This window comes from Ostrea edulis, chromosome 5, assembly GCF_947568905.1.
Source record: "Ostrea edulis chromosome 5, xbOstEdul1.1, whole genome shotgun sequence".
Taxonomy (NCBI): Eukaryota; Metazoa; Mollusca; class Bivalvia; order Ostreida; family Ostreidae; genus Ostrea; species Ostrea edulis.
In genome coordinates this window covers 67596855-67668943 of record NC_079168.1, presented here as the reverse complement: position 1 = coordinate 67668943, position 72089 = coordinate 67596855, and the positions used below count along the sequence as shown (strand labels likewise).

Here is a 72089-nt window from a genome sequence, read left to right as displayed (position 1 = left end):
TTGATTAATTTTGTTTAGTTTTATAACGGCCTTTTTCATTGCATACGGAATGTTTTATTGTTGTTTATAATTGTTTGCTTTGAAAAAGAGAAAAAAGGTTGGGGCTAAATGTGACGTCACAATACACAGTTTACGTCGCCTTGTGTTTTATTTCCCGCGTTCAATGAATAGGCGGATCCTGTAAAACTGTTGTCCCCATATAAACCCCTTTAATATTGAGATGTTACTGGGTTTTTAGCGCAAGGAAAATTTCATTAAAAATATATATTTTTAAATGATTCATAACCTACCATACTTAACGGAATTATGATTACCACTTGGGACACTCCAATGGACATCACATGCTTCGCTCGGTCCAACGGTCACACCGTATACATATTACTAAATAAACAGTATATGAAAAACGGTTCATTTCTAGATACTATAATCCATAGGCCCTATCTTTATATAATATACACAATCTTGAGTTAGTAAATATAACTTTCAGCATAAAAATCACTGTCCACATTTCCATGTCTTCTCACGATATATTTAATGTATGGAAGCCCTTTAATGTACATATGTATACAATTGATAAAAAGAAAGCCAAAAAAAAAAAAAAAAAAAAAAAAAAAAAAGCAAATGGGCTACTTTTGAATATACATGCAAAAAAATAGGGAAACCCTGATAAATAATGGCTCAACTATTTAGAATCAGACCTATTCCAAACAATGAACTAATCTGTGAATTACTTAGTTTAATGAATTATATTTTACAATTGTAAAATAGATAAATATATTGTCATACATAAAATTGAACAACTTTTCAATTTTCAGATAACTTTTAAAGATGTCTCATAGACTAAACAAAAAAAAAACCACCTTTAAATCTTGTGACTAGAAAGTTAATCTGTTTCAATCTCCTATCAACATCAATAATAAAGATGTATCATACATTATGGATAGAATGTAGAGGATAATGACATAAAATCTTTCACGGAGCACAGTTCTCAAAAGATTAAAAGACACAGTCCCAAGAATAATAAAGACATAGATAGTTTACTAGCTAGAAGCTTTAAATGGTGCCTTACATTGCTTCTATCGTTGGTGTTATAAATAATTTACAAATATTAGTTACTTGAAGTAAAACTTGAGCATTGAGGAAGTAGCACCAAGTCAAGTGAACTGTAAGAGACGTTCACTCAACCTGTGTTCACTATTGGCACTTTTCTCTCCCACAAGTATCTGTTCTGTGATAAAGAAACTCGAGTACCTAGGAAAAACACAAAATAGTAAAATATCTGAAGAATAAAAGTGACTTACTCAATAGCGTCCCGCTCGAGAATCTTTCACTCATATGGAGACGTTACCACTGCCGGTGAAGGGCTGCAAACTTTAGGCCTATGCTCGGCGCTTGTGGTCTTTGAGCAGGGAGAGATCTTTATCGTGTCACACCTGCTGTGACACGGGACCTCGGCTTTTGCGGTCTCATCCAAAGGACCGTCCCATTTAATCGCCTCTTGCGACAAGCAAGGCGTACTGAGGACCTATTCTAACTCAGATCCCCACGGGGCATAACAATAAGTAAAAGTTCGATATATTGATTTGTTTCCTAATGGGGCGAAGTTTTATCCCAACTGTATATAAACCTGCACTATTTCCGATGACCGAAACAAGTCAGAAACTAAACTAAACTAAAGATGATATAATTCTTGAGCATCAAGGAAAGACTTTTGACTTCATCCGAATATATGGAGATGAATGAATATCGTGCAGAATTACGTTTGACAGTATGATAATGCTCAGAGAGAGAGAGAGAGAGAGAGAGAGAGAGAGAGAGAGAGAGAGAGACTTATCATTTATCGTGACTTGTATAGCAGTAACTTGAAAACTGAAGTAAAAAACAAAAATAAAATTTGGAAGTAAAATCGAAATTTGGAAAACTCCAGAAGGCAAACTTACATATTCTGCATGTGTTGCTACTGAACAAGCAATTGAGTGTGCATTTGCGTTAGCCCTTTCAGCCAAACGACAAGTTAAAGAATCCGCTATGGTAATCAAAATGCAGATTTTTGACTACCAAAATATTGCCAATGACCAACCATGGCCACCTCCATCATCTCTGAATACATGTGTATAGAATATCTTATTGCAGTTCTCTCTCAAGTCGTATCAGGCAACCAATTTTTTAAAGGGCAAAAAGGTACTCTCGGGATATGTGTGCTTCAGCTATGAATGGCAAATTCATATTACCTCAACACCTCACGTTTGAAATGACTATGCACCATCTGACAAGATGTATCGAGTTAATCACACTATATTAAACATGCTAGATCACTGTAGAAGATACTCACAGACGCTGGAGTTTGAAACTGCTATTTGCAATGCGATTACAAATTCTGGATTAATACTGTCTGATTTATAATAGGAAAAGGGTTAATATGTACTTTCAGAAAATAATTGTTTTCACAGGTCCAGATTGTCTATATTGGAACTGAAGTTTTCTATTTTTCGGCGATTTTTAAAGAAAAAATCATGTTTTAGCCCCAAACCTCGTAAAGCATTTGAAGCGAGTGGGTACTTTTTTTTATCTGGGTTAGTTAGACCCCTTTCTATATCTATGGTATCACAGATTTCGGGACCAAACTATATGGTATCACAGGGTTTGGGCCCAAAACGGGCTTAGCCCCTGTGATTTATGCCAAACATTTTGTTAATCAAAGGGTTACATATGTTTACACAATACTTGTTTGCAAATGTAATGACATCTATATCGGACCTGAAGAGTTTTTACAGTTTTCAGCTATTATTTTTACAAATTTTAAGTTTTTGCCTCAAAACTCGAAAATGTCTCCATGCAATCAATGTGCTTTATGGGAAAAGGGTTACGTACTTTTAGAAAGTAATTGTTTTCAAAGATCCATATTATTTACAGGATCTGAAGAAGTTTTCTATTTTTCGGCGATTTTTAAAGAAAAAAAAATCATGTTTTAGCCCCAAACCTTGTAAAAGTCGCCAGGTATTTATGTCAAGCAAAGGGTTATATACGTTCATAAAATACTTGTTTGCAAATGTCAATGACATATTAGTATATATCAGGTCTGAAGAGTTTCCGGGGGGGGGGGGGGGGGGGTACCTTTACTAGCCCATGGTTTATAGAGACAGACAACAGACATCAGGCGGCCGCTTTTTTATAACACTAACTACGCCCTGTCTCTCTTGCAATGCAAGCTTAATTGCTGTATGAGTGTACATTTTTTTACGTTAAATAATGAATTAGATTGTACAGTTGTAAATTGGTGTAAATACACTGCCTGATACAATCATACTAGCTTATGCTAACAACCTACGCATTCAACACTATTGTTTTGCAACCTACATGTATTGCTTCAGGCTGACACGTACTCCCAAACTCCAACAAAGAACGTAAACTTGTTTTGAACCACAACCCGTTTGAATTAAAAGGGTTTGGTAAGACCAATTTGAAAACTGAATGAAATTTGTTTGTGACTGTATTTATCACTTTTAATACGAACAGTGTACATGTACAATGTATCTATAAACATAAATACCAACTATTCATACCTTGCATTCGTGAATTCAGCTAGTATCAAACTCACAAAAACGTGAGCAGTCAGCTGTGTCGCAAAGTTAGTTGTTTACCATAATTGAGAACTTTGTATATGGTATATATTTTAAGAACGAGATTGATAAAAGCATCTGTTATAGTTGTGTCCTCCGACATCCGAGGTCGGTTCTCGATATTGACGCCGAGTTAAACTTAAGACGGTTAGGCAGTACTAATAACTTCCTTTGCTATGCATCGAGCATTAGAAGTAAAAGTCGCAGAAAAGAACCGCCACTGCTACTGTCCTGAACGTCATGCATACATCAAAATTTGTGGCACTTCACCTGTTGATAGTGATGTCTCTATATGAATGGAAAAAAATTCTCGAATCGGACAATATCATGATACAAAACAAGGTTGATGTACAAATAATATAATTATCAGTCTGCCAGTTCCTTAACGTCAGGTTAACGCTCAGCTGAAATTGTTTGTCAAATTGTTCAGAAAAATATGGTATTATTGAGGAAATGCTTGTTAGGGATTTCTGTCGAGTAGAAGCCAAGTAGTGTCTCATGACCCAGTTTCATTCCTACACATTAGCATAAAATATATCAATGAGACTGAGAAAACGTGTGTTGTATAAGTGGTCTTTAGACATTGTCATTGCAGAATCGATTCACACACTGATTTTGACTACTGATACCTCCATTTACATGTACCTGATCAAGATATAGGGCCCATTGCGGGTGTAACCGGTCGACAGGGGATACTTAGTCCTCGTAGGCACCTGATCCCACCTCTGGTATATCCAGGGGCCCGTGTTTGCCGAACTCTCTATTTTGTATAGCTTATAGGAGTTATGAGATTGATCACTGCTCGTAATCTTCATCTTTCACTTACTACCAACCCCTGGTTGTTTATATCGATCGTAGGCGGTTTATCCAAAAACAGAGCGGCAGAGGTATAAATGTTTAGTCTCAGAATCAAGAATGATATTAATTCAAACTGAAAGAAATATTGAATGTGTTTGAATTAATTGTAGGAATGGGAAATAATCGCACAAAATGTAGAAATGACGCACCAAATTGAATAATTCGGCATATTTTTTTTTAAAATTGTTTTTCACGTCTAAATTAAAGCAATATTTGAGTTGATAATCAATTGAAGAGTACAATAAGTGAGTCATTGCACACTTTAGTTAAATTATTATTCTCTTTAATCGAATTTAATGAGCAATTAAAGATAATTTTAATTCTAAGTTATTATACAAATGCATTTAATTCAAGATATCATTGTTTTCATTGTGTGTTGAATTAATGCTATCATTACTTGAATTATTTCATGTTTTAGTTTTTGGCCGCTGCAAACCCAAGACGTTAACATGGTTAGTGATTGCCCCTCCGCCAAACGCTTGGCATTTAGAAGTGAGAATCACGGGTCTTTCGGATTTGACCTTAAAACGGGGGTCCCGTGTCGCGGCAGGCACTGACACGTTAAAGAACCCCTCAATCCGACGGCCCTGAGCGTTAAGCATATGTTTAAAGAGGGTATATATATATATTAGGGTTAGTGCGAGGTAACGAATCAATAACCTTTGACTTGTGAAGATGGTCATCAGTATGCGATCACCTAATTCATTTTAGGGAGGGGGAAATTCGTCAGTTATTTTGCCGTGAACGTACATTTTACTTTCTCCCGATACGATAACGGTTTCAGCTAAATGAATGCGCGCGCACCTGTCGCATAAACGATTGTTTTACTGTTTTCCACCACAGTCAACAATTTTTCAGTTATCTGGTAGCGCCACGTTTTTATTGTGGAAGAGAGAACCCAGATACAATGTACAATGTAACTGGAAAGAGACCACCTTCCGAAACAGGAAAACTTTCTCACTTACCGGCGCGAGCTGGATTCGAACTAGATAGAATGTTCTATCGTTAAAATGATAATGTCCTACGGACCCGATTTAACGATAGAATGCGTCCTATATACCTGCAATGTAGCAAAATGAAAATTGCACACAGTGCATGTTTCGGTAAAATTATGTAACACATCACTCATATGCATTTGGAAAGTTATCTTAACGACCCACTTGGGCCGTTCTTATTTGCAAATTAGGTAAGCGTTCGTTTTTGGAAAACAGCATGCAGCAGGGTGTTCCGATGGCAGTTTCCGGTAAAATGGCAGTCAGTTCGAATCGAGAAAAGTGACATTTCAAAGTGTTGAGTTTACAATATTATTATACGATTTTTTTTACAGTGTTAAGGACTTACAAATTACCAATGAGGTTAGTTGTATATAAATTTAACTTTAAATGTACGCGTTTATTCTTTGATAAGTTTAAAATCGTTTTGGAGCGATTCCGCAATTTTCTGCTACATTACGGGTATATGGGAGGTATTCTAACTGTGGTGAGGGCCTGTCCCGAGACACAGTTAGATTATTCTAACTAGATTCGAACCCGCGCCGACCAGAGGTGAGAGACCGTGTGATTTTTGAGCGCGATGGTCTAACCACTCGGCCACGGAAAAATTGAATTGCACTGCAGAATATACAAGCATGTCAAAATCGTCATTCTCAATAACTGTATTTATCTTAGAGGGATAAATTTGATTAAGATTAATTATAGTTCCAACGCAGTACGTAAAATTCTAACGGAAGTTCTCGATGTGTGGGTGGCCCGGGAAATCCTTAGCCGAATAGGATTACAAAACTGCTAATTTAATTTGATCATAGCAAATAACAACGGGCACCATAGACTGAAAGGTCTGCCATTTAGTCATCTTTCCATTAAGTGACAGAGTAACAGTGTCATTTTCAATGTCATTGGGAGAGTGACCCATTTTCATAGTAAGAGAATACGTAATCAACCATTTTATCGAGAGAGAGAGAGAGAAGAGAAGACAGAGAGAGAGAGAGAGAGAGAGAGAGAGAAAGAGAAAGAGAGAGAGAGAGAGAGAGAGAATTGTAATTATTATTTTATGATTGTTGATTTTCTTTGAGCGGGAAATCATCTTCCTTCAGGTGTGTATCTGTTTCACGGGGCTGAAAACTTTTCTGAAGCAGAAAAATATTGTACTTAGTATCACGGAGAACTACTGATGTCTTGAAAATAAGTTTGATCGTGAATTAATATGCGGACCTAAAGGAGGGGGTGGGGGTGGGGGGTTCGGATCCCCTGGCATTTTCAATGTACATGTATATATCACCATGACTAAGTTATTGCATTTATGAGTTAAGTAATGAGGATATCAAAATTATCTTGTATGTTCATTAAGTTATTTTCTTACTACGAGGTGACATTCTCACACCAGAGAAACTTGCAGAACGCGCCCATGATGAGAAAATAGTACCCATGTAAGTGCAATCAGAACATCGCTCAGCCTTTTCCGTCCAGTCAAGAAGAAACCTCCGATATATATAGATACGTCACTATATTGTAACATCTTTGGGTCATATGACATGAAAAAATGCTGTCGCTAGCATTTTTCACGTTTGTGGCACACTGCTAAGAAATTTATACCGAGATATCGACACCAAAGCTTGGATAGAAAATGACAATGAACACTCAATTTGACAGCCGTTTCTATGATATGCGATACATGTCACAAAATCTCAACCATTTTCGATAGTCGTCATCTTTTGTTTTTATTTGCATATACAAATGTACTACCATGACGTGTAAAATTGAAGCAGCTATTCCGTTTCACTTTTGAAGTGAAAGTGACGGAGCCTTTGGATATGCTCTTTTAAACTGAGGTCCCGTGTTACGATAAGCTTTGTCACCCAAAGAACTCCCACTGCTACGGTCCTGAACGTCATGCATACATCAAAATTTGTGGCACTTCACCTGTTGATGGTGATGTCTCTATGTGAATGGAAAAAATTCTTGAATTGGACAATATCATGATACAAAACAAGGTTGATGTACAAATAATATAATTATCAGTCTGCCAGTTCCTTAACGTCAGGTTAACGCTCAGCTGAAATTGTTTGTCAAATTGTTCAGAAAAATATGGATTGCTGCAGAGTAGGAGCCAAGGAGTGTCTCATAACCCAGTTTCAGCCATACACCTACACGTCAACACATTAGCACAAATGTCTATCTGTGTCACCTTAGACAAGCAAACTGAGAAAACATGTGATGTATACGGTAGCAAAGTACATTGCCCTGTATAAAAAGCATCTTCACAAGTCAAGGGTTATTGATTCGTTACCTCGCACTAATTCTTAATATCAGTCACCATTCCAAACGTGGGTTTGGGACAGAGGATGACGCAATAAACTAAAATTGAATTAGCCAATGAGATACCTTGTTTGAAATGCAAATTTTTAGGAACAAAAATAGAAAGTAAAAAAATGGTCTTACGTGGGATAACATCATGAGCATTGCGTGTTGGTTTTATATGTAACGTAATTAATAATGCCCATTTCGTCCCTTAAATGTTGTATCTATTCATTAACCTATTTCATAGTCAATTGTAAATAACTTGTTCAATTTGTTGAAACACAATCGACAAATATACTTGTACATTCCATCGTTTTCATGTGGCTCGTATTCTAAAACTTTCTCTAATTGTTTCTCCAAAGAAAATGAATTTCCGAAAATCAACCAAGGGCCAAACCATGTTGCCGATGCTGCGCCATGCGTGTTTAGTTTCGTTTTCGCCCGATTATAAAAGCCATTGTCTGTTTGGCTACACACTACAGGCTGCAACACCAATCAAATGCTCCGTCTCGAGCCCATGTTTTGTCAAGGGTTAGTGCGAGGTAACGACCCTGTTTATAAATACCTATGTACGTTTGGAATGAATATAAACAGTCGAAATTAGAGTCCAGATAACACTTCCTGTCATGTGATCAACGTAGATAAGACCAGTTCCAACAAAAGGTAAAGACAGAGCAATACATGATAACTAGAGGTCTCTTTTCATTATAAAATCCTACCTAAACTTTACCAAGGATCTCTTCGGGGTAACAAAAGATAAATATAGAGTGATGTTTGATAACTAGCGGTCTCTCTTCATTATAAAATCCTAGCTGTTTTTAAAACTTTACCAAAGGATCACTTCACAGTAACAAAAGAAAAGACCCAAATAGGAGAGAACAATTTTTTGGAAAATAGTCACATTGTTATATCAAGTTTCTTTAGTTATTTTCTATATACATGATTTTTTCATATTTTCATTTCGAACCTATCATTTATTATCTACGATGAAAGGTGAAGATAACAAACAGTGATCAATCTCATAACACTTATAAGCAATAAAAAAAGAGAGAATTGGGCAAAGACGGGCCCCTGGATATACCAGAGGTGGGATCAGGTGCCTAGGAGGAGTAAGTATCTCCTGTCGACCGGTCACATCCACCATGATCCCTATATATTGATCAGGTAAACGGAGTTATCCGTAGTCAAAATCAGTGCGCCAAGAACGGCCTTAACAATCGGTATGAAACACGTCAGACAGCATTTGACCCAGTGATATGTTGTATCGGTAAACAAGTTCGTTATAACGACAATAGAATTTGCGGAATGCTGACTTTAAACCAGACTATTGGAACCCCTGCACTATCACATTGTTTGTCAGTAGCCTGCTTCGATTTAAAAACTAACCATAAGCAGAACAAGCTCTTGTGTATCGTATCAACTGAGAGATATGAACACTATATGCAGGTGATAATGGAATATTGATACATAGATATGGCAAGTTGACTATGACAATGTTGAAATTAACTTTTAGAATAAAATAAAATACCGATTTTGACATGTATTTTGGCATTGCAGTCCTTCAAGCTGTCCCTAAGATTTGTTTTGATATTTGGATATCAGGATATAGGGCTCGCGGCGAATGTGACCGGTGCACAGGGGATGCTTACTCCTCCTAGGCACCTGGTCGTAAAAAGGCATGGAATGCCAACAGAAATATATAGCCTTTATCAGAATGCGACTTGAATATTGGGGCACTGTATGATTTAGTGCTGCTAACAGTTTACGTAGAATATTGGCTGTAATAGGAAGTCTTGCATCCTTTGAAGGACCCATAGCCTGACAACCCTTTAAAATATTTTTTGTAACAAAAGCTTGTGTTGGGGTCACTGATGTTAAAGACGTTATGCAGAAAACTTATAGCAGATATATGTGATGCAATAGTACTACTAGGGGAATATTTCATTGTGAAAAGGTACCCAATAAAATTACAAGCATCAATAACTGAAACTGGTAGAATGATATTAGGATTCCAGGAAATGAGAAGTTGCCAACTACTTCGGAATGCAGAGGCTGTTGAGGGGTTTAAAGCTGATTTTAACAGCTGTGTGCTGACTGGACTCAAACCTGTAAAAGGTCTTTGGGAATAAAAGTTTGTTCTGGATTCAAATGTGGGGCTATCCTGAAAACCTCCTTAAATTTAAAACGAGAAAGAGAATCAGCCAATGTATTCTGCTTCCCAGGAATGTGTTTTGCTTTAAAGAAGACATTATGTGACAAAGTTACTAAAACTAAACCACGAATAAGCTTCATAAGGTTGCGGTGTTTACAAGATTGTTTATTTATAGCAAGTGCGACAGCCATGTTGTCCGTCATGAATACGATTTTTTTGTTCGATATTATGGGACCCCAGAGTTGCCTGGCCAAAACAATAGGAAATAGTTCTTTAATAGCAATTTGTTCCATTCGTATGGAATTAGCAGAGTCTCAAGGCAAAGCGAGCCAATCTTTCCCCCGAATAGTTGTAAAACCCATGGACACTGAAGCATCAGTAAAAAGGAATTCTATCGTATGAAGACCATATTTCTGGCAACATAACAGATTTTCCATTGTAATTATCCACAAAGTCAAGATCTGCACGAGCTTCACAATTCAATGAAATAAAGAATTCGGGATTGGTAACTTTGCAATGAGGTCTATCAAACGACGTAAGAAAGCTCTACCTGGTACTAAGACTAGGCAGAGGTAGTTCAACAGCCCTATGACAGACTAAATCTTTAAGCTTAACCTTTTTTTCTGAGTTTTAATTTATCTAAAATGGACCTGACTTTAGTAAGTTTTGGCTCGGGTAATCTGCATTGTAGTGCCATGGAATCTACTTCTATCCCATATATAAAAAGAGTTGTGCTTGTGAGGACTGTTTCCTCATGCTTAATTGGAATACCTGCTTCAGAGCAAATGCGCACACATTTTTGTAAATCTTCTAGACACTTGGTTGATTGTTTTGGACCAATGAAAAAGAAGTCGTCAATCATATGCGACATGCCTGTTGCCTTATACTTGCCTTATACTTCACACACATGACCCAATGGAGACTAGTACTAAGGGTTGAAAACTTTGGCATGAACTGCTAGCACCCATTGGGAGGCATTTGTCATAATAGTACTTGCATCCCATGAAAACCCGAGAAGATGATAGTCATCTGGGTGTATTGGTATCGTGCGAAATGCATCTTGAGTGTAAGTTTTGGCCATTAAGGCACCTTTGTCAAATTTTCTGACTAGAGGAGTTACATTGTAATAGAATCATAATGGACTGAAGAATGTTGTTGTGGAATACCAGAATTAACTGAATGTTGTTTAGGGTATGAGAGGCCGTGGGAATGATCATCATACATACGGAACGCATTGTCCCCATGAAGATGGTGAGTTTCTCTAATCATACATGTATGACCGTACTTAAGTAGATGCAGAGCTTCGCCAGGAAATTTTTCCAATTAAATGGTCGAAAATACTAAAAAAGCATCAGTCCATTGTGAAAATGAAATGGGGTTTTGTACTTTGGTCCCTGGTGCAAAATAATAATACCAGCTGAACTGTAAGAGATAGGGGTTCATCTTTTGCATACAGTAAATGTCGCATGTCAATGAAGTCATTGTTCCAGATTTTGTTCTTCATTTTGAGGGAGAGGCTGGCCCCTAAAGGTACACCATCACTTGGGCATGTCAATGAAGTCATTGTTCCAGATTTTGTTCTTCATTTTGAGGGAGAGGCTGGCCCCTAAGGGTACACCATCACTTGCGCATGTCAATGAAGTCATTGTTCCAGATTTTGTTCTTCATTTTGAGGGAGAGGCTGGCCCCTAAAGGTACATCACTTAACATTACTGTATCACTTGTCGACACAGTGGGTTGTTAGTTCTAACCTAAAAATACTTGGTCCAGAATTGGACTGAACGCAGCTGATGACGCTGGGACAGGGGATGCCATAAGGTCCCCGGTAGTTGTACTGGTAGCTTGTTGCAGAGGAACTTGTGGTTCAACATCAGCTACGATGGCCTGCTCCTGACTAGAGACCTGGCTACTTTGTTGTAATCTATCTCTGTAGGTTGGGGGGGGGGGGGGGGCTGGGTCTGCTGCATTTGCTCTTGGAACAGGTGTGGATCTGCGAGTCCGTTTACGTGGGTGACCCGGGGTACAGAACCTCTTCTCTGTGGAGGCATTGTCCACTGGTACTAATCTAACAACAAGGATCCTTGATTAACAAAATACACAGACTAAAAACAATATATCTAAACATAGTTAAAAAGGCAGAATACCATTATAAATATACTGTAAATGGGTATCAATGACCAGATCATAATCTATACAAGTATATTTTAGTAGATAATATTACATGGAGGCTAGGTCCTGTTGTGAACCTAGTGAGAAGTTTACAGTGCTGGAACATATGATATTGAATCAAAAGTGTGTGTATTGAACATAGAGATATGAACCTTCCCTTAACAAAGAAATTGATGTCACAGTACTTGAACGGTATGGCCCCTTTCAAGTACCCAACTGTGACCACACAAGTATGAACCATGACAATGTTCAGAGGCCCGACCTGAACAAACAAAAATCTGTCATATTACTAGAAAACGTATGGTCCCGTTTCAAGTAATTAGTGACCAAACACATGCAAGTGCCATACAAAAACGCTCAGAGGCGAGGCGTATGGTCCAGCTCTGAACAAACAAAATCTGTCACATTACTGGGAAACGTATGGTCCCGTTTCAAGTAATTCGCAGTGACCGAGCTCATGCAAGTGTCATACATGATACAAAAATACATACTTGAAAACGTATGGTCCCTATTCAATTAACCCACATACATACATTCTGTACGGACATTGGCCTCCGTGGCGTAGTGGTTAGAGCATCGCGCTCAAAATCACACGGCATCTCACCTCTGCTCGGCGCGGGTTCGAATAAGTGAGAAAGTTTCCCAGGTTACTTACGGAAGGCCGGTGGTGTCTTCCCAGGTACATTGTATCAGGGTTCTTTCGTCCACCAATAAAAACTGGACTCCACCATATAACTGAAAAAATTGTTGAGTGTGGCGGAAAACATCAATCAATCACATAATAGTAACAATTCTATTTTTACCTGTATGGTCCAGTTATGTATTTTAAAACTGTACATGCAAATAGAATTTTAAAAAACTACACAAGTTTACAACATCAAAATTGACCAATTATCTACAGAGAAAGTGTCCACGAAGGAATAAATTAGTTGAAAGCACTGATACGATAAAACGATTTAAGTTGGCGCTTGAAAATATTGTACTAACTGATTGTTCTAATGCTTGTTGGTAGTTCATTCCGCACGGTAGGTCCTGATATGTTTTGAAAGTCCAATGAGATTGCGAATTTCACTTTGAATACTAAAGGATCACCGACAGTCAGTGAATTGAATTGCGTATATTTCATGTTCTGGATAATTCTGAAGTATAACATACATATATGCAACACCCTGTAAAGTGGATCATTAAGAAAACATTTGTGTCTTTGTGTGACCTGTACCTGAGGAAAAAAATCAATATAACGAACAGTGATAAATCTCATCAATCCTATAAAGAATACAAAATTAAAGACAAACACGGAGCCCTAGAAACAGCAGAGGTAGGATTATGTATCTTAGAGGAGAAAACATATCCTGTTGAGCGATCACACCCACCGTGAGGTCGATATCTCGGTCAGGTAAACGGAGTAATCCGCAGGTAAAGACTGGGGAAACACATGTCTTGTTGAGTGTGACCACTGAACAAGACATGCGTTTTCACCGTGAAGTCGATATCGTGTTCAGGTAAACGTTGTAAGACCGGTATAACAACTGATATACACACGTTATTTGAAGGAGCTATGGCTAGTCTATACTTGGATTTTTCAACACCTGAATATAGACTGAACTCTATGATTATGGATGTTGCCTACCACAGGCTCTATAAACCAGCACGGACCATGGATGATATTCCTTCCAAATCATGCCGTCAGTTCCTTAAGCTCAAATTTACAAACAAAGGAATAGATGCCGTCAACATCAGCAACATTCTTCGTCATAAAAGGGTTCAGTCGTGTATTCCAACTTATTTCAAGTTCAAGTCTATACCCTGTATTTCCTACAGCTATACTTCTACTATTGCATCCAAACTTTTTAATTATAAACAAACTTTGCAGTGCTTAGATATAGACCATCTTATACGTAATCCACCAACATGTTCTTGTTCTTCATCTTCTTTCAACTACAGTCCAGCTGGACATGTCATTACTGGTGATGTTGATATAGTTGAAAATGAGGACATCAAATCACTTATTCTTAAAGGTCCTAAATACAGAGAACCTCGGTCGTTTAGTTGGCGACAGAACTTCATCTCTATTATGAGTTCTGTCGAAGATTATGCCAGACGATGGGCTAAATATAAAAAAGAAGAACTTGATACATTGTCAGAATGGGTTAAAAGCATAAGAGGGATATTAAAATCCCGCATTAGACACATGAAAACAAAAATACGTACCATCTATCCTTCTGTGTTTAGTAAACCAGAAGTGATAAAAGAATTAGATAGGTTACATGAGGAATATGTTTTGGTTCCAGCTGACAAATATAGTAACGACATTGTCTTTGTTTGTAAGGCTCATTATTACAACTGTATTTTAAACGAGCTTGGCATTAATTCCACTTTTGGTAATCATACTTATACTCCGACTGCCCTTTCAAAAGACGAAATTCTTCAAAACCATGCTTCAGTTTTAGACACATTTAATATTCCAGTCAATGGGTCGAATGAATATGAGTTACCGTACCTATACTGGATTCCTAAACTACATAAAAACCCTTACAAACAAAGATACATTGCTGGATCCAGTAAGTGCTCTACCAAGCCCCTATCTTTGCTCCTCACGAAAATGTTAACAGCTGTGAAGGAGAAACTTCAAACTTACTGTGCGACTACATATGCCAGAAGTGGTGTTAATCAAATGTGGATTCTAAAAAATTCTTAAGAACTTTTAGTAAACTTGAAATCACAGAATTTTTCCCAAATCAATAGCATTAAAACCTATGACTTTTCAACACTATACACGACCATTCCTCACGATAAATTAAAGACTAGACTTTTTGACATCATAGACAGTTGCTTCTTCAACAAAAACGGAAAACGGGAATATTCATATCTAGTGATCAGTCATTCAAAAACTTACTTTGTTAAACACCACTCTGATTCCACGCACAAGTACTGTGAAGTTGAAATAAAAAATATGCTAGAGTTCCTCATTGACAATATCTTCGTGGTCTTTGGTGATCAGGTCTTCCAACAGTCTGTTGGAATTCCCATGGACACGAATTGTGCTCCTTTGTTAGCTGACCTATTTTTATATTCATATGAAGCAGAATTTATTCAAAAACTTCTACATGAGAAGAAAAAATCTCTCGCTGTGACCTTCAATTCGACTTTTAGATATATTGATGACGTTTTGTCTATTAACAATGATAGATTTCATTCATATGTCGATTTGATATATCCCTGTGAGCTCGAAATAAAGGACACCACAGAGTCGTCCACTTCTGCTTCATACTTAGATATTTTATTGAAAGTAGACATTAACGGCAAACTAACAACTCAACTGTATGACAAACGGGATGATTTCAGCTTCTCCATCGTCAACTTCCCACATTTATGTAGCAATATTCCATTATCACCTGCATATGATGTTTATATATCTCAACTGATTCGATATGCAAGAGCTTGTTCTGGGTATAGTCAGTTTTTAAATCGAGGTAAGCTACTGACAAACAAGTTGATGGTACAGGGATTTCAACAGTCTCGATTGAAGTCAGCATTTCGCAAATTATATGGTCGTTATAACGATCTAGTTCGTCAATACAACCTCGCATTGGGTCAAATGCTGTCTGACGTGTTTCATACCGATTGTTAAGCCGTTCTTGGCACATTGATTTTGACTGCGGATAACTCCGTTTACCTGATCAGGATATGGGGCTCACGGCGGGTGTGACCGGTCAACAGGGAATGCTTACTCCTCCTAGGCACCTGATCCCACCTCTGGTGTGTCCAGGGGTCCGTCTTTGCCCAACTATCTATTTTGTATTGCTTGTAGGAGTTATGAGATTGATCACTGTTCGTTATCTTCACCTTGCATAAAATACGTCACACAACATTCGATCAAATGACAGGTTGTATTTGGTAATTAGATCAATATAACGACCAAAGAATTTGTGAAATTCTTATTTTAATAGAGACTGTTATAACCCTTTTAACATAAAATCATTGATCAGTGGCCTGTCTAGATTTAGAAATTGATCATGCGCAGGACATGGTATCGCGTATGAAATCAGTTGAGAGATATAAACAGCATATGCAGGTGGTAATGGAACAGTGTTACATAGATGTCAATATGGGAAGTTGACGATGGAGAAAGTGATGTCATCTGGCTTGTCATGAAAATGAGTTATTATCTATACTGGATTCCTAAACATCCCAAAAATCCTTTCAAAGACGGATATATTGGTGAATCGAGTAAATGTTCTACCAAGCCCCTATCTTTGCTCCCCACAAAAATATTAATAGCTGTGGAGAAACTTCAATGGTACTGTGCCAAAACATGCCAGTGTAAATAAAATGCGGATTGTAAACAATTCTATAGAACTTTTAGCAAAGAAATCGCAAAACTTGTCTCAAATCAACAACATCAAAACATGTGACTTTTGCAACACTATAAACGACCACTCCTCACGATATATTAAAGACTAGACTTTTTGACATCATAGACAGTTGCTTCTTCAACAAAAATACATAGTTCACCACATCTACTTCGTACTTAGATATTTTATTCTATATAGATGTTAACGGCAAGCTAACAACTCAATCTATGATACATGGGATGATTTTAGCTTTTCCATCGTAAACTTCTCATATCTATGTAGCAATATTCCAATTCTTTATTCGGCATTCCTTATAAGAGTTAATGGATTGATCACTATTTGTTATCTTCACCTTTTATTTAGTGTTGAAAAATCTTCCCTACGGAATAGATTTAGGTTTTTTAGCCATCCGGACATCTTATAAGTTGAATATAGCAGAGATAAAAAAGAACAATAATACTTCAAGAATGAGTACAATTGAAAGTTCATGGGTTACGAGTAATGCTGTTGTCAAAAGGAAATCTATATTTCAAAATTATTGCCTTAATGCATTAGTATTTTGTACATAGATTTTTTTATTGATACGATACCAGACCGAATTTCCTCCAGGTATCCACATAAACCATCTCTTTATCAAATTAGAAATAGTATTTAAATCTTTAAGATACACAGTTTTGCTCGATAGGAGATACATCCATCGCATTTATAAATAAAATGACATCTGTGACATTTGATAAAAGGTTTGTGACCGCTTCTAGAAGAGCATGTAGTTGGTTGTATGAACTAAAATCAAAATAAAGTAGTTCTGAGGAATTAAAGTTTTGTACCTTGATCAGGTAAGGAATACCACTTTAATCACTGACTGGTGCTTTTCTATTTTGCAGGTAATGGTGTCGGACATGAACAATTATTTAATTTGAACAGGTTGTACCTTTATGGCAGTGTAAACTGCATCCGCCCTTATGTTCTTAATTGATAAAACAAATCCACAATGATGATACATAACACCTATCATTTGTTTCGAAAACCAGAAATGATAAAAGAATTTTATAAGTTACTTCAGGACTATGCACTGGTTCCAGCAAACAAAGCTAAAAACAACATTGTTGTTACATTGCTCTTATTTTCAAATACAACCCGACATCACGTGGAATGTTGTATGTTTCATGCCAATAAGTACACTGATTTTAACTACGGAATATAACGTTTAAACGACCAAAATAGAGGGATTAAGTTGGGCAAGAACCATCAATATGGAATGATTAATCCTCCTCGGCACCTATTCCCACCTCTAGTGCTTCCTAGGTTTCGTGTTTGCCATGCTTTCAATTTTGTATTCTTGAGGTTGATCACGATTCGCTATTGTCTCATTTCTGATATAGGTATGAAAAGTGAATTTTATTTGTCTATTATTTGTTTTCAATCCTTTCGAGGACATCACCAGCTGTTGGTGAATTGTCACAAAAGTTTAAACCTACGCATAGTGCGCAGTGTTGTAGCAGCTAAGGTTCGTTGCATGTTGTGTGCCAAAGCTTACCGTGGCACGGAACTTCGGATTATAAGGTTTCATCTTAAAGATTTGCGACTATCACTTTTAGATGCCGATCAGTTGGAGAAGGAGCAATCATTGCTTTGTTTTTCATCTTTGGTTTGACGCGATGATGGTATCTGGGGCGGATCCAGGAATTGCGGTTACGGGGGGGGGGGGCACTTTATGAGGCAGGGGGTTTGGGGGCTGCCTTGAGGCCCCTAGTGGGTCCCGGGCGAAGGCCTGGTTGGGGCCCAGGGGGTGAAGCCCCCGGAAGCTCCTGGATTTTACAGATTTTATAGGGCTTGAAATATGTCTCCTATTTTTAAGTCAGTTGTACTATTTTCTATCATTTTTAATAAGTGAAATTAATAAAATGACGCAAATTTTAAGGATTTTTGGAAAAAAATAAGTTCTCCCAATAAAGTAATTCAAGAAATCAAAACATTTTGTCATTCATTTCTCCGGGAGTGGAAGAAATGATTGCTTCTTTTATCGTTTCGTGCATTTTTCTAAACAAGATACCACGATTTACCTTTTGAAAATTTTAGGGAGGGGGGGGGGGCGCCGGCTGCGCCTCCCTTAAATCCGCCACTGGGTATTAGTTGATTTGAACCCACGACGAACCACTAAGGTACCACGATTGGTGACCTTATTTGTACAACACGTTAAATTTCTGAAAATGAATACATCACGTGTTAAGATGTGATGACAAACACTATGATGTACATACTGTGTCCTTAATTATCTGACATATCTTGGAAGGGTTATTTTGTGAGTCATGAACAATATGCATGAGAATTCGGGCCTTATATAAGAACATATGTTTTTATAAGTCAATAACTTTGTTCACGAATAAGATATACATATTCGATAATTTGCTAAACTCAATATTCAAACCGTGCCCAGAGCTTACAAATAAAACTGTCTGCGATAATTAACCGGAATGCAGCTATCTGTAAACAACAGACGGACTAAGACTGAATACTGTTTATGATTTCTGTATGTTCCAACAAAAGTTAAATATTGCATAATTCAAATATTTACCAAAATAGTTCCAAGTAAAAATACAGATATTATGATTTTTTGTTTTTAAGAAATGGAAATGAAAGGGACAGATCCAGAACCTGTGGAAATGCTGACATTGATAACTTCAGATTCTAGTACAGACGACGAAAGCAATATTATTCACAAGATGGAGGATAGTGCTTTTTCATTTTCAAAGATTCCAAAACACAAGAAGATTCTTCTGGCAGTAACAACGTTCTCGTACTTTTTAAATGTTTCATGTTTCTCTCTTTCCATGTCATTCTTCCCAACAAAGGTATAGTTGTAGTTGTAGAATTGATTTACGTTGTATATAGGAGATATCAATGTTAGTACGATTATATCAAGAACAAAATACTTCATAATACCCGGCATTGAGATGTAGGATTATAATTGTGAATGACAAAAATTGTTAGACTTTTGTAAATCCACTGTAGGAGTGATTTTAAGATGCATTGGGTTTGGGTTGTAGTTGGATTGAGCTTCCCTAAAACATCAACGAATTCGTTTTATAAATCTGCAAAAACATGAAACAGTTAGCTCAACTCGACAGGAAATAATATAACAATTACATACATGTTCATCACTTGTAAAACAACACTATCATATGGATAAATCATCTTCATTTATCAAGTTTATGACAAACTGGATGACCTTAGCTCCCCCATCGTCAACTTCCATATTAATGTACCACTATTCCAATGTCGCCTGGTGTTTATGTCTCAACTTATTCGAAACGCGAGAGCATGTTCTGCGCATTATAAGTTTTTTAATTGAGGTAAGCTATTGACAAATAAGTTGCTTTTATGGGGTTTTCAACAGATTCACCTGAAGTCAACATTTAGCTAATTCTATGGACATTATATTGATCTTATTTGCAAATACAACCTGTCATTAGGTCGAATGCTGTCTGACGTGTTTCATGACCAATTGTTAAGCCGTCTTTTCCATACTGATTTTGACTACGGATTACTCCGTTTACCTGATCAGGATATAAGACTCACGGTGGGCGTCACCGGTTAATCCCACCTCTGGTGTGTCCAGGGATTCGTGCTTGTCCTGTGCCCACGCTTGTATTCTTTATGGGATTCACTAGTATGGGATTGATCACTGTTCGTGATCTTCGCTTTTTATGATTAAAACGCACAAGCGCGATTGCATCGGTAAATCATTCATCAGTAATTAATATGTTCTATTCATCACATATTCAAATCTTTTAAAGAGAGATTTTGATTGCCATGCAGATTTGCAGATATCCTTCAAGGATTCAAATGATAACTCATTCTACCACGTGACAAATAAAACTCACTAGTTTCTTCCATCGAGTATTGTTGAATATTTTAATTACTTTAAATTTGTTAAAGTTTTCTTGAAGATTGTATAACTGTTATCTGATTATAATAATTATTTTCGTGAAGGAATTGCATTCTTGAAAATTATCTTTTGATTTTATTTTGAATTTAGGCTGAAAAGAGAGGAGTTCCTCAAACTGTGATTGGAATGATCTTTGGGGTGTATGAACTCGTTTTTCTTGTCATCTCCGATATTGGGAAATTATGCAAGTATTATGCAAGCATTCTCTCTCTCTCTCTCTCTCTCTCTCTCTCTCTCTCTCTCTCTGTGGATCTATTTAGAATACTTAACAGGGATATCGGTATAAGGAATATCAAACTCCTGATCCATACCTTCTTTCCTTGATTAAATGACGCAATCTTTTTATGGGATAACACAAAATATACTTAATCTGAAAATATTTTTAACAGACAATCAATATCACTGTAGTTCATTGCATGTTCATAGCCCTTACTGATATGTATACTAAAATGTTCATATCCCATACTGATATATATATATATATATATATATATATATATATCAGTAAGGGATATGAACATTTTAGTATACATATCTTACTGATATACTTTCCATCAGATGACAAGAATTGGAACAACAAATATATTTGGGACAATTTTATAATGAAATAAAAACTAAATAAATAATTAAACAGTGTTTTTTTTAACTTCATTTCTCGTAACAGCTGATTAGTTCAAAGCAGGTCTGTCTCTGGTTGAGAACAGGTGTATTTTTATAGTTTCGTGAAAAACTTGACGATTTCAATATGTAGACGCCCCTTTTCCCTATCCTTTCCAGTTTATTAAGTTTTAAGATTGAATGCACTATCACTATACGTTTTAGTTACTCTCTATTATGAAAGGTGAAGACAACGAACAGTGATGAAGACAATTCTGGTAATTAATCTAATCATATACATAACCCACATTCAAGCATTCTGTCCATCAGATGACAAGAATTGGAACAAAGTACATGTATCTCGCAGGAACCATGGTTGGAGGAATCGGTGCCTTAGTGTTTGGGTAAGTTCCTCTTCTTTTTGCAGGTCATTAGTTATGCTCATGATTTTCATGTTTTTATCGCTTTCCGAAACAAAAAATGTTCCTTGACAAAACATTTTGTATATTTGTATACATGTATATTCAGGAAATATACAGGTATATAAAAGATAATTTTGATACAAAGTATCAAATCAGCTACAAAAATTCTAAATATTCTAATATATTTCCAAGGAAACACACAGGAATTGTAACATGAAATATTTTACTTAAAATGGAAACCAAATTTAAAAACAATTAAAGTTTATTTGAATACTCATTTTATAACAAAGTATTAATACCATCGTAAGAACACACGAGTGGTTTTAAAAAAAATATATGAATGTATGAAATATCATTCAAACATGTAAATGCACTAATGCAATATGAATGTTTTAAGAACAGTAATATGATAAACACATTATTTGGAGAAAACCTGTTAACACGTTATAAACGTAAATGTTTAGAATTTCTACAAACCCCACAAATAGATCGGTCGCTGCGATGGATAGTGGTCAGTTATATGATATAATCAGCTGTCATTAACCAGGTATGGAAATACATACATGACGTATCAGTCTTGCCTAGTGAACATTTGAATAAATTTTCCCAAAATCGATGGATTTACGATGGCGTATGATCAACCTGCAACACGTCCGTGAATCTGCAAAAAAGTATCCCAAATCTTTATACTGATTATAGGCATTCTCATTCTAATACAAGGAACAATACATTCCCCTCCACATATGAACACATTCATATTATTTATTTATGTTTGTTCTTAAAACAATGAAATATGGTTTTGTTCTCTGGTTGGAGATTGGACGGGAGTGGAGCCAGCATTATAGGAAATTTTGCAATTATTATAGATTATCATTATAATTATATTATAAATCATTATATAAAAATCCTGTAATTTTACTACAATGTTGGCAATCATCATATCCATATACATACAAGTACCTCGTTACTTATTACTTAACTCCGTTAAAACATTATACCTAATGCACTCAATAAACAAGGGAGTCAAAATAATACAATATTGTCAACATTGTGCACAAGTGAAATTCACAAGTATTTCTGTCCGATTTTCAACACCTTCAATGCTGTTATTTTTTTTCAGAGTGTTGGATAACTTTTCAGACGAGATGATATCTAGTGTCGTGTGTTTTTGATGTCGTGCAATGGAAGGCTTTGGAAGTTCTATGTTTTATACAGCCAGTTCTGCCACAATCACAAGTTCATTTCCAGATAACGTTGGGACTGCATTAGTAAGTATACCTGTACAGAAACATAACAAACCAAAAGCTCACGGCGCGTGTGACCGGTCGACAGGGAATGATTACTCCTCCTAGGCACCTGATCCCACTTCTGGTGTGTCCAGGGGTCCGTGTTTGCCCAACTCTCTATTTTGTATTGCTTATAGGAGTTATGAGATTGATCACTTTTCGTTTCTTCGCCTTTCATCAATAGACAGTGTATTAATTCTAACACTTCAATGCGAGTTCTTTCTTTCCATGCAGGGCCTTCTACAGACATCCGGTGGAATTGTAATTGGACCAGCAGTTGGTGGTGCCCTTTATGAGGTAAGACAGGTGTACAATGCTACCTGTCGCAGGAACTCAGTGGTAATGTATTCATTTCGATACCGTGAAGTCGTGAGTTCGAGCCCTGCTCGTGCCATAACCACGTCAAACCTCAGGCGTAAAATTAGGTATTAATAGCCCACATCCAGTCATCCGTGAAGAAACCGTACTGTATATTTTGGTCTTTAAATAAACGCTAAGATGGGGATTTTTTCGTAAGACCTTTTATGGAATAGACTACTGATTTCCAAGATTATATATGTAATTCATTTCGATAGCTACTTTTGTAATGCACTATTACGTCGTATAATGTCCTGTGTATCATGGATATAATTTCATTGCGAAGTGTACCCAATTTTCATTGAAAATACTATTATATACTGTATATCCGATGTTTTTGGCAGGCACCGGTACCCAAGACGGCGGAAAATTAATTGGCAAGAAATTAGATATACATGTACATGTATAGCATTCGTAGTGCGCGTCCTTTACAGTAAAAACATTTGACGTCACAATGCAATGAGCTCAGCCGACTCCCTTGTAAACATCGAATTACTAGCTGTAATGGCGAGAATATTTTTAGCGCGGACGATTTGAAATCATCGGATTGATATTGTAGTTTTAAAGTCAAATTTAATCCACTTCGGTTTGAATACATTTTATTGCATGTGCAGTATACAAAATATTCAAACACAAGTTCTAAGCTTCACCGCAACAAACCAAGGGTAACCAAGCCTTACCAGACAGTCGTACTATAAATCTATACCGTAAATGTTCTCAAAACTCATGAGGTCCTCACACAATGATTATAAAAAAAATATGCCTGAAAAGGTGAAAATAACGACCAGTGATCAATCTCATAACTCCTTTAAGGAATACAAAATTAACAGTTGGGCAAACACGGAACCCTAGAAATACCAGAGGTGGGATCAGGTGCCTTTGATGAGTTGGCATCCCATGTCGACCAGTCACACCCTCTGTGAACCCTCTATTTTGATCAGGTGAACGGAATCATCCGTAGTCAAGATCAGTGTATAAATAACGGCCTAACAATAGGTATGAAACACTTCAGACAGCATTTGATCCAATGATAGGTTGTAGTGACAAACTAGATCATTATAATGATTTTTGTCAGCACAAGGACTCTGTCTTAAAAAAAAACCCACCCGTCTTAGTCCATGTACGTTTCCAAATGCAGTTGGACAGAGACCCAGTTGAATTGCAAGAAAATGGTTATATTGAAGCTAAGCACTGCTAAACCTGTACAGAATATGCATTCTGTTCTAGTTTTCATCATTTCACAAAATACACGGTTGCACCAGCTGACCTTGTAACAACACATATTCGTGATCCCAGTTTCTACCAACTCGTAGTTTGAACAACAACAAAATGAAAGATCGAAAATTATTGAACTTGCAATTATAAATGATAAAACATTGTAATACCTATCTTTAGATTGAATTATATAATGTTTCCATTCTCTCAAAATGAACTAGTAACATCAAGTACAGTATAACGCCGTGCTCCCACTTCATAGCGACGTTTAGATCACAATTAAAAAAAAGGAAAGATGATATTGCTTTCTTAAAGAAAATATTGTTATTTTCACTTTAAATTTCATTATTTTTTATTTATGAACGGTGAATATAACGAACAGTGATCAATCTCATAACTCCTATAAGCAATACATAATAGAGAGTTAAGCAAACATGGAGCCCTGGATATACAAGAGGTGGGATCAGGTGACTAGGAGGAGCAAGCATCCCCTGTCGACCGGTCGCACCCGCCGTGAGCCCTATATCTTGATTAGGTAAACGGAGTTATCCATATTTTTTTTTTTCGCAATGGACCCGTAACAGTAGGCCTCGATGTCAACGATGTAACATGTACATGTATCATAATTATGTTCCCCAAAAATAAATAATAATTGCACACTTTATTATAAAAATAACCCCAATTCCAGATGTTTAAAGGTATAACCTTACCGAATAGTGTTTATACAGCAACAAATGTAAACATTATTTACTAGCAATTAAATTTGTCGATTCCATACTCTCTTTTCTCGCTACATTTGGGTATTTACATCACTATATAAGATTTGAATGTTGTCTTAAGACTCGGAAAATTTGTCAATATCGAAATAAACGTTGCCCATGGTGAATAAAGCCTGAGGTTTAATAATATCTAACTCTACTTTGAAATCATTTGTTCGAAGAAGGTCGCATATGATGTCACTGTGTCACGCGACTATCTAACTAATTAACGAGACTTTTTCTATCAGGGCTTAGATTTAAATCCGTATTGTGACTAATTATCGCAATATTTCGGCGCGCTAACTATAATTACAATTAATTACTATATGCATATGAAAGACAAAATGCATATAATTTTATATACTTTCGAAACATGCAATATGTCTCAAAAACACATCAGAACCAATCTGTCAATTTCGATTTCACTGATTTGATGTCTCTTTGCATTATGACAGCGATACAAAGAATGCGTTTAAATTTGATAAATAATCTTGTGTGTTTTCAGTTAGGCGGATTTGGGTTACCTTTCTTTGTCGTTGGTTCGATGACAATACTTAGTGGAACACCCGGGTATCTCCTGATCCGTCATATTGTTGGTGAGTTCCTCAATCTTATTTTTAGCTCAAGTAGACACATTAACGTGATGCATAATATGATTTTACGACGACCGTTTGAAAATTAGTAATGGATTGTCAGAACAAGTATCTCAGCAATCATTCATGTGATAAAAGTAAGTGGTAGAATTATCTAATTTAAGAAGAGAAATTGATATCAATTGTGTTTTAATTCATCATCTTATACTTTGACACTTCATGACATTAGACTATCCCAGTTGTCCATTGTTAATAACCTGGTGAAGTTATGAAAGAAGGAAAACATAGTTGCACATTCTATACCTAACAATACCCACAACTGTTGGGCTGTTATGCTAGGAAAAGATTTATTTTTAAAGCGCTGTTCATAGCTGCGCTTTATTGTCGCCAGTTGAATCTTGCTTTCATCATGGTGTTTCTGGTTTATCGCTACATATCAATCTCTACCCAGAGTTGTCGTTCCTTGCTAGTGTAAGGAACGATAACTCTGGGTAGATATTGGCTACATATAAATTTATGCATCGTTGTAGTAAACAAGTCGTGTTTGAATTAGTCGTAATTTTGCAACCGATCTAAAACGGGGTCTACATTTATATCCGCAGGGTTAATTTTGAGCAGTTGTTCGGAAATATAGTTCGTTGGACAGTGTATAAAATATGTATAAAAAGGTAACATTTTTGCAAATCATATAGATCCACTCATTTACAAGTCCCTGACAGGAGAAATTAAAGGAGTTGATCATTTTGTGATATAAACGCACATCGTTCACGTTAATAAGGAAATTACTATTATTTCAATAGGTAAAGTTATCGAAGGTAGAAACATTGAAATGTAATTTGTATTGTATGATAAAGTATTTACCAATTACTTTTAGGCGTTAAGCGCAAGCGTCGGCACTTATTGTCACCGCGACAGAAACCGAAAACCCTTTTTTATCGCCATCTGGTGTCAGACATGTCATGGGTCAAAGAAATTGGAATGCTGGGGGGAAATGGGACACAAAAAGCAGTCCATTCTTTAAAATTCCCGTTTGAATCTACTTCTACAAAAATTGAAGTGGTTATTAATAACTTCATTCGTGCAAACCTTTGAAAATCAATAAGAATCCGTACATAAAGCCGTTTTGGGTTAGGGTGCCTTTGCACTGTAACCTTTGCATAGCGGTTACACTTAAATTTTCATGGCTGAATCTATGATTAGAAACCACGCCATTAACCTATACATGAGAGTTATCAGAGTTTTCCATCTGTGTTTTCACTGTGTGGTTCCAACATAGTATAAATTTCGCCTGTCACAGCAGAAATGTGTGCGACACAGTAAAAACAATTAACTACACAATAAGATCCGCGTCGATTTGAACGAGAAAGACATTCTGTACGATTTTGTTTTGACAGAGAGGGACAGGAGTTTGTGTCTCAAAGGGGCGATATAACGTAACTGATGAAACGCCCCGATACTATACACGATATGTAGGTGTGTATGGAACAGTACTAACCACTCAATCTTGAAGTGTTGAAATAGATCGTCGATATTCACTCAGAAATATAGAACATGTAACGGTATTAGGCTTCCCTTACCATTTCTAAACGACCAAGATATTCCTCAGAATCAACGTCTTTACATTTAATTTCGATTATGGGATTGATCACTGTTCGTTGTCTTCACCTTACATAGTCCGTATATGAGTTTACAGCATTCGTTATGTAGGTTATTATGGATATTTCATTGTCTGATTTCTTAAGCTTTTTTCATATGCTAAACTTGTCAATGAAAGGGAAAAATAACAAACAGTGATCAATCTCATAAGTCCTATAAGCAATACAAAATAGATAGTTGAGCAAACACGGACCCCTGGACACACCGGAGGTTAGACCAGGTGCCTAGGAGGAGTGATCATCCTCTGTCAACCGGTCACACCCGCCGTGAGCCCTATATCCTAATCAGGTAAACGGAGTTATCCGTAGTCAAACTCAGTGTGCCAAGAACGACCTAACAATCGGTATGAAACACTTCAGACTGCATTTAACCCAATGATGGGTTGTATTGACGAACTAGATCGTTATAACGACCGACATGCTAACTTCAATTGAGACTGTTGAAACCCCTGTACCATCAACTTGTTTTTCAGTAGCTTGCCTCGACTTAACAACTGACCATATGCAGAACAAGTTCTTGCGTATCGAATCAGCTGAGAGATATAAACACCATATGCAGGTGATAATGGAATATTGCTACATAAATATGGGAAGTTGATGATGGATAAGCTGAAATCATCCCGTTTATCATACAGTTAAGTTGTCAGTTTGCCGTTAATGTCTACTTTCAATAAAATATCTAAGTATGAAGCAGAAGTGGACGACTCTGTGGTGTCCTTTATTACGAGCTCACAGGGATATATCAAATTGACATATGATTGAAAGTTATTATTGTTTTAGACAAAACGCCAGATTGGTTCTGCCTATTCTGTAGTCTCTTGGTAAGGGACCAGTCAAGCTTGGATGCGTAGAACAGAACGGTTTGAACATTACTGTTTGAAAAATACTTTTTATTGCCTAGCTTGTGATTCTCAGCGACATTACATTTTGTAAATGTTTATTGCTAGTAATTTCTGTTACTTTTTTTTTCATATCAGAATTCTTACACAAGCAGTGAATATATTATATTTTGCTAAAGTTATTTGCAATTTCATATAAAGAACCTTTTTATTAAATTCAAACATTAGCAATACGTATTGTTTCTCATTCAGACCCAAGAGAAACAAGCGAGATTCCTTTGCAATATGAATATGAGGTTTTACACAAGGAGTGTAATACACACATGTTGATGAGTACAGTGTGCATGTATATTGTACTTGGGTGCAAACTCTTGTATTTCATAAATTTGTTTTGTTTTTGTCCTTTTATTTTAGATTTACATATTAACAATCACTACAATGCCTAAATCTAAATCCATGCACGTATATGTTAGTCTTTGTTATATCAGATTTGGTATATCCTTTAACAAAATTGTAAATATCGTGATTTTGGGGGATAAATGTTCCAACTCCAGGGTGGGGCCAACATGGGTATATAGTATTTGTGTGTAAAACATTACAATAACATTGTCTTTAATGCTATTAATACTAAATAAATAGATATTCATAGAGAGCAGGTGTCCTTTACCAAAATTGTTAATTTCATGATCCAAAAAACAGGGTTTTGTCCTATTAAAACAAACATTCTACCTGAATAAAAATTCATCGTTGCAATTCAGAAAACACAAATATAATCAATTTTGCAAGTGTTACTTTGGCATTCGATATCAAACACCAGGGAAGACTATGTTGTGAGATACGTTAATATACAATTGCTTGGCTTTCTAAAATACTGATTTACAGGAAGTTGTGTTCTATCTGCACTTTCAGATTCTCCACGAGCCAGACACAAATCTTTCTACTCAAGAATCCTGATACGTGGGTGGTTAGTTTGACATTAACAGTGGGATGCTTATACGTGGGTGGTTAGTTTGACATTAACAGTGGGATGCTTATACGTGGGTGGTTAGTTTGACATTAACAGTGGGATCCTTATACGTGGGTGGTTAGTTTGACATTAACAGTGGGATCCTTATACGTGGGTGGTTAGTTTGACATTAACAGTGGGATCCTTATACGTGGGTGGTTAGTTTGACATTAACAGTGGGATCCTTATACGTGGGTGGTTAGTTTGACATTAACAGTGGGATCCTTATACATGGGTGGTTAGTTTGACATTAACAGTGGGATCCTTATACGTGGGTGGTTAGTTTGACATTAACAGTGGGAACCTTATACGTGGGTGGTTAGTTTGACATTAACAGTGGGATCCTTATACGTGGGTGGTTAGTTTGACATTAACAGTGGGATCCTTATACGTGGGTGGTTAGTTTGACATTAACAGTGGGATCCTTATACGTGGGTGGTTAGTTTGACATTAACAGTGGGAACCTTATACGTGGGTGGTTAGTTTGACATTAACAGTGGGATCCTTATACGTGGGTGGTTAGTTTGACAATAACAGTGGGATCCTTATACGTGGGTGGTTAGTTTGACATTAACAGTGGGATCCTTATACGTGGGTGTTAGTTTGCCATTAACAGTGGGATCCTTATACGTGGGTGGTTAGTTTGACATTAACAGTGGGATGCTTATACGTGGGTGGTTAGTTTGACATTAACAGTGGGAACCTTATACATGGGTGGTTAGTTTGACATTAACAGTGGGATCCTTATACGTGGGTGGTTAGTTTGACATTAACAGTGGGATCCTTATACGTGGGTGGTTAGTTTGACATTAACAGTGGGATCCTTTGCTATGGGATTTAATGACTCAACTCTAGCTTTGCATGTTGAGAGTCTAGCAGAGGTACAATGTACTTTAACTCGAATGTAACTTACTGTGAAAAAATTCATATATGTATTCCACATTCATAAACAGGTTACGATTTCATTTGATGTTCTAGTTGAAAGGAAAACCAGCATTAATAGGATTGATGTTTTTGATATATGGACTGATGTACTCCATCACCGGACCAGTATATGGATATGTTATCGATAACAAAGTAAGTTAGTAGTGGATTTTATTCATTACTGGTGTATGAAATTGTGGAATTTTTTGTCGCTTACCATTAGATTTACATGTCTTTGAAAGTGTATTTCATTGTTTATCACGTGCCATTGGATTTTTTGTTTACTCCTCTAAAGCTGTCATCAGCTGCAGGCGAAGTTCCACAAAATTTGCCTAATGCATGGGGCTCAGGGCCGTAGCATTGAGGGTTCTTTATCGTGCCAACGACTACAGTAACACTGGACCTCCATGTTTAAGACTTGTTACTTTTGCTTTTAATGTTGAGTTCTTGTTGAAGGGGAAAAGGGCGTGAAAGAATACAAAAATGATAATAAATCACAAATGTTTTGTACGTGCCAATATTAAGAACTTTTTACCAGATCTCGTTTTAATTTCAATTTTTTCTTGAGATAGGTATTGTAGGATAATATAACACCAAATTTGCCTTTCTAGGGTTATGCGAAGAGCACGATGGCAATGGGAAGTTTAACAGAGGCGATTGCTTACTTATTGATGGGGCCAACACCTTTAATAGATATGTTACCTTTGTAAGTATATCTTCTATTTAACTACAGCATTAAACTATCAAGAATACTAATAACAGTAAGTTAAAGCAACATCAATACACAAAATGCAAACCTGTATTCAATGTCTGTTTCACGGGGGCGAATTGTGTGGATACCGTGCATATTAGGGTTTTAATGTGTTGAATATATGGACTAATTTTGAATGTTCAAAGGTATACTACCGCAAGGTTTAACGCTTGACCTATTTCATATCCAAGTTAAAGTCTTCCCTTTGCTCTCCTAATAAGTAAATACATATGAATGTCTTGTTTAGCTTATATACCGGATAAATATCTTAATAACTAACTCATTCTAAAAGCATAGAGTATATAACATTTCCAGAATTAGGGAAGTCACGAATAGGATCTATAAAAATTCAGAATTTCACAATTTTTCAAATTTACAATTTTTTTTATGTTGATCATTAATTTCAAATCCGTTTATTTTTACTTTCTGAAGATTATATATTATAGGAGATTGATCACTGTTCGTTATGTTCACCTTTTCATCCAGGTGGATCTCCTTGGGTGCGAAAGATCAACAGGGGATGTTTACTCCTCCTAGGTAGCTGATTCCACCTCTGGTGTTTCCATGGATCCGTATTAACCCTGATTTCGTATCATTTATAGGATTTATGAGATTGATCACTGCTTGTTATCTTCATCTTTTTTCATTATCATTCTGTTAAACGGTTTGTTAAATCACATAGTATGATGTTAGAAATGAAAGGTGAAGATAACGAGCAGTGATCAATCTCATAACTCCTATAAGCAATACAAAATAGATAGTTCGGCAAACACAGACCCCTGGACACACCAGAGGTGGGATCAGGTGGCTAGGAGGAGTAAGCATTCACTGTCGACCGGTCACACCCGCCGTGAGCCCTATATCTTGATCAGGTATATGTGGGCTTTCTTATCAATAATGCTTGCAATGTAATAAACAAAGTTGAAAAACATAATTTCTACTGACGGAAAATCGTTTGAAAACCCGAATTGATTAAGATGAATGAGATATGTTCTATTCTGTGAGCACGTCTTCGACTTCTTATCAAATATTGTTCCTAAGTATTTGTGCCTTTTTTGCATTATCTATTCTACATTGAAAATTATTTCACCACTCATTTTGCCTTTTCTGAATAGTGAACTCTGGTCTGTCATTTTATCCCTTTTACTACTGGGAGTGGGTTTAGCTGGTGCCATCATTCCAACCTTCTCAGGCATGATAGAATCAACGAAGTAAGTCAATGTTACACAATACAATGCAAAATATAGAGATGAAACATACGTTATTATTGCCTTTCACATTTAATCATTCACATTTACTTTGACAGGTATCTTGGAATGGACGAAAGTATGGATACACATGGTGTCGTTTCTGGTCTATCCATTTCCTGCTTTTCTCTAGGGTAGTAAGACGTTCAAAACATTTCATGATTCATCCTATACAATTTTCATGAAAGAAACCTTTGATAACATTTTCTATCTTTTGTTTTGATATGGTCAAATATGAAATATATTTTAGGGCATTTCTAGGGGCCAGTGTAGGGGTGCCTTAGTGGAGGAAATTGGTAACGAATGGTCAACAACATTTTGTGCGGGGTTACTAACAATATCAGTAAGTTTTAAAGTTTATATGTATGACAAAAGTTATCTGTCCCTAAACAATAGTGTTCCTCAATGCTGCAAAAATTATTTAATACGCATTTTAGTCTTTTTTAAATCAAATACATATTCATTCTTATCCTGTCCTGATTGTCGCTATACATTGGAAATGTTCAAAGAAATGAACCCATAGCGTTATTTAACAGCATGCCAATATTATCTATGGCATCGTCTTTGATGTCATCAATTTGAGAATGTTTTCGCTGTTTTACAAACGTATGTGTTGGCGTTTTGTTTTAACTTACAATTCACCATTCTACCAATACATATGATTAAACAATACATCTTACTATTATCGTTAGAAATTGAAAACATTCCTTGAAAACAAGCTTACAATTTTCATGTGATTTTTCTTGAAATCTATCAATCAAAGTTTATGAATTGAAATAAATGAATATTTCACTCTTTCTAAATGTAGAATCAACACTGGTATGTTTTGTTTTCTTGTCAGGCTATGGTCCTTGCACTTTATGGTCAAAGACAAAACTCAGGAAGTGTTATGATTATGTAATCCATGAATATGTTAACAGTATTTAATGATTGCTGCATGTATCAATTACAACTATTCCAAGTTTATCAGATTTCTTTTCATAAACCAAACATCACATTTATTTCGAATTGTTATTTATACTGATTACACGTTTTTAATTGAAATCTATTATTCGACGTACGACTTATTTCATCCGGCTTACGGCGGATGTAAATGGTCGGAAGGAGATGATCATTCCTCCTAGGTACCTGATTCCACCTCTGGTATATTCAGGGGTCCGTGTTTGCCCAATTCTTGATTTTGTATTCCTCATAGGAATTATGTGATTGATAATTGTTCGTTATGTTCACCCTTTCAGGCAAATGTTTTATGATATCAATTAATGTATGAAGGCCTCATAAGTTGTTAAAACTTATTAGAGATGAATATAAACGGAATGCTATAGGTTTTAAAGGTTTCTTAATATAGAATTCCATTCTATCCAGTATGGACCTGTGTCAGAACAGGTCCACAGTACTCCTCGCTCGTCGTTGTAAAAGGTGACTAAATTGGGTGATTTTAATGAGACCGCAAAAACATGCCCGTGTCACAGCAAGTATGACATGCTAAAGATCCCTCTATGATCAAAGGTCGTAAGCTCCAAACATAGGCCTACATTTTCAGCCATTGACCGGTAATGGCGATTTCTCTGTATGAGTAAAATATTCTCGAGCGGGACGTTAAACAATATATAACCAACAATCCCATCAAACAAGTGAGAAAATAAATTATCTACACATTTGATTTTTTAAAAAGTATTTAAAAACAACCAGAATTTGATTGAAATCAGATTATGCATACTAATTATGCATATGAATATATGCATAATTCTTTCACATGTTTTGATTCAGAATTAATCCTTTACATGTATGTACAAACATAAAATTCGCTTCCCATCATAGATAAATGAATATATGCATTGTTTATGCATATGCTTAAGGTTTTGTAAAAATACAATTTGTTTTTTATCAAACAAAATCAATATATTTATGATTTATAGAGAATTCACTTCACGTCAATGCTGTTTGACGTGTTTCATACCAATTGTTAGACCGTAATTAACACATTAATTTTTATTAGGAATTACTCCATCTACGTGATTAAGATATACTGATCACGCAGGTGTGACCGGTCGACAGGGGATGTTAACACCTCCTAGACACCTGATCCTACCTCTGGTGTGTTCAGAGGTCCGTGTTTGCCCATATTATATATAAAAGTTTTTGCAATAGTTTGTTCATCTAATTAACTTCTTATTTTTTATGCATGGATTTTGCACTGATATTTTAGTGAAACAACACACGGTTGGTACAGTCTGTACCAAAACACTGTGTCGTTTACAAACCAATGGATTTCGGCGTGTCACACCATCGCACTTTGGCGTGTCACACCATCGCACTTTGGCGTGTCACACCATCGCACTTTGGCGTGTCACACCATCGCACTTTGGCGTGTCACACCATCGCACTTTGGCGTGTCACACCATCGGGGTTTGGCGCAGACCATCGAGGTTTAGCGAGACCATCGCACTTTGGAGTCCTATCGCACTTTGGAGTCTTACATATATATATATATATATATATATATATATATATATATGTGTGTGTGTGTGTGTGTGTGTGTGTGTGTGTGTGTGTGTGTGTGTGTGTACATGCTTTTAACACCTTTGGACACATCAGAAGTGGGATCAGGTGCCTCTTAGGTTCGGCGCGGCCATGGTATTAACGGATTTGTTATAGGATTAAACATTCTTTTTGAAGAATTTATCGATGTGTAAACTCCTGACATTTTACTCACAAACTGAATAAAAGTGCGAATGTTTGATTCTTATAATTCCAATTGATCCACTTCATTAACAATTGCAAAAATTTGAATAGTTTCCCTTCAGTTTCAGTTTGTGAGTAAAATGTCTGGAATTTACACATCGATAAATTCTTCAAAAAGAATGTTTAATCCTATGCTATATATATATATATATATATATATATATATGCTTTTAAAGTTTTTTTTAAAATATTGAATTCACTTACAATCAAACAAATGAGTATATGTTTCAACAACATAATTTAGTCTCATGATGCTTCCTTGTGACAATTCATACTTAAAGCATAACGCCAACATTCTTCTGATCACTGTGGGAATGAATCGTGGCTAAATTTGCAAAGCAAACAGCGCTTGTCAGAGCAAGTTGAAAAGCCTCCATTGGGTAGTTATCAGCACTGTTTACCATATCCGAATCAACAATGGTACGGACTACCAAATATTGTTTTGAACTTAAGGTGGCAGGGGACAGTTTCTTTGGTTTTGAAACATGTGGATAGGGGGTATACACCAAAGTCAGATTATGACAGACTAATGAAAAATCATATTTCCCTTTTATGTCAATACTTGTATTTCATATTAGTGTAGTTAATAAATTATGACCCTAAATTACATGTAATCTATAAATACTGGTGCTGGTGCACAAAACATGCTCCGAGCAGGTTCCCCTTTTTTGCTTTGATTTTCCCTCATTTGGGCTAATCCGCACCACCCCCACACCATCACAGTACCAAACATGGGGATTTAGACACTGTGCACAATCAAGAACCCTATCTGCCCTTCTCAAAAATCTACCTCTCATATGGGGCCATCCACCTTCCCTCACAGCTACAGACCTTTTGCTAGACCCTGCATGTTTTCACCGGAATTTCTTCAGCAACTGACCACGTGTCTTAGTTTCGTATTTGCACCCATCTATATGCTAGGAATCATGGTGACACCTACATGTTGTATATCAACATTTTTACTAAGCACTCAGCTACATTTGACATGCATCCTAAAATTATTGTATACATTTTTACACATGTAATATCACTTCAAATACGGGGTAATTCCATTTTTTGAAAAAGTTGACCGGGCCTATAGTGCGAAACTGTCCCCTGCTACCTAATCACTCCATATCATTATCTTCCCACCATTTTATTTCATAATCACATTGTTTTGGAAGTTTTCCCTCTAAATTTGTCTGATTTCTGTAATTTTGAAGAATAATTCTATTTTCATCCCGAACTACACCATAAATAAAGCACGGAAATAGCAATGAACTCTTAAATGAACATAACTGCTTCATATTTGGAAGCACAAATCTTATCTAAAGCATGGATTAATTGTACTAGTATGCTTAAAGTAATCGGGGCCCTTGTATCCAGACTTTTAGAACGTCTCTTGGCACCCTCTAACAGCTTTGTTACTATAAATGATCTGGTAACATCCTCAACACCTTGAATTTTGTACATGTAAGACAAACCGGATATGTAATTCCTAATCGAGGCTGGTGTCTGATTCTTGATTGACATATAAGCTATGAAATGGACTATATGATCTAGAGGTGCCGGCCATGTTGGTTGTAAGCTAAATATATACCTGAAGTGATTAAAACTTTCGATAGCTGCCTTATAAGTGTGCCATGTATTCTCTGCCATTTAAGCTTTCAAGAGCGTCTTAGTTTCAACTGTTAGATCTGCCATATACTGTTGGGGAGTGGACATGGTACTGGCTCTGCATGTGGGGCCAAAGCCTGAAAACGCTTCCACTGAGTTTACTGGGGGCGTGCTCAGAGAGACGTTAGAATCCGGTTGTTCAGGTAACGGCTGTGAATCCCGGCCCATCAGCGTCGGTAACGAATCAGCAGCACTTGTGTCCGTTGATTGCCACGGCCATGTTGTTACCGTTTGATCATGGCGAGCATGATTAGCCCGTTTAGAGGTCTGTTCCCCCCCCCCTCCCCCCGATTTCTGACGTTTTGGCCGCCTATCCCTCGGCTCAGCTTGATTTGAAGTTTCCCTTTTTCTACTTTTTGGTGGCATGGTGCTCGATGAGTGGTAAATAAATGCTCGATGGCAATGAGTTTATGGCGTCCCCCTTGATCAAGCGTGAAACTGGTAATGATTGAATCGGGTTCGGTTCAGGCTTTGATTGCACAGGCAATGCGCTTTATATTCTTAGTCTTAAAAATGTTTTTACATAATAAATGATAAGATTAATTATATGATAAAGATTTGACGTATTATTCTGTTGATACATGGCCTAGATAAGCCTCAGTACTAATTTTAAAACGTTAAAAATTGAAATTCCCGCCATCTATAGAGGCTGTCATGAAGCGGAACTTTTTTGTATTCAAGACCAAAAAATTCAATAATTTTGACGTCAAACCGTCTATTCCGGTTTTGATGAGATTCTAAGATCATCAAAGATGTGCATGTGGTAGATTTTAAGAATACAATGTAAATAGGTGGATGCCTTCTTGTCAAGCAGTTAATTACACAAATGCGGAGGGGAGATGTGAAAAAAGCCCCCCCCCCCCCCCCCCCCCACACACACACACACGAAATTCCTGACCCAACAAGGTTATTTGAAAATAAAATACTATGTAAACTGTGGATCCATCATTTGCGTAATGACAAGTTGAGGTTTGAGATATGTACATGTATGAAGAAACGAGTACCATCTGCCTGGTCTGCGACTCGACTGAACGTCTTTTCTTAAATTCCTCTTGCGAAAGAACGGGCTCAAATCTATACGACTCCAAACTTAACTGTTCGTGACTTGTCATGTTTACAGTGCTGGTGATGAAATAAACCGGAACCGACGTCGTGACGTAATAAATTAAACTTCACTGGCCGCTCTCTTAGCGGTGGGTAATTTGAAATATACAAGATAGATTAATATTGATTTAATTGTTAAGCAAGGATTTTTGTTGTTAAAGACTGTCATCTACGATATCAGTAAGTAATACTTTATTCATAAAGGCAACAATGTGGTTAGGGTTGCCTTACATATATATATATATATGTATGTATGTATGTGTGTGTGTGTATGTATGTATGTATGTATGTGTGTGTATATATACACACACATTCGAGATCTGTCGAATTTGTCAATATGCTAAATTTGTCAGGTGTCGAGAATGAAATGCACTTGTACAAACCACTAATATTGGGCGTGATTTTTCTTTACGAATCATCACTGTTCCACAATCAATACTGTAACCATTACTCAGGTAGCAGGAGAGCTATTAATCCATTACATGTACTTATCACTATAAATATCAGTATGACATAATACCAAGAAAATAAAAATTACAATGACACCAAATGTTCAATAGGGATAACGCATGCCATTCTGAACAAAACAAAATACTTTTTATTATGGTAATCCATGCCATTCTAAACAAGGCAAAAGACTTTTAATTGTGGTCGTTGTTAGGATTTTGAAAGTTGGAGAAAATTTTTACTCTGTATGTATATATATTCACTAATTTCAAAAGAAAGAAAAATTAGATTCTTTCTCGTCTATTCAGGAAACACATTAATGAATACGGATGGAGAAAACACCGTGAAATTGATATACATGTATATATTTCAGTGTTTTTCATGTCCATTCCATCTCTTTGACTGACAAGCACTGAGAGGTCTTGGAAGCTTGAAAGTACAGGGATATTTTCAAAATATCTAAATTGTCAATGACATAAACTTTATAATTCATTTTTCGCATATCAATTGAATAACAGCGCAGCTGGTGCCCGACAATATGTCGTAACGAGGTAAATGCGTAATTCATTAGTGCAATATAGATTTTCTTAAATTGACATTTAATGTTAAATCAAGTGAATCCATCTGGAATCAACTCCACCTCTTGCAATGATCAGAGAATCAGATAGTGGTCCTACTTTTATATGATGTGATTTTAAAAATATATGTTTGGTATGATAGAATACCTCTTTATTAACTCGTACATTAACAAGTTTATTGTCTCCCATGTAAGTAAAGGATCGTGATTTCTTATAATGACATGAGAAGGTGAAGTTAACGAACAGTGCTCAATCACACAATTCATATAAAGAATACAAAATTAAAAGTTGGGCAAGGACCCTTGCATATGACAAAGGTGAGATCAGGTGCCTAGGAGGAGTAAGCATCCTCTGTCGATTTGATAAAAGAAAATCAATAAGTCTGAATCTGACAGATTGAGTAACATGGGGTTAAATAGAATACTGTCGTGAATAATTTTGTTTTACAGTTCGAATAAGAACTGTAATGCAAAAAAGATGAAATCTAATATCATCTACGGTATTTGTCGAACACAATGTACACAGTCTATCATTTAATGCCCTCCTAAACCGTCTAGCTTTGATTCTAAACAGAAGTACATTACTCCTAAAGTGAGCAATGCGATTTGGAAATATTTTCTGTTTTGTAATCATTTTTCACAATTCGGTAAGTTCTTATCTTTGAGACAACCTGTAGTTCTTGTAGCTGCAGAAATGTAGCTCTCTGAAAAAATATTGGGACGGATCAGAGAGCTACAGATTCACCCCTTGTAAAAACCTTCGACTTACGGCGCACATAAACATGCGCACGGTTGTGGCCTTATATTGCTATATTTTTGCATTGCCGCCTCATAAATTTAATATCAAAATGAATCTATTCTTCTAGCAGACATTCACAAAATTCTGACGAGGTTTGTCTTCTGATATGTTCAAGTTACAGACCTCGCAATTAAAAAAGCAATCATTCATCGTGAGTGAATCGAATAAAAGTTTAATGTTGTGTAACCTGATTATGTGATTGCTTTGTTACAGGGCCCACGAGAAGTCTGTCGCCATAGTTACCAGTCTATACCACAGGTGTAATATGTTTACTTGATGGCGATAGAACAGTGGAAGCCAGCATTAAATTGCTACAATTGGAGCTCTTCCCTTATTTGCACCTCAATGGATAGAGACTGTCTTGGAAAGGGGGAAGGGGTATATTTGCTATAGTCCTTATTGTCAGTAAACATGTACCAAAGTAAAAGAAAAGTGAAGGAGAATTATAATTAATCAAAATCATGACAATTATATTTTTCAATTTAATAATAAATAACAACAGTGAAAATACAATTAAATAAAAACAATCTTGTAACAAAATGTTAACTTTGTATTAAATATCAATTGCAGAAGCAATCATGTGAAGTAAGTGCTCAGCTCTACCTTTTAACCCGCAACATTCATCAACTTATTATAAATTAAATCCATTATAACACACACCATTCAATGATATCAATACATGTATCATTAATCAATGCATGTATTAATAATCAATATCACTTACAGTTTCCATTTCATTTATGCACTGCTGAATCTTAAAAATGAGATACATAGCAATATAAACATTTAAGTTCTACAAAATCGTATGAAATATTTGTATAATTATTACATTTTACCATAGGTGTCACGATGTGAAAAGTTTAAGAAAATCACTCACTTATTTTAAAAGGAAAACTACATTTTACCTATTGTGCATTAATAACGAACCTTATGCATCCACCCTTCCATGTTACACACACACACACGCGCGCGCGCTCACGCACACGTACAAACACAACATTGCATACATAAATACATGCATAGCTGAGATGGAACATGATCACAACCAATCTGTTGATCTTATAGCTACAGATTTCTAGCTTTATGGGAGGGATATACTTGTATCAGAGAGCTACAGATCCACCTCATATAAAAAAAAAACACCTTCGATTCACAGCGCAACTTTAGGGTCTTATATTGCTGCATTCTTTTATCGCCGTTTCAAAATTTTAATTTGCAAAAAACCCTCCACGTCGAGACATACCTTAAAACATTCAAGCCTCATGCAAACTCGCAACTTCAAACAATTTCGTCAGTTGATGTAGCCATGTTAGGCTGATAGTCAATATTTGATTGAAAATATTTCTCGGAAATTAATTAACATATACCGGCTTGTTTCTAGATATAGAGCGAAAGTATAAAAAATATCAGAAAAGAAAACCAACGGGGTTCAATTTGACTGGTAACCTAACATAATCACGTCAAGAAAAGAATTTTTATGAATGCTGTAAATTGATGTTTTTTGTAGAGTTGGGTCTGCAGCTCTCTGGTTTATCCCAATGTTCCCCCCTGTCAGCTACATTCTGCGGTTAATTGATGTTATAAAAATAATTATATCAGAACGTGGGTAATCCAGATGTTGATCAATCCGAAATGGCATATAAACTGCATATGTAGTTTTGCAAGGAACTTTGAATTCCATTATGAAAATTAATCGGTATTTTTTCTGATCCATAGCAAATCCGGATGAAAGGACTTTCATTGGATTTGGTTTTCAGGTTCCGATACACTCAGAACTCTTCGAGAATACACCGCCAGCCTCTTCGGCATTATTTATATTCGGCATTATTTATATTCAGCAGTTTAGTATCTGCCCTACAAAAGAAAAATACCTTGAATATTATTAATTGCCAACAGATATCGGTAATCGATCAGAATAATCCTTGATTGTAGCTTTAAAGATGGTCGTATGCTTATCACTTATCAAACCAACAGAAACAATTCAAGGAAACCAATTTTAAAAAAAAATGATATAATATAAAATAAAACCACTTAAAACACTGTAATTTTATGATGCAGACATTAGTTGTATTGAACAAAGGATTGCACTGTTGTTGTTTTTCTCCTGATGCATACCAGTTTTATTACAAAACATATGCTACGTATAGTTGAAGGATGATTTACATTTCTAATAATTGTTCATAGGCGTCAATTCAATTAATTTTTTAAATGAACAATGACGTATCAAGTACACTTACTGACTGTTTGCGGTGTGAACTTTGTGACCTATGATAGACTTCAGTATGAGGAAACATGATATAGTCATCAAAAGAGTTAGACACATAAGGCTCCATTTCTGTTCTATAGTCGTAAAGATGATAACTATAATTTGGGAATAGAGTTCCATATTGGTAATTGTATAAAGGCGGGAGGATTTCAAAATGAGACTGGGGAAGAAAAAAATTCCGCAAGTTGTCACTAGATTTCACCTTTGCTTGGTTATGATGTTTTAAATCTTTGTTTCGTATCTTTGTTGTGGAAATCTTCCTTTGGGAATGCAGGTTCTTTTTGTTAACTTTTGCTGTGATCTTTACCTTTGACGGGAATAAATATACTAAATGATGTAAAATTTTCTTATTATCCGACTTTTTTACTTTTTTGGGGAGGAATATAAACGGTGCTGCTGTGGAGGACCGTCGGCTTGGTGCTTCAGTTCGGTTCTCTTCGTCTTCAGGAACTGGTGTGTTGTTTATTTCCGAGGATTCTATCTTCTTATAGCCGACTCGAATGGGACTTTTTGAATCGCTACCTCTGTTGTTGAAACCTAGGACACGGTCTGCTGTTAGGATACCAATTGTATTGTCCGTAGGCAGAGAGTTTTCGATCAATTCGTTAATGTTTGGGATAACATCAAAGATATCAAAATGATTGTCTTTAGTGGAATTCCCCCATTGAACGTCAATCCCCGTGTTTCTGTGCGGTCGTGAAGTACTGTCAGTTTCGTCACCGATCCTCTCTCTTTCATCGTTCAATTTCTTCACAAATTCTAGACTATCAACAGCAAGCTCCTTTAAGTGATCCTGTTGGCTTTGTAAATCCTGAGGAAGTGGAGGATAGAATATACCTGGTAGTTGTTCTGTCGACTTCACCATGGCCATTGTGGGAGACACAGGGATGTTTATGATTTCGTTAGGGGTCTTTTGATTTTCGATAACTGTTTTTGCTCGTTCATTGTCAAACAAAGGCTCACTTAACAATTCATCAAGGAAGGACCTATCTTTAGAATCCTTTTCATTGTTGCCAAACAACGGCTGGTCCAACAGACCCTCCAGAAATGACACACTCACTCGGTCTCTACCCGCCTTTTTGTCCTTGTGTCTCTGTAGAAGCCACTCTAAATGGCCATTTCCTCTTCTGGGTTTTGGATCTATTGAATTTAAAGACTTGAGCCGTTCACCATCTGTTCTGCCAATGGTGGCTCCCATACTTGAACAGGTTAACAGAGACAGCATCAAAAACAGCCGACAAATCATGGCACCCTAAAGTAATATATCAGAGTACATACATGTATCTAACAGGTCCATGTACATCATCCATAGACTATTATTATTTGGAAATCCTTACATTGATTTTGATACCGATAAGAAACTTTTTGAACATGTGCATAGATTTAATGCACTGACCAAAAGATTTAAGTCATCTTGAAATACATTAAATCATATATTAAGACTGTATATAACCGGTACCATCGATGCTATATTTTTTCTTGTAGAGTACACTGAATTCTTCTAAGTGAACTGTTATACAGTTGTTAATCGTAATACACATGTACGTGTAGACCCCAAATTAATTACAAATTTTATACAATTTTGTACATATACATATCCTGTTTGATCATTAGGCAGAGGGTTCATACGGGCTAAGCCTGTTGCCCAATCTCAAAAATTTATTGAAAAAATATTGTTTAAATTAAATCACCCATAGGGTGTGGAAACAAAAGCGTTAGATTTAATTTCATCGAATTTGATTTTGTTTTCTTGCATCCTTTCTATTGTTTGATGAAAATATGATTTTAAGTCGTCAGAAGAGTATTCAATAAATGTTACTTACAATCTGCAGTTCCAATAGAGAGGAGGAAAGACCGCTAAAACGATTGTACAGGTAACTTCCAGGTAAAATTTTATATATGGGCTTTAGATATGAATAATCTCATTAATATTCCTCGGTGTTTCCCTCGATTGCAGAATGTTTTGCAAATGTTAAAAGTCAACCGAAATTTCCGTATTAAATGTGCTGTTTAATTGGAGCATGCCAAGAAAGGAACACGTGAAGATTCTGGTGAAATTATTTCAGCGAGATGGACATAAAAATTACAGAAAAAAATGTCAATTCATTTAAGGTCATTAATCACATTACCTAGAAAACGTGTTTTTTCAAATAAACAATTTTGGAGTCACACAGTAATATTGCTATAAATAAATGAATTGCAGGTGAAAATGTTGTTTGATACCTGTAGAACGACAGTCTTAGAAATATACCAAGTTATGATAGTTGTAATTTTTTGACAGTGAAAGAAAGAAAAGATGATTATGCATATTTTGATATTATGATAATAATAAAAATTTATATAGCGCCTTATATAAAATGAATTACTCTAAGGCGCTTTAAAAGGGTAAGAAGAGGAATGCAACAATAAAACACAATTAAATAAAATTCAATGACAGTATGAAATAAGATTTTATTTCTGTAAAATTATCAAAATTAAACACTATAATTAAGATTAATAGCTAAAAGTTTTTTTTTTTTAGTTTTTGGCTTTAGATAATGATTTTGATACATCGAACGCTCTGTTCAATTAAAAGGTGAAATATCAACTGAAGTAGTGAGATAATATTTTCTCACTACATATCGAAATAAGATCCTGTGTCATGTACACGTTAAGATTCTCCTACGTTCATTTTCCAACTGCATTTTATAGCATACAAGACCATGATTGAAATCCATACAAAACAAACCTCTTTGTGACGAAACCAAGAATTCCTATTCGATGGTATATAAATATTAAATTAGCAATGGAATATCACTGACAAAAGTCAGTTGTTGAATATAAATATTAATTTTCTAGATCTCTATTGTATCAATTTACATTATCATCGATATCACAATATTCGTATTTGCGAAACGAATATCTTTTACGATATATTTTACTTTAGAATTATAGAAAATGACGACATAAAGGCATCCATACATGTATATCTAATGGGAATAGTACGTATATCTTTAGTGGGACTCAATGATTTCTTATTGATTGTACCGGGAAGTGTAATGGATACGACTATTTCTTATTTTTAAGTACATGTTGTATATTGGATTTGATTGAATATACGGTCACTATCATTATGAAAAACAAAGAAGAAAATCATTTCAAAAGTTTATTTATTAATTAACTTTTTGACAGTTGATCAGCCCTTGAGTATCTTTTACAGAATTATGATGCCATCAGTACGGCGGCGTAGAAAGGCCAAGTAAAAAAATATTATTCGTTCGGACGAATTAGCAATTTGTTCGGACAAATTAGCAATTCGTTCGGACGAATTACCTATTTGTTCGGACAAATTAGTAATTCGTTCGGACGAATTAGCAATTTGTTCGGACGAATTATTTATTCGTTCGGACGAATTAGCAATTTGTTCGGACAAATAAGTTATTTGTTCGGACGAATTAGCTATTTGTTCGGACAAATTAGCAATTCGTTCGGACGAATTAGCTATTTGTTCGGACAAATTAGTAATTCGTTCGGACGATTTAGCAATTTGTTCGGACGAAGTAGAAATTCGTTCGAACGAATAAGTAAATTTGTTCGGGCAAATAAGTAATTTGTTCGGACGAATTTGTAATTAGCTATAAGGCAACGCCAATGCCGTAGTGAAACATCATAAAGTGGTGGTTGGGAAGCACAAAGCTTAAATTGGGGCACATGCTAAAATGGGATTTAATTCCAAAATTTTCCATATAAACATCGTGAAGATGGCGACAGTAAATACAGTAAACTACATAACCATCCCAACCCCTGAAATAACAAGCTAAAAATGACAAAAAAGTTTTTCGATAGGACAAAATGATATATGCTGTATTTATAGAAAACTCTGTAGATACATGTACATGTAGGTACATGTATACATACATACATATACAGAGATCTATAAGCTTGTAGGGAGGGTTGGCAGCGGATACTCGTCAGGGACGTAGCAACAGGGAGGGAGGGGGACAGTAAGGGCCTGGTCCTCTCCCCACTTTTTAAAAACATCTTCCCTTTTTTCTTTTTTTTACATATTAAAATTCTTTTGGTCCAGCTGATCCCCCCCCCACTCCTTTTTGGCTGGCCTCCAGCTTCCCCCTTTCAAAAACGATGCTACGCGCCTGCTCGTGTCCCCATAACACTTTCAAAAGTAGGGAGTGGGGAGAAGAGTATGTTTGTACCCCCTCCTTACACTTCTGGGAAATTTATGTTCTAAAATTGTTCTAGGCCCCTAATTGCTATAAAGAAAAATTGGTATAAAATTTGGATATCCAGATTTGCGTTGACAAAACTTTGATAGGCTCTGATTGGCGCATAATTGCATTATTGTCGTCCTATACAAAACTTTAGTTTCTTATTGAATGTGTTACACTCCATTGTACAGAAAATTTTCATTTAATAAACTTTTGCCCGGGGAAGGGGCGGGGGGAGGGGGGTTTGAGGCCTACCTCAAACTTTTAAGACTGAGCAAGGTGTAGGGATTCCCACAATTTTTAGCTTGTTATTTCAGGGGTTTGGGGGGGGGGGGGTTATGAAGTTTACTGTATTTAGCGTCGCCATCTTCATGATGTTTATATGGAAAATTTTGGAATTGAATCCCATTTTAGCATGTGCCCCAATTTAAGCTTTGTGCTTCCCAACCACCTCTTTATGATGTTTCACTACGGCATTGGCGTTGCCTTATAGCTAATTACAAATTCGTCCAAACAAATTGCTAACTTGTCCGAACAAATTACTTATTTGCCCGAACAAATTTACTTATTCTTTCGAACGAATTTCTACTTCGTCCGAACAAATTGCTAAATCGTCCGAACGAATTACTAATTTGTCCGAACAAATAGCTAATTCGTCCGAACGAATTGCTAATTTGTCCGAACAAATAGCTAATTCGTCCGAACAAATAACTTATTTGTCCGAACAAATAGCTAATTCGTCCGAACGAATTACTAATTCGTCCGAACAAATAATTTTTTTTTTTACCTGGCCTTTCTACGCCGCCGTACATCAGCATATATATTTAAAAAAAAAAAGAAAATTAGAAGAAGAAAAAACTTAATCCAACAGAGATTGACTATTCCCCCTCACGCTCAGGAAAAGTGGACTACAGTCATCGCCCACGTTAACATAAAAAGGCATACATGTAGATTCTTGTGTATCAGTGACGTCTTCACTAATTAAACATCAGATGTCAAGGGGACGATGACCCATTTTCACAGAAAGAGAATATGTAATCAACCATTTCTAAAAATAATAATAAATACTTTGTAACACGAAGGACTCTTGAGTTTAATCACGAATTAGTAATCCCTTGCACTGCCTTTGCCGAGAAGGATTATCAAAAACAAATTGCAAGATGATATTTGAAAAACATTCTATCTACACTTCAATAATATGAGTTGTCATTCTCACAAGAAGTAGGAAACCGATAAAAACTTCGTAACCCTTGTCTTGCTCTGTAAATAAGTCATAGATACCATCAGAATCCCTTCTCTGATGTGTAAATAAGTCATAGATACCATCAGAATCCCTTCTCTGATGTGTAAATAAGTCATAGATACCATCAGAATCCCTTCTCTGATGTGTAAATAAGTCATAGATACCACCAGAATCCCTTCTCTGATGTGTAAATAAGTCATAGATACCACCAGAATCCCTTCTCTGATGTGCCGCATGTAGGGTTTTAAAACAGTCTTAAAGATGTCTCATTTGGCACCTGATTTTGCGGTACTCAGTTGCCTCAAATAAACACACCAGATTGGAATTGCCTCATGATTTCTTGGAAAAACATGTAAAATATACTCAAAACATGCATACATGTAAATTCGTCAAAAACTAAGAATATAGCATTATGTAACATGGAGATACAAAGACTAGAAATTATGTACAGTTAAAACAGACTATATATAACTTATATAGACACCGTGTCAAAGGTTGGGAAACATGCCACACGAGTTATCGAACCTTGCTGAGGATCGGATAGCGAAATTTGATTTTTCCTGGAGAGCAGAGCAGTACAATGTGAAAAACGTCAGTATATTTTGAATGTTTAGATATTACATTAGTCACCAGTAAGAAAACAGATATGTTGCGAAGTTTGGAGAGAGAGTTACTGATAACTCGATTGAATGAACATCAGATATGCAAACCTCACCTCTTTCTAACTTCCTAAATCAACAAATTCATTAGGTCTTTAAGAAGTGAAAACCACATTGGGAAAACAGTCATCAATAAGCATAGAGTCGACACAGTTTACAAGCTTTATTGTTGTGCGGCCGATATAGGAGATAGTAGACCTACTTGTCTCCTTCAACGAAATCCCAGGCTCGTTATTAAACTTAAGTATCAAAATTATCAAATAATTCCTTTTCTACGATAATTAAATCTTTTCTTGACAGTTTTAGAGTCACTGTGGTTTACATCTAAAGACTTCCGTCATTTTGAATATGAAATATTTCGTTGATTGTCATTGTGTTATTTGATAGTTTGTAACAAGCGTATGCTCCATTACTGAATATTTCATACTGAAGTTCTCCGATCGACACGTTTTATGCTGTTCAATGTTGTGTATCTCGGAAATGTTTTCCTATTAATAAAATTTTCTAAACACAGGCAAATAATATCCATATATTTCTAGGTCACTGGTAACCTATTGCTATTGGATGTTAACAATTAGAAAAAAAAAGATTAGAATGGTAGACATGAAGAAGTTAAACATATTTTTAACTTCTTTTACAATAACTATCATTCTATTCCTTTTTAAATTTGGTTTGATATGCATTTTTGGGACAAGTAGGACATAAATTGTGAATTTCAGGACTCTAGCACTCCAGGTCTTACGGGCGGGGCAAAAGCTGTCAAAAATTGAATTTTCAAAAGTCGTCTTTTTTACAAGTGCACATCTGTAAGAAAAACAAAATGCATAGTAACGTAGAGTAGGTAGGCCTCTCCTCTGTCGACCCGTCACACCCGCCGTGAGCCCTATATCCTGATCAGGTAAACTGAGTTATCCGCAGTCAAAATCAGTGTGCTGACTATCGGTATGAAACACGTCAGACAGCATTTTATCCAATGATAGGTTGTATTAACGAACTAGATCGTTATAACGACCATATAATTTGCGAAATGCTGACTTCAATCGAGACTGATGAAACCCCTGTGCCATCAACTTGTTTGCCAGTAGCTTGTCTCAATTTAAAAATTGACCATACGCAGAACAAGCTCTTGCGTATCGAATCAGTTGAGAGACATAAACGCCATATGCAGGTCAAGTGTCATCCAAGTTTAGACACATTACGAACTGAAAAGAACACTTCAAAGCTAGTTCAGTGGTGACGCCCTGTTAATTATAACTACGCAAACCATTTAGAAACCTTCATGTTTTTATATCGAAGCTTATTTTTCCTGCATTAGTCCATCACTAAAGTTCATTCTGGCAAGCTAAGGGTATTGTTCACACTTTAGATAATATCTCATTGTATCAAGTTGCTTTCAAAAAACTAATATGTAGAATGTAATTAACTATATAACAAGAATAGCTCTAACGATATAGTTTGTCAATACAACCTAATTTTAGGTCAAATGCTGTCTGACGTGTGTCATACCAATTGTTAGACCGTTTTGGGCACACTTATTTGACTATGGATAACTGTTTACCTGATCAAGATATAGGGCTCACGGCGGGTGTGACCGGTCGACAGGGAATGTTTACTCCTCCTAGGCACCTGATCCCACCTCTGATGTGTCCAGGGGTCCGTGTTTGTCTGATCCCACCTCTGATGTGTCCAGGGGTCTGTGTTTGCCCAACTCTCTATTTTATATTGCTTATAGGAGTTTGATCACTGTTCGTTATCTTCACATTTCATATAAAGAATAGCTATTTCAATTTTTAAAGTAAGGTATGTACCACAAACTCTGATTACATGAAACCCGCGCGGTGGCCTAAAGGTTAGAGCGTTCGCCCCGCATGCGGAAGGCCGGGTTCGAATCCCGGCCGCGACAGACCTAAGTCGTTAAAACTGGTACTGAAAGTTCCATCACCAAACGCTCGGCATCAGGTGTGAATGTCACGGGTCCCCGGAGATGACCTTAAAAATGGATATCCCGTGTCGCAGTAGGTGTGGCACGCTAAAGAACCCTCACTGCTCAATGGCCGTAAGCGCCGACCAAAGGCCTTTTGAAGCCCTTCACCGGTCTTGGTGACGTCTCCATATGAGTGAAAAATTCTCGAGAGAGACGTTAAGCAAAATACAATCAACCATACATGAAGTAAAACCTTGTCGCTTTCAATGCGAAAATAGTACGAGTTATTAAATCCCAGACACCGAAAATTATTGTTATTTATCAAAAAAAATCCTGATTAGATATATATAAAAACCGCAATTCAATAAAATATTATGATAGCTTTGGATATATATATTTATGAAATAATAAACTTGAATTTTAAGCTTATTATTTCATAGTGTAGGCCCGTAGGAAATCATATATGGTTTTTCTAAAACCATGACATATAATCGCCCGTCTCTGGCGGTCGATAAAAAGGAAAAATTATGGATTCTACCCTAGACACGATCAGTATATACGGGATATCTGGTAATTGTTTAACTGTTTCATCAGCTTATACACGCTGTTACATGTACTTTCTATTGTTTGTTTTGTTCGTTTTATTATTTTGTTTAAAGATAAAATATTTTTATTTATAATTTTTTTTTTCATTTTCTTTTTGTTCACAGTAACGAGGGAATCTGCGAGTTGACTTTTGTAATCATTTACATAATTAATAAACTCTTCCTACCTAAGATTAAAGTACGACATGTAAGCCCATCATTACTACATCGTGCATTTTGTAAAGTTGGGAGTGCTACAACATTTCGAACGAAGTGTTCAATCATATATACGAGTTCAATATTATCTCTCCTTTTTGGTTGAAAACACACCCCGTATTTCACATTCATAGAGTACCACGAATGAAACAAGTCTGATGGGCAATGGAAAAGTTAATGAAGTGATTTAATTTTCCTAATTACACTGCGCAGTGTGTTCTTGCCGTCATACTGAAAATGATTATGTTTCTGTACAAATTATTTTATTCAGGTGATAAACAATGGAGGACATACATGTATATAAAGAGACAAGACAAAACCCAAATGATTAAATTAAGCAGTTTAAATGTTTAGTGCTGGACTTTTTAAATAAATATCTGTTTCTTTACATTCATTTGCACGGAGTTTACAATGAGTGTAAAATTAATTCAGTCGAGATATAATTGTGGATCATCTGCAGAAAATAAATATAGTAAATAATTTCTTATACCAGATCCGTCAATGGGCATAATTTATCTAGGCTAACCAGCGATCAATAATATTTCATTAGATCTTATCTTCTCAAGTTGTATTCATAGCTCATGGTACATGAGGTAAATATATGTAACATACAACATAATTTCTGCACAGAAATGCAAGTTATATCGGTTCAGAATATGAAAATTATAGAGAGAAAAAGATTGACGTAATCATAAATATCCTGGAGGGCAGGCCAATTCATAAATCTTTAAATAAACGCACACATATATTTCAGTGACTTAGATCCGTGGTGTTGACATGAAATCGGACAATTTAGGTACATTTGAGCTTAGAAAATAGTGTTTGTTAACATAGATCTTTCGTATGTGAGAAAATGCACTGCTCTCTAATATACAGTATATCATGAAATTCACCTGTTAATTTCCCGTGTTACTCGGTACACGTACATAATCTTCCATTCAGTGGTATACCTGCCCAGCTCGATTGGTAGACGATGATTTGAAGGTACTTATAGATCACATTTACGAAATTTCATTTAATCCTTTAAAAGTGGATACTACCATTCCTTAATTGTATATTGTGAATGAATTCAAAATGCAGTTAAAAGCCAAATTAACATGTGATATATTACATATTGATTTTTCAGGCAAAAAGTATATCAATACAAGTAATCTAAAACGCTACAATGATGCGTCTTAATTTATTCTTTATAGGATTTATGAGATTGATCACTGTTCTTTATCTTCACCGTCTTCATGGATATTAAATGTTGTTTCTGGCCAACATTATAAATATTGACACCATTTCAAAATTATTGTCTTAAAACCACCATTCAATCCACTCAAATTGTCAATATATATGAAAATAATTCATGCAAGATTAAATTGAAAACATGAAAGCAATCATTCATAAAAATACAATGAGACAGTAATGTGATTGAGAAAATGCCAATAGTATATAAAGGTAAATTCTTCATCTGATAAAACTTCAGAACTCCGTGAAATGTGGATTTAAAAAAAAAATCTCACGAAATTGTATCATAATGGTTACTTTCGCCTCCTTTTCCAGAGAGAAGAAATGGAACACCTTTCTTTTGTTCAGTTACAGGTGGTGAAATTGCGTGACAGCAGAACAGGTCTCATAAAAAGAAATCCCCTTGCATATCCTGCTCATGAAGGTTAAACAAAGTTTAAATGCTAATGAATGCGTTCATATTATAGATATTTTTATAACTAAAGGAAAACCCATCACACTAATAAGGAAGTTCTCTGCAGCGGTCATTATTAAAGTAAACAAACAAGTATGCACAAGTGGTATAGTTACAAATAAAAAAGAAGTTCTAAACAGCCACTTAGTACATGTATGTACATGTAAGTAAAGAGCACCTTCGGCAAAATGGTTTTTTCCCCCAGAAAGGTCGTCGAATGGTCTCACGGTTACTTAAGGTAGCTCCACCCTCATGTGACTTATCAATATCAACGGTTGAAAATGGAAAAACTGTATTAATTTCCACTCAATATAGTTTAATTTGATTAATGACCATAGAAAATGTGTATGTTGCAACCTTTTTTAAGATGTACCAAAGAAAAAGTATTGGCCAACATAAAAAAAATCACATATTTTCGTAAAACAAAATAATAAAAATTGTTGAAACTTGTTAAAATTACTATTTTTTAATGTCAACAGTTTAGAAAAACTGCTCATTTATAAATATGGAGAAATCAATTGTGGATATCAAGGAAATCATTGAATAATAGATATACAGTAGAGAATATACCAGGTAGGAGTTATTGTCCTTGACAATCTAATTAAAATTAGATGTTTTGAATCCGCTAATATTAGATTGTGTCCTTGACAACATTTTTTATAATAAATAATTGATTACCTATGGGAAATATAAACTTTTTTTCAGAATCAATAATTTGCCAGATTTTTTTTATTTTATCCCGTGAATTGGGATTCCTCTGAACAATTTATTTCTATCATGCGCAAAGTTTAATTTCATAAAAGATTTTTGCAAAAACCTATGACATCCCATGAGGATCGATATACCTTAATCTTTGTTGTTTTACCGGGTGATGAATTTAAGGTAGCAAGCATGGTAGGAAAAAAAAATCATAACACGCGTAAGCGGGTTATGCAAATTTTTTCTGCAATGATTGCTACATGTACCTTCATCGCTCGATAAAACCACAGGCAATTGCTTCGCTTGGGGGTCGAATTTACTATATAAAATATTTCTTTATATAGTAAATTCGACCCCCAAGCGATGCAATTGCCTGTGGATAAAACAACAAAGAAAAACATCTTACTGTTGATATTTATATTTTCATATTTGATTTCTAAAAGTATAAACTAGATTTAAGTACTAAAATATCGTTGACCCATTCGTTACTTTAAGCCAATACACAATTTGACCTTGACAACGCTGTATATGATTACCAATCTCTACCCAGAGTTATCGTTCCCGCTACGCTCCACTAATACCTCTGTCAACGTCTAAAAAGTTATATCAAAATGTACAAAAACTAACTTAGCATATCGAACTGTAATGATAATATCTGAGCAAATCAAACACTTCTCTGAATTTTTTAAAATCAGAAGATGGTAAATATGAGACACCTGAGCGAATTAGAAGGTTTATATAAATATTCATTTATTCAATAATACTAGTATAATCATGGAGTTCGTTGTTTTTGTGAACCTACTTTAAGATTTAAAGCATAAAACTTAAACCTATAAAATTATTATCCATGATGCTATAGGTATAGGTAAGTTTGCCAAGAATCTTGACATTTAGACGTTGACAGAGGTGTTGTAGCGCAGCGTAATACGCCCTCTGGTGAGAGATTGTATGATTACGTGGACAGGTGGTACTAAATACCAGATCGAACTACGTGGACAGGTGGTACTAAATACCAGATCGAACTACGTGGACAGGTGGTACTAAATACCAGATCGAACTAGATTGCAACAAACAATTATGTTTTCATTGTCTATGATAAAAGCAATATCACACCTAGTACACCCCAACATGCGGGTGTAAGCTATGTTGTGACCGGGGGGGGGGGGGCTATGTTGTGACCGGGGGTGGGTGTAAGCTATGTTGTGACCGGGGGTGGGGGTTGTAAGCTAATGTTGTGACCGGGGGGTGTAGGCTATGTTGTGACCGGGTGTAGGCTATGTTGTGACCGGGGTGTAGGCTATGTTGTGACCGGGGTGTAGGCTATGTTGTGACCGGGTGTGGGCTATGTTGTGACCGGGGTGTAGGCTATGTTGTGACCGGGGTGTAGGCTATGTTGTGACCGGGGTGTAGGCTATGTTGTGACCGGGATGTAGGCTATGTTGTGACCGGGATGTAGGCTATGTTGTGACCGGGTGTGGGCTATGTTGTGACCGGGTGTAGGTTATGTTGTGACCGGGTGTAGGATATGTTGTGACCGGGTGTGGGCTATGTTGTGACTGGGTGTAGGATATGTTGTGACCGGGTGTGGGCTATGTTGTGACCGGGTGTGGGCTATGTTGTGACTGGGGTGTAGGCTATGTTGTGACCGGGGTGTAGGCTATGATGTAAGCGGCAATATAGATGATTGAGGTTCGTTTTTGCATATCTCAATTTATAGATATATTTCACAGGAAAGCATATGGTTACGAACACAGCATGTACATGTAGCATATACCCCGTGCACAACATTAACTTTTCGTCGATATCTTTGAATTCACTGACAGTACATGCATAAACTTATACAGATAACACGTAATTATTGGAATCTAAGTGACGATAAAACACAGCGTTACCCTGCCATTTGATGAAAGACACGCGCACAGTAGTGGCAAACTTGCCCCGATCGTTGATAAAACTAGAAAGTGTACAGTGAATATAATTATGTGTTTCCATATATTCCTGAATTAATGCTTTCTTACGTAACCATATGCTTTCCTGTGAAATATATCCATACATTGAGATAATCATTATGCAAAAACGAACCTCGACCAACTACTAGGTGTGTCAATTTCAAAAGAAATACAAGAGAAACAAACCGACTGACGTCACCAGGCCAGGATGGATATAGGCTAAACCTGTACCAAATCTGAGCTCCATCTACCCGACGTTTAATTATATCCACAACACAATAGCCATAACTTATTTCTAACATACATCCTATTTACTAGTTTTACATGCTACCTTACTGAATTACTTTCTATTAATCGGGCATCGTGCCAATACTCTAGATATCGTCCTACGCTTCTTGACAGAATAATCCATCAGTTCACGTAAAATGTAGGCCATGATCAGACAAAAACCCAAACTCTTTCATCGTTTAAGTTTATCTTATGTATATTGAGTATTGTACATGTATATGTATTGTATATGTATTGCATATGCCAATACTCAGACTCTTAATTGATTTCATATCCTCCTGCCCTAGACACGATCAATGCGGGGTATGCCTGATGATTATTTGACTTTATAGGCTGCCAATCATTTGTTTCATGAGTTGGTCCACTTTGTTTACACTTTCGTTTGTCCTTTTCCCTCCATTATGTCTATAAGCTGTATTTGCTTTTGACCAAGTCTAATAAACAACAACAATACTGAGTACGAATTGATTTGTATGTAACAGGAAGGGAGAAAATGCAACGGACCAGACCAGGATTCGAACCTGGGTCCCCTGAATTCTCTAGTCAGGTGCTCTACCAACTGAGCTATCTGGCCACCGGGGATCGAACCCGGCTGACCGCTACATGTGCATTGATGACCATCATTAACTCGTCCTCGTTATGAGAATAATTACGTCACTCATTGCATGTCCCTTTACGTTTTGTAGATCAGTCCGATGACGAATTGGGCCTGTCCCAATTCGCTCCTCAAACAATTTATTGGTTAGTAAGAAAATAATTTGCACTGAATATATATCTTTAGATTTATTGCTTAAGCTTTTACTTGTGTAATGTTTCCCGTGTGTGTGTGTATGTGTGTAGGCGCGCATATTGCCCGTGCTCTTAAACCACAGAAATGAATACCAACAATATCACTATGAAATACTTTTTCAGAAATAAGATCTGTTTCCGTTTGACTGCAAATTTCTATTTTCTTAAGCCACTGCGATTTTCCTTTAGTTGTAGGTTTTATAAATGTCGTATTAATGTTTGCACACGAAATACATTTCTTAACACTTAAAATCAAGGAAAGGTAACGCTGCTCGAGTTTAGTCATATTTCATGAAAAAAAGAATGATAAGATTTATGACACGAAGTGACTAATTGATTTTAAATGATACTTCTAATTTATATTGGCTGTGTAACAATTTCATGATAAGTTCTGTGTAATACAGAACGAATATAAAGAAAATATCGATAAATCAGAGAGCGGTTCAAATGTATTACGGAAATCATTAGCCTTATCAAACCACAACGTCTTTTAGGATGATTGAATTGAATTTTCATGTCACCTGCATCTCGTTGAGTGATTTGTTAAAGGCGTCTTGTAGATTTCAGAGATAATGGGCTTGGTAGGGTTCTATGTCTCCTGGCTTCCAACTCCATAAACATTCAAATACCGCCAAAAATCGTACGGTCCAGTTACATTTCTCCCGCATTTTTACGACAATATAACTAACTTCCCCGCAGTCCTCTTCCCTCATAACCTTTTCTCTATCTTTTGATTTCAACATATTTCATTGTATAATTCAGTTACAAAAAGACACGGACAATTTAAGGTTGATCGATCCTCATGTGATGTCATAGATTTTTGCAAAAATCTTAATAATTTAAACTTTGCGCATGATAGGAATATATCTTTCTGAGAAATTTTATTCACTAGATATAATAAAAAATCTGGTAAACTATTAATACTGAAAAAGTTTATATTTTCCATCAATAATCAATTATTTATGATTTAAAAAATGTTGTCAAGGGCAATAACTCCTATGCTGGAATTTCCTCTACTGAATGTCTATTATATATTGGTTTCCCTAATATCCACAATGAATCTATACATATTTATGAATTAGCAGTTTTTTTTTAAACTGTTGATATTTAAATTTTGTCATTTCAACAAGTTTTTATCTATTTTTATTATTCTGTTTAACGAAAATGTGTGATTTTCTGATGTAGATGTATACTTCTGTTTTTGTATGTCTGGCATCTTTAAAAAGGTGGCAACATATACATTTTATTTGATTATTAATTAAATTAAACTATATTGAGTGAAAATTAATAAAGTTTTTCCACTTTTAACCATTAATATTGATAAGTCACATGAGGATGGAGCTACCTTAAGCGTTCACAACTCAGGAGGTCTTCATAACATTAAAATGTTTATAGTCCGAGTAGTTTTAACGAAATCTACAAGTCACGTGAATATTCCTGTATAAAAGAGAAAACATAAATATAAACATCATTAGATATCTGTTTCCCTGTGGTGACTGACGAGTACTCCATGTAGGTATTTAATGTAATTTCTAAAATTGAACTATTAAGCTAGCTCTTAAAACTGAATATTTTTTACAACCGAAGGAAAATTGGAATGTATGTTCAGATATTCACATTTTGCCTTCGATGTCTTTACTGAATGCGTTGCAGTTGTGGACAATGTGCGTATGAATCTTGGTGAATTGTGATATGTTTATTTTAACGACTGAGAATTCCGACAAAATGAAAGTAGAGTGTACATATAAGAAATTCTAATTTCATTTTTGAAGCGCTGACACACATGAACATTTATTAGCGCTATCATTAATGGTGCGGTCGTGTCATCATACCTAATTATGCAAAGTGTCATGGTCTTTCACAAAAATTAATAAATAAAAAAATATCAAAATGATAATGATGATAAATAGTATGCATGGTCAATGCTCCACTTGTATTTACCATATGGGAAGCAATTAAGGAGGACATTTTATTATTATAGTCTTTATTCTAAACTCAATAAGAGCATCTATTTTTCATATAGAATAGATGCCTTTATTTTACGAGAAATACTCGCATTAAATTCGGGTGCGGGATATTGCATCGTCGGAAACCCACTGTTGATTACGCTTCGTTCCTCTCTCCGTGATGGAAGCGTAATCAACCGTGCATCAAATCGGGATCGGCCTCCTTTCTGATGCTGACCAGAACAGTCGAAGAAATAATTTGAGAAATATCTTTTTGTGATAGCCATTGTAATATGGCATCTGTTAAATTTTTTTAGTTCGATCGATATTATATAACTAATTATCTATTAATCGCATTAAGATTTTTAGAATATTAGGCATTCAATATGTACGGATGGTTGTAGATTGTCTAATTACATAATTATGTCGGTATGATTGTACCGCATGCACAGTAACGTGGTTTCATGAAATATATGTGACTTTTGATTGTTTAGGTATATTCATCTGTTAAGGTCATATATAGTGCATCTTCAAAAACTACCTCAGGCTGGTTGAGCTGGAACTGGTAATCCATAGATCCTCAGTCATGCATTATTAAGACCATCATCTTTCTACCTTCTAAATTGTTATAATTTCGCCTGCTTATTTCTTTTGAAATATTTTGAGGTGAGTGATTTTTATTAAAATAATTTCATGTGTCGCCTGCTTTGATATAGTAGATAAGTCACATGGATCATGTTATGCGACATCCGCCTGTTGATGACGGACTCTCACAGTCAAGACATGCAGAGTCTCGGCTTTTCACCATATTGGGGACAGAAAAGAAGTTTAATGAGCCTTTATTACTAAATTTTCACCCCCCTCCAAAGTTTCCATTGCTATAAAGAAGGGGGGGGGGGCTCGTCCTCTACTACATGAGATTAAGTCTTAAATTCCAAGAGTTACATACTGCTTAGTTCTTGTTCACCACTCTAAATAAAAATATTTTTAAAATAAGGGATGGGGGGGGGGGGGGGTCATCCAATATAACAGTTTTAATTAATTGCCAATACCCCCCCCCCTCCTTTTCCCAATTTATTATACGTGCCTGATGTACTGTATCTATTAACTAAATGCTGTTTTTGATTGATTGAGATTCCTCCAGGAAGAGGACTATCTTTAAATACAACTGGGATTAAGCATAGACTAGAGGATAAGATGAGCGTTGCATCAGAGCTGTGGCTGGACCAATTACAGGAACACGATCAAAATATGACATGCCTGATCGTGACATTTGGTCATCACTCTTGGGACAAGTAACAATTTTCCATACCAAGGGTGCAACCACGTGCAGTCTGTTGTCTCTGGATGGTCAACAGGTACAAGTTGCATATACAATTGCATATACATATTATATATAGGAATTTCCATTCCAGATGATACTAGTGTAATCTTAACTTTATCATTGTCTAGCAATGTTATGTGTCTCAAATTCATGTACATTGTGCATTGCTCTTGTCATTGAGATTCTTTGCAGATAGTGATATAGTTGAAGTGAGAAAGGGGAGTTGAAAATTGTTTTATTTACTGTACATAGCTTTCCTTGACATATCATCCTAAGTTAGTTTGGTGGTTATTTATATACATGCATGATGTTCGAGTGGGTGCTGCTGCGGTAACATGGTGCTATGGGTTGGAAGATGTATCATGAGCAGTTCAGTCACGGATGTTTGTATTCTCACATTGTCAATGAATCAACAATGTTATTGTTTATATACTCCTCAGCAACCCATGGACACAATGTTGGTCATGGCTTTCATTTAGGCTTTCATATACAGTTACCATGTAATCTATCTGATTTGGCATTATGTAGACACAAGTGCAGTGGGAAACTTCCAAACATCTTGGTCCCCCCCCCCCCCCCCCAAATGTATTGGGGCCCATCATAGCTGTCTTGCTATTTTGAATACCCAAACATTAATTCAGCTCATTTTCTTCAAGATTTGTAATGGGCTTTCTCATGAATTTCTGTTTACTGGTCCCACTCTATTTATGTATTGTTATCTACGTTTTACAAGTTGGAATGGTTGATACATTACCAAATTAGGACAGGGAACTCTTAGGCAAGCTGACTGTCGAAGCGCTTTTCAATTGATTTCATTTAGGAGTCTGGTTATTAATTTTTATGTTCCCCAAACAAAGTTTGGGAACATATTGTTTTTACTCTGTTTCTTATTATTATTATGTTCCCCAAACAAAGTTTGGGAACATATTGTTTTTACTCTGTTTCTTATTATTATTATTATGTTCCCCAAACAAAGTTTGGGAACATATTGTTTTTACTCTGTTTCTTATTATTATTATTATGTTCCCCAAACAAAGTTTGGGAACATATTGTTTTTACTCTGTTTCTTATTATTATTATTATTATTATTATTATTATTATTATTCTTTTTCTCCGGTACTTTTTTGTCCGGTAGTGTTCTCAGAAACTACAAAAGGGATCGATATGAAACTTTCCAGGATGATAGTATAGCGTTTGTAGATGTGCATAGTGATAGTCATTTTGTTTGCACGTGCATGCACGCGCGCGCACGTGCATTGCAATTTTGGTACAAAAAATGGAAAATCAGAATATTGAAGGAAGCGATATAAAACCTAAATAGGATGATAGTATATCATTTGTACATATGAAAAATAATAGTTATTTTGCCAGCACGCGCACTCATGCGCGTGCACGCGCATTACAAAATTTGTACGCTAACTTTGGAATCAGTCTAACTTTTTTGTTGTTCATTGAAATGGCTTGAAATTCATATCATAGGTAGATATTGAGACCCTTAACTGATTTACATGGTCAAAATTACTAATTTGCACGCGCATGCACGTGCGCTTCATTTTGATTGGATAATGCTAAAACGTTTGTAACTATCTTATTTATGAAGCGAATGAGATGATATTCACAGCATATGTAGACAATATGTGTATCTATATGTTGGTGTAAAAAAAAATGCCAACGCACACGCGCATGCGCGTGCAACGTTTTTTAAATGTTCAATTTTTAAAGGCCGATAACGTTTTTGTTTTTCATCAAATTCTATTCATATTAGGGGTTTAGATGTATCTTGGTACTCCTTACAAATTGCTGTGGTTAGAATTACTGCTCAGCACGTGCATGCACGTGTGCTGATTTCTGATTGGACGATTTTAAAATCGCTATAACTTCCTTATATTTGGTGGAAACGTTATGAAATTCATACTGTGGGTATATGATACAAATGCCTCTTGAACGACATCAACAAAAATTCGGAATCATACACGCATGCGCGTGTATGCACGTGCAACGCTTTCTTTCATTTCTTGGTACTGAAATGAGCATATTGAACGTACTACATGTAATTAAAGGCTAAAATAAAATGATTTTTTCCTATAGATTCACAAGGACATCACTTTTTAATTAGGGGAGGTTTGGGGAACATCTGTAACGGTCCCCGTTACAATTAGAACTAGTTATTATTATTATTCTTTTTCTCCGGTACTTTTTTGTCCGGTAGTGTTCTCAGAAACTACAAAAGGGATCGATATGAAACTTTCCAGGATGATAGTATAGCGTTTGTAGATGTGCATAGTGATAGTCATTTTGTTTGCACGTGCATGCACGCGCGCGCACGTGCATTCCAATTTTAGTATAAAAAATGGAAAATCAGAATATTGAAGGAAGCGATATAAATCCTAAATAGGATGATAGTATATGATTTGTACATATGAAAAATAATATTTATTTTGTCAGCACGTGCACGCATGCGCGTGCACGCGCATTACAAAATTTGTACACTAACTTTGGAATCAGTCTAACTTTTTTGTTGTTCATTGAAATGGCTTGAAATTCATATCAGAGGTAGATATTGAGACTCTTAACTGATTTGCATGGTCAAAATTACCAATTTGCACGTGCATGCACGTGCGCTTCATTTTGATTGGATAATACTAAAACGTTTGTAACTATCTTGTTTATGAAGTGAATGAGATGATATTCACAGCATATGTAGACAATATGTGTATCTATATATTGGTGTAAGAAAAAAATGCCAACGCACACGCGCATGCGCGTGCAACGTTTTTAAATTTTCAATTTTTAAAGGACGATAACGTTTTTGTTTTTCATCAAATTCTATTGATATTAATGGTTTAGATGTGTCTTGTTACTCCTTACAAATTGTTGTGGTTAGAATTACTGCTCAGCACGTGCATGCACGTGTGCTGAATTCTGATTGGACGATTTTAAAATCGCTATAACTTCCTTGTATTTGGTGGAAACGTTATGAAATTCACACTGTGGGTATATGATACAAATGCCTGTTGAACGACATCAACAAAAATTCGGAATCATACACGCGTGCACGTGTATGCGCGTGCAACGCTTTCTTTCATTTTTTTTGGTACTGAAATGAGCATATTGAACGTACTACATGTAATTAAAGGCTAAAATAAAATGATTTTTTCCTATAGATTCACAAGGACATCACTTTTTAATTGGGGGAGGTTTGGGGAACATATGTAACGGTCCCCGTTACAATTAGAACTAGTTATTATTATTATGTTCCCCAAACAAAGTTTGGGAACATATTGTTTTTACTCTGTTTCTTATTATTATTATTATTATTATTATTATTATTCTTTTTCTCCGGTACTTTTTTGTCCGGTAGTGTTCTCAGAAACTACAAAAGGGATCGATATGAAACTTTCCAGGATGATAGTATAGCGTTTGTAGATGTGCATAGTGATAGTCATTTTGTTTACACGTGCATGCACGCGCGCGCACGTGCATTGCAATTTTGGTACAAAAAATGGAAAATCAGAATATTGAAGGAAGCGATATAAAACCTAAATAGGATGATAGTATATCATTTGTACATATGAAAAATAATAGTTATTTTGCCAGCACGCGCACGCATGCGCGTGCACGCGCATTACAAAATTTGTACGCTAACTTTGGAATCAGTCTAACTTTTTTGTTGTTCATTGAAATGGCTTGAAATTCATATCTTAGGTAGATATTGAGACCCTTAACTGATTTACATGGTCAAAATTACCAATTTGCACGCGCATGCACGTGCGCTTCATTTTGATTGGATAATACTAAAACGTTTGTAACTATCTTATTTATGAAGCGAATGAGATGATATTCACAGCATATGTAGACAATATGTGTATCTATATGTTGGTGTAACAAAAAATGCCAACGCACACGCGCATGCGCGTGCAACGTTTTTTAAATGTTCAATTTTTAAAGGACGATAACGTTTTTGTTTTTCATCAAATTCTATTCATATTAGGGTTTTAGATGTATCTTGGTACTCCTTACAAATTGCTGTGGTTAAAATTACTGCTCAGCACGTGCATGCACGTGTGCTGATTTCTGATTGGACGATTTTAAAATCGCTATAACTTCCTTATATTTGGTGGAAACGTTATGAAATTCATAATGTGGGTATATGATACAAATGCCTGTTGAACAACATCAACAAAAATTTGGAATCATACACGCGTGCGCGTGTATGCACGTGCAACGCTTTCTTTCATTTCTTGGTACTGAAATGATCATATTGAACGTACTACATGTAATTAAAGGCTAAAATAAAATGATTTTTTCCTATAGATTCACAAGGACATCACTTTTTAATTGGGGGAGGTTTGGGGAACATCTGTAACGGTCCCCGTTACAATTAGAACTAGTTATTATTATTATTATTATTATTCTTTTTCTCCGGTACTTTTTTGTCCGGTAGTGTTCTCAGAAACTACAAAAGGGATCGATATGAAACTTTCCAGGATGATAGTATAGCGTTTGTAGATGTGCATAGTGATAGTCATTTTGTTTGCACGTGCATGCACGCGCGCGCACGTGCATTGCAATTTTGGTACAAAAAATGGAAAATCAGAATATTGAAGGAAGCGATATAAAACCTAAATAGGATGATAGTATATCATTTGTACATATGAAAAATAATAGTTATTTTGCCAGCACGCGCACGCATGCGCGTGCACGCGCATTACAAAATTTGTACGCTAACTTTGGAATCAGTCTAACTTTTTTGTTGTTCATTGAAATGGCTTGAAATTCATATCATAGGTAGATATTGAGACCCTTAACTGATTTACATGGTCAAAATTACCAATTTGCACGCGCATGCACGTGCGCTTCATTTTGATTGGATAATGCTAAAACGTGTGTAACTATCTTATTTATGAAGCGAATGAGATGATATTCACAGCATATGTAGACAATATGTGTATCTATATGTTGGTGTAACAAAAAATGCCAACGCACACGGGCATGCGCGTGCAACGTTTTTTAAATGTTCAATCTTTAAAGGACGATAACGTTTTTGTTTTTCATCAAATTCTATTCATATTAGGGGTTTAGATGTATCTTGGTACTCCTTACAAATTGCTGTGGCTAGAATTACTGCTCAGCACGTGCATTCACGTGTGCTGATTTCTGATTGGACGATTTTAAAATCGCTATAACTTCCTTATATTTGGTGGAAACGTTATGAAATTCATACTCTGGGTATATGATACAAATGCCTCTTGAACGACATCAACAAAAATTCGGAATCTTACACGCGTGCGCGTGTATGCACGTGCAACGCTTTCTTTCATTTCTTGGTACTGAAATGACCATATTGAACGTACTACATGTAATTAAAGGCTAAAATAAAATGATTTTTTCCTATAGATTCACAAGGACATCACTTTTTAATTGGGGGAGGTTTGGGGAACATCTGTAACGGTCCCCGTTACAATTAGAACTAGTTTCAAATGTTTTTGCTATTTTGATAAATGCATTCCAATGGGCTGCATAAGTAGTCCTAAATCTGGCAACTTTTTTTACATCAATATTGAACTAAGTATAAGGCTAGCTTGGACACTTTTGATCATTACCTGGATTATCTAATTCTTGTGCGATAGGTGGAATTCAGGTAGTGTCACTTTGATGAGTTGGATTGAATTGCAAGTTTGAGTGAATTAAGCGTAAGATCGCGAGTTTTCAATGGATGCAATTGACATTACCATTTGCGTTCATATAACCCTAGTGAATTATAGTTGATATAGTTTAATTTCAATGGGTAGGGGGGAAAGTCCTATTTAAGAAGTCCCTAGTTGGGACCAATCTCCCTTGCAAATCAATTAATAGATCAGACAGATTGATTGATTGTGTCTTGCTTGGCGTCCCTCTCGAGAGTTTTTCAATTGTGGAGGCTCCGTCGGGGGGGGGGGGGGGGCTTTTGAATTTGGGCCTGTGCTCGATGATTGAGACCATTTAGCAGTGGTGGTTCTATGGCGTGCCACGCCTGCTGTGACGCGGGACATCAGGGTGTTTTTTGGATTGTATCCGGAGACCTATGGCGTTCACACTTGATGCCGAACGTTCGGTGATGTAGCTGTTATTGCCTATTTTTGGTGACTTGGGTCTGTCGCGGCCGGGGTTCGGGCCTCTGACCTCCCGCATGTGGGACGAACTCTCTACCTTTAGACCGCCATGGCGGTCAAATCAAGCATACATTCCTTAGGAGAGGGTATGACCCTATGTGCAGGGTCCGTGAACCACATTATCATAGTAGAAGTCTAGTTTCAAAGGATCATATCATGTGGTTAGTGTTTTTACAGTCTTGAATTTGTCAGGGACATTGCTGGGTCAAATGTCTGATCTAGGATGTGGGGCCTTTTTTCTGGAATGTGTGTTTCTTCCATTGCCTAAATATTGGATAATCATTATGTTATGTAGAAGTTGAACATTGCCGTTTTCCAGATATTCTCCATAGTGGTGACGGCAGTTATGGCAACAAATGTCAATATCTTTCATTGGTTAGTGTTTAGCATTAGAGCTACAATTCTAAGAAGGTAGTAGAATTGGGGACACATTTTGTGTTGAAATTTCTATTAAACATTGTCATCTCCGGTGTTCGACACCAAATACAGAGTACGATTCTCAATTTGCAGGAGTCAGTCAACTTCATTCGCAGATTCAATGAAATAAAGGGTATCTCAGTTGCTAGAAATTGAATAAAACAGGTCTCAGTTCAATTTCAAAAATATAGTACATAGTCTGGTTACCTCGCATCTGCTGATCTGGGCGACGTAGTAAACCATGTTGTACAGTTGGTAGCTTACTTGTCAAGTTAAAGCTGCTCTTACTGGGCAGCCAGAGTTCATGGCTATTGATTTCTAGTAAATGCAAAATTTGGATGATGGACTTGTTTGATCTTGACAAGATCCTTAAAGGTTGATGAAACCCATATTTTACCAGGGGTGTGATTTTTCCTCTTTTCAGAGGAAATCCTTTGATTTGCTCAATTTTCGAAAAAATTAAACACTCTGGATTTGATCTAAAGTGGCAGAAAATTATATTTTTCCAGGTAGGGTGAGGTGTTTTCCTCCCTTTTTTACTAGTTTTCCTCTGATTTTTGAGGAATTCAGTCACATCCCTGTTTTACGGATACACAGCATGTGTCCACAACTATTAAATGCTTCGTATCCTAACACAGTGTGCTTAAATGCCTATGAAACCCCATGATAAACGGGGTGATGAAAATCTAAAATCATGTGCTGTGTGGAGTATATTGAAGGTCCATTAACTGTCCAAATATATAGGGACAACTAGGGAAGGATTGTATTTTGTGTGGTTTTGTTTTGTGTTTAATTTGAACCCAATTTTTGGGGTATCGCTACTGCATCAATTTCTATATTGTTTCGTTACTTGTTTCAATCATGCCCTAAATATTGCAGAAACAGGTAATGCTAAAGGATGATGTATTGATTCGACCATCTTTGAGCTAGCTTTCACAGCTTCTTGGTCGAGTTAAGGGAGTTTTACATGTGGATCTGGTGGCTGAGATACCCTGGTTTGAAATCCTTCAACTTCAAGATGAAAATGTTTATATCTTGAGGAATTTAATTCTCAATGTGGGTATGATCTTGGAGTGAAGCATTCCTCTGCATACATTTTTGTTAATTATTCGAAATGGTGAATTCCCCACAACTATTTTTGTTTCATAATACTTCCACTTTCTAAGTGGATGTATTCTAATATGATAAGGCATGCACTGGAGAGATACCGTTCCCAAGTCAACAGCGTAGTAGGTAAGCCCATGCTACAGGTAAGGAGTTTGATGGATGGCGTTTTTTATGATTTGTCCCTCAGCAATTTACTGAGAACTGGGTTTTTATGTGTTGAAACTTGGAAAGTTCAGTGTTTCTTTAAATTTAAGGAAATTAGGCGAGGTTGGTCGTGGGTCAGTTGATTGGTGGCTCCCCCCTTTGGTGGGATGACTGCAAACAAGGCTAACCTGTTTGCAGCCATGTGGCGTTTGCGCACACCAAGTCAACTGAGTCTATTTGTTTTGGTGTATTGTCAGTGAATTTGAAACTGTTTTGTGCAATTGAACTGTGACTGAATTTGTGAAACTGTGACTTTTGTCAAATGATTGCTATTATCACAAATCCCATAATCCATATCTATTCACAATTGTGGTGCCAGTGAATTTGAAACTGTTCTGTGATTTGTGACTGTGATTTGGTGAAACTTGCTGTTGTAAAAATTAGTGCTTTTATCATAATGCATTACATAATTGAGCTAAATATTGGGTTAACTTAACATACTCTAATAAAGTAACCATCCGCGGTTGACCCGGGGTGGTCATTTCGGAACTTGTTGATTATGTTGCATTTTATGTTGATGTTGCTTTTTGTGTGGGTTTGCCCATATGAGTTGTTATTGAATGGCATCCCACAAATTCTTGCTTTATGCCACGGCCAATATCGCCAAATAAAGTTTAAACTGGTTTTGCCTGTCTTTTTCTCTGTATAAATAAATTCCAAATATTGACACTCTCGGGTAATTATTTTTTTGAACTAACCTACATTATATTAAGGAGGTGTGCGAGTCCTTCCATTCCGATGTCAGTATTGTGGATTCGCTCTCTAGTGCAAAGAAGAATTTATTTCAAATAATCTGGGACAAAATTATTATGAATTTCAAACATGATTGTTATCCCCCCCCCCCTCCCCGCTCGATTGTGGCTTACACCGTGTCTCTGAATAGAAAGAATCTCGAGTCTAAACTATGTACAGAGACCATTTACCATTTTTGCAGCGTATGACAAAATTTCTATCTTTTTCGAATGTTTAAAGCTGTATGGTCCGATGTTCTTGTATTATCTTTATACAGCGTTACTTCAAAGGAGATTACTCAGTTTCTAAACTTATTAACTTCCCCTTAATCATTTGCATGTTATAGAAAACAATGAGAAGATAGTAAATAGAGCGGGTACTCATAACTCATACAGTGTCTATTAGGCGTCTATAAATAGCGACACGCGTCAGGGATTGAACGTCCCTCTCGAGAACTTATATACAGACGTCAGCATTGCCGGTGAAGGGCTGCAAAATTCAGGCCTATGCTCGGCGCTACGGCTTTCGAGCAGGGAAGGATCTTCATTGTGCCACACCCACTGTGACTTTTGTGGTCATCTGAAGGACCGCCTCATTTAGTCGCCTCTTACAACAAGAAAGGGGTACTGAGGACCTATTCTAAACCGGACCCCCCCCCCTCCCGGGTCTCCACGCGTCAGGGAATCTCAACATGATGTAAATAACTCAGATGCAACTGCCTAACTTAAAGGCTGAACAACGATAACAAAGAGATATTTGATATTTGTATTTCTCTTAATAAAGGTATGGCACGGTATTGTTGCAACAAAATACAAAGTCACTTGATTCGTGCATAAGATCTAGAAATGACCATGTGACGGTTGTTTGTAAACACCGATTTAAAATCAAATTATGGTTAAAATAGGTGAAATAATATATGACATGTCGTACAACCCCATAAAAACGTACGTGCAATGATTTAACAGCGTTTATAAAGTGGAAAAAATCATCGACATTCGGCCCTTACAACTTTAAGAACTGCACCCGTGCCAGATAACAGAGAATATTCAAAATATGATCTGATAAAGTGGTGTACATTTTGGAAATTATGATTTCATTGTAAGTCTATCGAGAGTAAATTTGAATTTTTAAACGACTCAAATCTTAAAACACAAATATTGGCAATAAATTTCAAGCTGACAATGTTGTATACATATTCATAGGTAACTGATGGACTATGTATGGCCAATAACGACCAGAACTGTAAAAGGAATTAGAATAGTGAAATAAAAGATGAAGATAACGAACAGTGATCAATCTCATAACTCCTATAAGCAATACAAAATAGAGAGTTGGATAAACACGGACTCCTGGATAAACCAGAGGTGGGATCAGGTGCCTAGGAGGAGTAAGCATTCCCTGTTGACAGGTCACACCCGCCGTGAGCCCTTTATCTTGCTCAGGTAAACGGAGGAATCCATAGTCAATATCAGTATGCCCAGAACGGCTTAACAATCGCTATGAAACACGTCAGACAGCACTTGACCCAATGATAGGTTGTACTGGCAAACTAGATCGTTATAACGACCATAGAACTTGCGAAATGCCTACTTTAAATGATACTGTTGAAAGTCAAAAACCCTTGTTCCATCAACATGTGAATATGTATATGGACTCCGAAAAGAAGGAAAAGTCTTTGTTGAAGGTCTTAGTCAATGTTTTTAATATGAAGTCAGTATCAAGTCTGTTCCATGTCAAAACCAGACAAAGAGTGCTAAATTTTGGCGGTAAAACCTAATGACCAAAACAATAAAAACTAACCAAAAAGCAACTTCACAAAACACAACCAATGAAGTTCAAGAACACTACAAGACCTTTGACATATGCCTTAAGGTAATGACTAGTAAATGTGTTTACCTATATATGTACATGTAAGGGATAGAGAAATAAAGAAGTGGATCTAGGTTTTTCTAAAGTAAAATACATTTAAGAATATATCTATAGCAAAATTTATTCATTATACCCCAATATCACTCTATTACAACATTTAATTTTAATCGCATCAAGCAGCCGAAGTTCAGGCAAGGTTCCCGAATCATTTTATGCGACACAGGTCTGAGATTCGGAAGAGGTGCTAGTCCAAATATCCAGCCTCGAACGAATTTCGCTGAGATTACCAGACCCCCTGCCTCACAAAGTTGCGCCTCCCCCTAACCGCAATCCCTGGATCCGCCCCTGTAGTGTACTCCCCTCGTGTACAGCCCTATCATACAGTCCTAGTAAACAGGTATAATGGACTGGAAATTTCAGTTTTGTTCTTTATGAGTTTTTTTCTTTTATCAGACAGAGAGGATGAATGAAAGAAATCAAAATGTTTTACATTTCTATGTCATAAATAAGACCACTGACTTCACAAATAAGAAAACAGTTTGGTTTATCAGTAACAGTTGAGATACTCATCGGACTGTCCATGGCGTCGTACTGAAGATAACAAATCAATTCCCCACATGCAGAGATATAGTGAAGTTTGTTATTCCAGGGGTCAGCAACAACAAAATGGGAAGTTGCATCTGCGCATACTCCACGTGGATAAAACGAACTTCCTTTTCTGGAATATTGAAATATCAGTTCACCATTGCTACTTACACATATCACCGCATTTCTTCCTTGGTCGGAGACACATATATTACCTCTCGGACTTTCTACTATATACCATGGATCAGAAAATAGTTGTTCCTTGTTGTGAAATTGTATTTCGCTGTTAATATACCCATGCGGCCTGTATGTAACCAGCTTCGCTTGACTCTTTCGGCGAAGAGTTAGTAAAATATTACCTGTTTGAGATGTGATTATACCTTGCGGTTGCCAGTCCCCAGTAGAAAATAGATGTTGAATGCGCCCCTTAGAATAAAACATGACTGCTCGTATACCGAACTCCGTATAAAGCACACCATTTGAAGTTGATGTGACGCAGAGGGGGTTCTTACTAGCATCAAATGAGGTGATATTCCTACCAGAGAGATTCAGCAGCTTAATCGTTTTGTATTTTTCCGAACAGACGTATAACATTCCATTCTCTTTGTAGCTCACGTCATTCAAACTGTCAAACCCGCTCGTAACTATTCCCCTGGTCAGTAACTGCCGTGTCGTTTCCTCTCTAATATCCTCAAACAAAACAATTTTGTGGGAGTCTCCGGAGTTCATTTTGATATGGACAGCCACGCAGTCTTTACAGAGGGTTATCTTGCAGGGCGTGCAGCGAAAGATAACTCTATCGTAACAAAACTGACAGGTGTCATTGTCTCGCTCATCCATGGTACACAATACTCCGACCCTGCACTACTGGCACTGCCGTACTTATTGTTTACGTAGAACGCCCAACGAAGGCTAGGGATGTTCTCAAAATTAACCTAAAAATCATAGTATAAAGTAAACAAAATTCCAACATGGATACTCTATTTCATTTGTATCTGGATAGAGTTTTCTAAGCTTGCAAATTATACGTATGATAAATCAGTTTTAGGTGACATTTCCTCTTACCTCTCTAGACAAGTGTATATCCGTCCTTCATATACATACGTATATTTAATGTATTAAAATATGTATCTAGACATTCTTCTTATCACTACTTATCTTAACTGTGGTTAATAAAGCTCGAATTACATGTGTATATTGTCGATCATTTTGTAATATCATGTTCATTGTAAGATTACGTCTGATGCGTAAATATTAACACCGGTTATCAGATATGATATTATAGCTCGTCAATTGGTATTTGACAAGTGGTTCAATGTCCCCCTCCCCTTGCAAATATAGCTTGTCATCAAAGTGACGACACAGATTTAAGATTAGAGAGAAATTACTACTGAGTACGGTTTTCAAAACGTTAAGGATATCTTTGGCGCTTTTCTGTCAGACTTCTCCTTTCGTTTTCGCGTTCCCGAAAACCTCCATGAGTTGCCTTCAAGGTTGTTTATGTTCTTACCAGAATTAATCACCTTTGACCTGACTCTGCTCCCATGAAGTAAACTTTTCATACGTTTTACTTTCACATCATGTACTACTGTTCTTAATGAGAAAATACTTACTCACCCAGCAAGGCGTGAGAGTTTGTTTACATTGAAGTCAAGCACGTGTACAATCAGCTGGTCAAAAGCCAATTCACCCACATCTACATAAAAAATCCTGAAAAATATTTAAAATTCTTCTTTGATGTTTTTACTCACAACATATCAAACAATATACTTGAAGTTACCCTTTACAAAATATTGAGAGCCTACATCTTAAGGAAAGTCCCATTCCAGGAATTATTTTCTTTCGGCCATGCTTCGGCGGGAACCTT

General features: G+C 36.3%; 2 protein-coding genes and 1 pseudogene across 3 annotated transcripts; 1 reads left to right on the top strand and 2 right to left on the bottom strand.

Moving 5' to 3' along the window:
• Positions 1-19077: 19077 nt before the first annotated feature.
• LOC130055000 (MFS-type transporter SLC18B1-like) lies at positions 19078-33048 on the top strand (annotated as a pseudogene).
• A 6797-nt stretch (positions 33049-39845) lies between these two features.
• Positions 39846-43651, bottom strand: LOC130054708 (uncharacterized). Of its 2 annotated transcripts, XM_056165236.1 has the most exons (3): positions 43467-43651; positions 41615-42895; positions 39846-41231 (listed from the first exon to the last, which is right to left on the bottom strand). In XM_056165236.1, the coding sequence occupies exons 2-3, from the start codon at positions 42887-42889 to the stop codon at positions 41220-41222; spliced, it is 1287 nt and encodes a 428-aa protein (XP_056021211.1). In that variant the 5' UTR covers positions 42890-42895; positions 43467-43651; the 3' UTR covers positions 39846-41219. The 2 variants fall into 2 exon arrangements, with proteins under 2 accessions (XP_056021211.1, XP_056021210.1); XM_056165235.1 differs by having other exon boundaries at positions 39846-42895.
• A 26089-nt stretch (positions 43652-69740) lies between these two features.
• LOC130054707 (uncharacterized) lies at positions 69741-71437 on the bottom strand. The gene is made up of 2 exons (XM_056165234.1): positions 71288-71437; positions 69741-71157 (listed from the first exon to the last, which is right to left on the bottom strand). Exon 2 carries the CDS (start codon positions 71060-71062, stop codon positions 70124-70126), a length of 939 nt encoding a protein of 312 aa, XP_056021209.1. The 5' UTR covers positions 71063-71157; positions 71288-71437; the 3' UTR covers positions 69741-70123.
• Positions 71438-72089: the final 652 nt, after the last annotated feature.

Excerpts from the sequence above, each read along its gene's own strand:
- LOC130054707 (XM_056165234.1), bottom strand. The coding sequence starts at position 71,062 with ATGGATGAGCGAGACAATGACACCTGTCAGTTTTGTTACGATAGAGTT.
- LOC130054708 (XM_056165235.1), bottom strand. The coding sequence starts at position 42,889 with ATGATTTGTCGGCTGTTTTTGATGCTGTCTCTGTTAACCTGTTCAAGT.